Source organism: Primulina tabacum, chromosome 12, assembly GCF_025594145.1.
Source record: "Primulina tabacum isolate GXHZ01 chromosome 12, ASM2559414v2, whole genome shotgun sequence".
Classification (NCBI taxonomy): Eukaryota; Viridiplantae; Streptophyta; class Magnoliopsida; order Lamiales; family Gesneriaceae; genus Primulina; species Primulina tabacum.
In genome coordinates, this window is record NC_134561.1 from 21,802,490 (window position 1) to 21,874,578 (window position 72,089).

Below are 72,089 nucleotides of genomic sequence, written 5' to 3' on the forward strand. Positions count from 1 at the left end.
GATCTAGATACCATCAACTGAGAGTCAGGGATTCTGATATCTCAAAGACAGCATTCAGAACCAGGTATGGACAATATGAATTTATTGTCATGCCATTTGGTTTGACGAATGCACCGACGGTATTTATGGGATTAATGAACCGTGTCTTTCAGAAATATCTCGATGATTTTGTGATTATTTTCATCGATGATATTTTGATCTATTCAAAGAATGTGATGGAGCATGCTGAGCATTTAAGAACTGTGTTGAGAATTTTGAGGACGGAGAAATTATATGCTAAACTGTCGAAATGCGAGTTCTGGTTGAAACAGGTGGTATTTCTGGGGCATATTATATCCGGAGACGGGATATCCGTTGATCCCAGTAAGGTTGAGGCAGTGATTTCTTGGCCGAGACCGACATCTGTACCAGAGATACGCAGCTTTATGGGTTTGGCAGGATATTATCGCCGATTCATTAAAGATTTTTCGAGTATTGCCAAACTGATTACACAGTTGACACAGAAGAATGCTCCATTTGTTTGGTCTGAGGAATGTGAGACCAGTTTTCTTGAATTGAAGAAAAGATTGACCAGTGCTCCAGTGTTGACTATCCCGTCAGATACTAGTGATTTTGTTGTTTATTGTGATGCATCTCACCGCGGATTGGGTTGTGTTTTGATGCAACGGGGGCATGTGATTGCTTATGCCTCGAGACAACTGAAACCCCATGAATCTCGTTATCCAATTCATGATCTTGAATTGGCAGCCATCGTCTTTGCATTGAAGATATGGCGACATTATCTGTATGGTGAGAAGTTTGAGATCTATTCTGATCACAAAAGCTTGAAATATCTGTTTTCATAGTCCGAATTGAATATGAGGCAGCGAAGATGGCTTGATTTGCTTAAAGATTTCGATTGTGAAATCAAATACTATCCAGGAAAGTCTAATGCAGCAGCAGATGCACTGAGTCGAAAGGTATGTTCTCTATCCTTATCGACTAGGGGTGTTTCGAATTTGATTGAAGACTGCTGTTTGTCTGGATTAGCCTTTGAAACAGACTGTCAGCCTCTAAGACTATATGCGATTCAAGCTGAACCAGAGCTGATTTTGAGAATTAAAGCAGCTCAGGAAGTTGATCAGGATATACAGAAGTCGATTGCTATGGTCAGAGCTGGACATCGATCGGAATATCAGGTTCAAAATGGTATTTTGTATGTGAATAATCGTCTTGTTGTGCCGAATGTTTCGGATTTGAGACAACGAATACTAGCAGAAGCGCACAACAGTCGTTTTAGCATTCATCCTGGTGGCAGGAAAATGTATAATGATTTGAAGACACAGTATTGGTGGAAGCAAATGAAATCAGATGTTACTGAATTTGTAGCCAAGTGTCTGAACTGCCAATAGGTGAAAGCTGAGAGGAAGAAACCAGGAGGATTGTTGCAGAGTTTGTCAATTCCTGAATGGAAATGGGATCACATTTCCATGGATTTTGTGACGCAGTTACCGAGATCCTCCCGAGGTCGTTGATGCGATTTGGGTCGTGATTGATCGATTGACCAAATCTGCATGTTTTATTCCATACAAAATGACATATAGATATGACCAGATGGCTGATATTTATGTCCGAGAAGTGGTTAGATTGCATGGAGTGCCGAAATCGATTGTTTAGACCGTGATCCCCGGTTTACTTCGCACTTCTGGCAGAGTTTGCAACAAGCTCTAGGTACGAAGTTACATCTGAGTACCGCATATCATCCACAGACTGATGGACAGTCAGAACGGACGATTCAAACATTGGAAGATATGCTAAGAGCTATAGTGCTTGATCTTAGCACTAATTGGCAAGATGCATTGCCGCTTTGTGAATTTTCGTGCAACAATAGCTATCAAACGAGTATTGAGATGGCTCCATTCGAAGCGTTGTACGAAAAGAAATGCAGATCCCCTCTTTATTGGGATGATATCTCTAAAGTTCCTGAGACTGGACCTGACATGATCAGAGATATGATTGAAAAAGTGAAACTAATTCAGAAGAAAATGAAGGCAGCACAGGACCGACAAGCCAAATATGCCAACCTTCGGCGTAGACCGTTGGTATTTGAGACTGGAGATCGAGTATTTTTGAAGATTTCTCCATTCAGAGGTGTGGTTAGATTTGGTAAGAAAGGGAAATTGTTTCCACGATATGTTGGTCCTTATGAGATTCTCGAAAAGATAGGAGATCGTGCCTATCGACTCGCCTTGCCGCCTTCATTATCGGGGATACATGATGTTTTTCTTGTATCTATGCTGCGGAAGTATCTCCCTTATGATTCTCACGTTATTCAACCAGACGAGACCGAGCTGGATGAGACATTGAGTGAAACGTCCTGCCCTTTTTATTGCTTTAAAAGTACTAGAAATTTTTTTTTTATCCTCACTTAGCATCGGCCGAACCATAAAATATTTTGACATCATTTTAAAAATAACCATCCAACTGCTATTTAAAAATCCAAAGGAAAATATTTTAAAGCATAAAATCGTCAAACATTTTACCAAACCTAAAAAGCAATAATTTGAAAAGAATAGCCCATACTAAACCTCTCAAAAATCTCTCAAATGCATAAATAAATAAACTTAAAAATCTTTAACTTAAATCATAAAGCATAATGCGGAAAATGTAGCGCTGGTCCTCAAGTTGTGTGCGCCTTCAGCCCAGTCAAATCACTCATCAAGTCCTCCCTCAATACCAACTGCATCCATCACACCTAGTGAGTCTAAAGACTCAACACACCATAATCTTGATAACGAGTAATACATAATACAGTCAACATATAACGGTGAAAAATACTTGTACTTAAAATATCGTTTTCATGAAGATGCATAAACATAAACATTTTCTTAAACATTCTCATGATGCATAAAACTTTAAACATAAACATTTTCATGACATGCAAACATGAATTTCCTTTTCCTCAACATGACATGACATAAAACCTTAAACATAATCTTGAACATTTCTTTTTTTTTTCTTTTTCCTTTGTTGAATTCAGATCGTTAATTGTGACTTTCCTGATCATGCTCATGAGGGTCGATGGATCCATCTACATAAAACCACAGTACTGGGCGGCGGGTGATACTAGCAACACTCTCACCGGTCAACTGGGCCCTGGCCTATCATGATTCGAATAGAAATACGATCGTCGGGGCTCCCCCTGGGGCCTTTTCCCATAAATGGGCTCCCTCTGGGGCCTTTTCCCCTCACGATATTCCCATTCTTCCGTTATCACAAAACCGTTACCACATATCCGTTACCACATATTCGCAATGATGGAAACACGATCGTCGGGCTCCCACTGGGACCATAACCCTCACGACGTCGCCAACATTAACGAATTAGTCACAATTATTTCACATCCTTCAACATTTTTCATTCACATCACTTTAGAAAAATCACGAATATCATTACGTTTTTCATTTTTGAAACCAAGCATGCAACATGTATTTTAAATGTCTTCTTAAATCATAAAAATCCCTTAGACATTTAAAAATCATCATTTAATCATGAACAATTCATAAACATTTAAAAATAATCATATTTTCATAAAAATAGCATTTAGGGCACTGCCATGACCTTTACTAATTTCTAGGTGTAAAAAGACCGTTTTACCCCTGGACTAAACATTTTACGTTTTCGACTTTTTTCTTTATTTCATGACTCTAACATGTCCCAAATAATTATTTAAGCTTACGTGAATTTTTTCATAATTTTATTTGGCTTAAATGTTAGACTTTTTCAATCATCTTTTCTTAAATGTTTTAACGGTATTTTAATCCCGAAAAATACCAAAATTTAATATAAAATTCCTAAATTCTAAATTTAGTCTTTTTATATTATTTTAGTCCTTATGGACCATGACTCGACCCCCGTGAGCCGTTTTCCAAATTTTCTTTGTTTCAAAAACCCTATTTGACACCTAATTTTCACCCCCGAGCCAACTCTCGATTTTCACGAGTTACCCCCGAACCATGTCGAGCCAAAAGGTACCCAACATATTAAATCAACTTACTGGACCCTAACTGTATCAAGGAAACCATTCTAATGCCAAAAACGAGGTCCCTCTACACACACCTATGCTGGCCGAGAATTTCACTTTGTGTGGACTCTATCTTGTGTGATCGTGTGGACCTATCCGATGACTCAGGCCGTGAACCAGTGTCTTGTGCACCACCTAAGGACCCTAATGAACCACCCTGGCCTAGCTCGTGCCCCATGCATCGAGCCCCTGGCCCCTGCAGCCGTGCGAAGGCACCCCAGCAGGACTCCTATATTCTCCGGTAGAGTCCTAGCTTGGCTAGGACTCTTTCCCGACCCTTATTGTGAGTCCTAGCGTGGCTAGGACTCCCACCATGACTAACTCAAGGCCTTGGCTAGCCCCTGGAACCAGCCAACCGAGCCCCCCGTCCATGCACAACAAAACCGAGCCCCAAACTTGACAGCAACAAACGGTTCCTGCACGAGTTCTGGTTTCGTCTTTCTTTCTTGATTTTAGTCGATTCATGTGTGGTGTGTGGGACTCCAAAACACGTGTAATACTTACCTATCCATGCCTAGACATCATGGCAGCCCCTTCGTATAAAAAAAAACGTGAGTCATGGCATCAAACAAATTGCATATAAATCACAAATCCAATGCATGTACAAGATGGTCTTTTTTTTTCTAAAATTTTGAATGTATACATGTATGACTTCAAACTTTTCATACACACATACTTTAAACAATTGTATTTTAAATGTCTTCTTAAATCATAAAAATCCCTTAGACATTTAAAAATCATCATTTAATCATGAACAATTCATAAACATTTAAAAATAATCATATTTTCATAAAAATAGCATTTAGGGCACTGCCATGACCTTTACTAATTTCTAGGTGTAAAAAGACCGTTTTACCCCTGGACTAAACATTTTACGTTTTCGACTTTTTTCTTTATTTCATGACTCTAACATGTCCCAAATAATTATTTAAGCTTACGTGAATTTTTTCATAATTTTATTTGGCATAAATGTTAGACTTTTTCAATTATCTTTTCTTAATTGTTTTAACGGTATTTTAATCCCGAAAAATACCAAAATTTAATATAAAATTCCTAAATTCTAAATTTAGTTTTTTTATATTATTTTAGTCCTTATGGACCATGACTCGACCCCCGTGAGCCGTTTTCCAAATTTTCTTTGTTTCAAAAACCCTATTTGACACCTAATTTTCACCCCCGAGCCAACTCTCGATTTTCACGAGTTACCCCCAAACCATGTCAAGCCAAAAGGTACCCAACATATTAAATCAACTTACTGGACCCTAACTGTATCAAGGAAACCATTCTAATGCCAAAAACGAGGTCCCTCTACACACACCTATGCTGGCCGAGAATTTCACTTTGTGTGGACTCTATCTTGTGTCATCGTGTGGACATAGCCGATGACTCAGGCCGTGAACCAGTGTCTTGTGCACCACCTAAGGACCCTAATGAACCACCCTGGCCCAGCTCGTGCCCCATGCATCGAGCCCCTGGCCCCTGCAGCCGTGCGAAGGCACCCCAGCAGGACTCCTATATTCTCCGGTAGAGTCCTAGCTTGGCTAGGACTCTTTCCCGACCCTTATTGTGAGTCCTAGCGTGGCTAGGACTCCCACCATGACTAACTCAAGGCCTTGGCTAGCCCCTGGAACCAGCCAACCGAGCCCCCCGTCCATGCACAACAAAACCGAGCCCCAAACTTGACAGCAACAAACGGTTCCTGCACGAGTTCTGGTTTCGTCTTTCTTTCTTGGTTTTAGTCGATTCATGTGTGGTGTGTGGGACTCCAAAACACGTGTAATACTTACCTATCCATGCCTAGACATCATGGCAGCCCCTTCGTATAAAAAAAAACGTGAGTCATGGCATCAAACAAATTGCATATAAATCACAAATCCAATGCATGTACAAGATGGTCTTTTTTTTTCTAAAATTTTGAATGTATACATGTATGACTTCAAACTTTTCATACACACATACTTTAAACAATATTATGATGTAATGGATGAGAAAAGGGAGATTAAGGTGTGCCTTTGCGTAGTATACGCTCAAATTTACGTTGACGACGAAGAACGGGACGCAACCTTGGCTTTGTTTCCTTAGCACCCTTCGAATTTCCTTTCTAAAATTTTGAGTTGTGTGTGCCGTGAGATAAGAGAGGGGTGGGGAGAGTTTTCAATTTTTAAAAGTGGGTGGCCGATCACTTATGATGCTAGGTAGGGGTTTTTTGTTATTTTAAATACTTAATTAATCCCTTAAACAAGCTTAGGCCCATTAAGAATGCAATTAGGCCCATTAGTGTTTGATTAGGAATTAACTAAAATATTATAATAGTTTTTTTTTAATAAATTTTGTGAATTTATTAGCCGGGTTGTCAAAACGTTCGCATTTTTGTTGAAAAACCAACACCGATAAAAGTTATGTTCCGGCGTATAAAATCACCTCAAAGCCCTTTGTTTTCAAAAATACTAGAAACCATCAACTTTATTTTAAATAATTAAAAATAATTATTTAACAAAAATAATTTCTATTCTTCAGCCCTCGGTCCCCGTTCCCCGATCGTCACTTGAATATTCCTTAAAAAATATAATTTTTATGCAATCATGTAGAAAAATATATTTTAAATATGCAAGTATGCAAAACATAATTAATTCATGCAATTAAAACATTTAATTAAAATACAAGAGAATTTAATAATTGCATGCACGTGGTTTGCGTGGACCTTAAAATTTTCGGGGCATTACATTTAGTTATGTTGAGAAACCGATTCGGATTATCGATCGTAAAGAAAAACAGCTCAGAACAAAGATGATTCCTCTTGTGAAAGTTCAATGAACTCGTCATGGCATTGAAGAAGCTACCTGGAAAACTGAATCAGATAAGAAACAAGAATTCCCAGCATTATTTCACTAATGTAAATATTTATTCGGTTTTAATTACATGCCTTCTTAATGATATGATTTGACGATCTGTGATTTCGAGGACGAAATCGTATCTTAGAGGGGGAGAAGTGTAATGCCCGAGATTTAATATCGTGTTAAATTACGATTATTGATTTTAATCGAGAAGATTATGAGAGGGGCTAACCAAGACACAAAAAGAGATTTTATGTGGGAATTATTGGTGCGAGGACCGAAGGTCTCGCGCATATGCGCGAAGAGTAGGCGCGCATATGCGCGAGCTGTGCGGAAGCCATAATGAGAGACCGAGCATTGGGCGCACATGCGCGATCTCAATACGCGCACATGCGCGAGAGGTCCAGAGAGTTGGGCGCACATGCGCGATCTCAATACGCGCACATGCGCGAGAGGTCCAGAGAGTTGGGCGCACATGCGAGACTTAGATTCGCGCATATGCGCGAGGCGATGTGCATGATACGCGCGGAGACAGAGTGTCTCGCGCATATGCGCCGAGTGATGTCGCGCATATGCACGAGACGTGTTTTGCGAAGGAAAGGGCCACGTCGCTTAATGCATGCAAGGTATATATATATATCTGTATATCATTGCTTCAGAAACGGGAAAGAAGAGAGAAAATCGAGAAATTGAAGCCAACTTCACATTTTGATTTTAAAGTGGGATTTTGCGAGAATCCGTCCGTCTGATTTTGAATCTGACTACGGTACTGTGTTCCTAACGACGTAGGCTACAACTGGACGTAAGTTTTACTACGTTTTGATATGTTTTGAAATTATGATGTTGTCAGAAGTGAATGGAATTCATATATGATGTTCTTGACATGTTAGACATCATAGAATCGAAGTCAGATTAAGAAACAGACTGATTATGGAATTGTTATGATTTTCTGATTATATTGATCTGAAATCGGACAGATTTGGATTATGGATGGATTACAAATTGTATCGGATATGAGTTATGATTTGTAATTGATGTCTGTTGATATGGTATTGACGGGGATACTGAGATTGTGCCGTTATGCTGTGATTTGAATTAAATCCGGATTAATCAGATTCAGTGTTGAATTGAGAATGGAATATTGATATTATGATTCTCAATATGTCGTTTCAGATTTACAGAGACAGTCTTGAGTTCAGAATTGATATTGCTTCAGACCGAGACTACAAACGAAAGGTATAAGTCAATGTGGTATCGGGAGATCGACTTAAGTCGGTTTAGACTTGAGTTTCCCTAAATCACATACTTTATTTTATTGCTTTGATATTTGCATTGATTTGATTGATGTACTTGTTCTCTTGATTTATAGATAGCAGGTATTAGACAAGAAATCTTGTGACAGAAGTGCCTGATAGTGGCGGGATCGCCACGGGCACATTGCACGATGTCACAAGATAGTGTATGGACGATAGTGCCAAAGTCTGTCACCGGATGATTGGCTATCGACGTGGATAGAAATGTGGCTTCTTCTATTACTGGTTATCGTTACTGTATCGATGTGGATAGAATCGTAACTCTTCTATTACTGATGATCGATATCGTATCGATGTGGATAGAATTGGAGTTTCTTCTATTACTGGTGATCGATACTATATCGATGTGGATAGAATCAGAGCTTCTTCTATTACTGGTGATCGATACCCTATCGACGTGGATAGAACTGGAGTCTTTTCTATTACTGTTGGTCGATATGGGAATGCCAACTTCTGGAAACCGGGATCCCTAGACTAGGATTGAGTCTAGTCTGAATTGTAGAGTTACGAGTATTGTCGACAGTCTGATATTTATTATGGTTCAGATTTTGATACATATTGTTGTTATCTGTTACATGCTTTCTATTTGTTTATCTGATTGCATGTTTCGTTGATTTATACTGGGATTATATTCTCACCGGAATTATCTGGCTGTTGTCTTGTTTGTATGTGTACATGACAACAGGTGGGACAGGATCAGGGTCCAGGAGATGAGGAGAGATTGTGATAGAGTGGAGACTTCGGACTTTGATGTATATAGGGTTTTGGCACTTGATAATCAGATGTTGAACCTTAGTTTTTACTGAATTGTAGACGGTACGGACTTGTACTTTATATTATACTGATTTGTATATTAGTTTGATTTCACTACATTCCGCATTAAAAAGAAAAAAATTTTATGACCCTAATTACTTGATTAGTAATTTGATCCTGATGACGATTAAGAACTGATTAGAGTCCGGGACCCCACAGTTACATCGGTTGGAATGTATCTTCTTGGATTCCCTGTTTACCAGATTGACCCATCACATAGCTCAGTGAGTAAACGTGACTTCAGTCTGCTCCATGTCCCTCTATTGGAATATTTCATGTTCGCAATCTTGATTTTTATGTTAACAAAACTTGTTATTTTGTTTCTAATGAATTTATCGAAGTGAGCAGAAAGCTACCGAGCCTAAACTGAAGCTTTTAAGACGCAAAATGAAAGCGCCAACTGATTGCCCAAATCTGAACCAGTTCAACTGATATATCAAAGACTAGTTCAACTAATTCTTCAGCTGATAGATAATTCAGCAGAAGACCTTCAGAAGCCCAGCCAGCTGATTAAGAGCCCAGCTGACCAGTTTAACCGAAGGAGTGAAATTAGTTCAGCTGACAAGCTAACTGATTTCACCAAATCAGTTCTAGACCAGTTCAACTCACTAGTTCAGGAAATCAGTTAGGAGCCGAACAGTTTGCAGAACACGACAAGCTTATCTAAGTAGAATCCAGTTGTGCGCATTAAGGAAAGCAATTGTCCAATCAAAGGACAATAATAAACGTTGCAGCTGAGCTTAAAGTCAAGACGTTCTAGAATGGATGTCAAAAAGGACAAGACACGAATATCGAGGAACAGATTCAAACTGCAACAGACATATTTGATGAGTCTTGAAGAACAGTCACGAAGCTTCTATAAATATAAGATCAAAACCATCAACAAACAAGTGTGAGAAGATCAGAAAAGAAGAAGGGCACGCTCAACATATATCAGCTTACAAGAAATAATCCTCCCATATTTGAGGGAACACTTCAATGTGTTATCAGCTTAGATTAGAATCACAATTCCCCTAGTGTGTGAGAATACTTTCGTGTTGTATTCATAGATCAGTTTTCACACACGCACACACCATCACTCACATATACACAAAGAATAGAGCGTATTAAAAAGTTGAGTGAGTCATGCACAAAGACATTAAACTTGTGTATGTAGTCTATAACACATAGACATTAAACAAGTGTTGGCCGGAAGGTGCTGCCTTCAGTCTAGGCTAGGAGTTTAGTTAGGCAATAGTTTAAGTACTAAGCTGAGTGGGTTTGTACAAGGTGTTGTATAAATCAAAGTCTTCTAGTGGCTCCTACCCGAGGTGGGAGAAGGGGTGACATAGAAGCAATTGAAGTATTCGAGCATTCATAAACATATCTTATTAACCTAACAATTTAACTATTGTTTTTAAATTGATTTGATCAGTTCGAGCTTATATCAGTTCAGTTCGAACCATAACTGAATTGATACAAGCAAGAATTGATCCTCATCTTTTCAGTTATTCAGTTCACACAAGTTAAAAGCCTTTCAAACTAATAAGCTTTCTTAACGAATGATTATTTTGAATATTTTTCGCTTGGTTTAAAACCAAACTCGATCTAATTTATCAGTATTTATAGTATTAGAACACGAGCTATTGCAGCTCATTGAGAATATTGTGTTTGAAGTACCCTCGCAGGTGTCAGAACCGATCAATCAATTGGTGTCAGAGCTACTTGTTCTATGAAGAACATTTGAGAACTGATATTTTAAATATGTTTCAAAATGTCATTTAAAAGGGTTTCCAAATCCTCTAAAAAATTTTATATGAGTTTACCGTGGAAAGAGAGAAGATTTTTGGATCTGCAACTAACATTGTAGCCACTTCTCTTGACTCCGTAATTTTGATGTTATAACAGCTTGTATGGTTTTGAGTCCAAACTGATAGCAGAATGGCTAAACTAATCAGTGGACAAGATTTAAGTTGCCAGCCTACCAGTTCAGCTGATTAATAGACGAAACCCAACAACACTGAAATGTTGGATGATTAGGAGCTTAATCATCAGCAGTATACCGCCCTTCATTGCCATATCAGATCAAAGTTGATGATCAATGCGGTTCAGCATTAGTTGAGTCCAGTTTGAATCAGCTAGACCAGTTAACCAGCACAGAGGCAAATTAGCTGCTCTTCTGGAAAAGAAACTAAAGATCGATGCAGCATTCAAAGCATTCAAGGCAACCGGTTGTTGGTATATTTAGGTATATTATGTATAAACTGACTGATATTTGATGTTGTTTAAAATCTGCTATTGTAGTAGTAACTTCCCTTACACATGTTGGTGTGCTTAAATGTATGATACTAGGGACGCGTATTTGATTAAATAAACATCATTTTTATCCAGTTATTTTCTATGTAACTGAACTGCTATCCTAAAATGTGTTGTCTAAACTTCTTGAATGATAAAAGACACTAAAACTTTATTAAATCGGGTAAATGATTATAATTTTAAAGGAGAGTTTTTAATTCAGTTCTTGAGGGAAGCTTTCTTATCCTTCGAAATGAAAAATGTTTTAAACTCGTTTTTAATTCAGTTCTTGAGGTGGTGTTTTAGTTAATTATCCCTCGAACTGAAATTTCTTTTTCACTTAAATGCTTTAAATGTTTTTTATTCTCACAAAGGGGGAGAATTAATATTAAATTTTATCTTTATATTTCGCTTCAATTGCTCAAGTTTTGTGTTTGTCAAAAAAGGGTAGATTGTTGGAACCTTTCATGTTTGCAATCTTGATTTTGATGTTAACAAAACTTGTTATTTTGTTTCTAATGAATTTACCTAAGTGCGCAGAAAGATGCCGAGACTAAACTGAAGCTATCAAAATGCAAACTGAAAGCGCCAACTGATTGCCCAAAACTAAACCAGTTCAACTGATATATCAAATACCAGTTCAGCTGATTGACGAGTTAGAAAGGACAAGACACAAATATCGAGGAACAGATTCAAACTGCAACGAACATATTTGACGAGTTTTGAAGAACGGTCACGAAGCCTCTATAAATACAAGATCAAGACCATCAACAAGCAAGTGTGTGAAGATCAGAAAAGAAGAAGGGCACGCACAATGTATATGAGCTTACAAAAAGTAATCCGCTCAGATTTGACGGAACACTTCAACTTGTTATCAGCTTAGGTTAGAAGCACAATTCCCTCAGTGTGTGAGAATACTTTTGTTTTGTATTCATAGATCAATTCTCAAACACGCACACACCATCACTCACAAATACACAGAAATAAGAGCGTATTGAAAAGTTGAGCGAGTCTTGCATAAATACATTAAACTTGGGTATGTAGTCTTTAACACATATGTGTATGTAGTCTTTAACACATAGACTTTAAACAAGTGTTGGCTGAAAGGTGTTGCCTTCAGTCTAGGCTAGGAGTTCAGTTAGACAGTAGTATAAGTACTAAGCTGAGTGGGTTTGTACAAGGTTTTGTATAAATCAAAGTCTTCTGGTGGATCCTGCCCGATCTGGTAGAAGGAGTGACATAGGAGCAATTGAAGTCTCGGAGCATTCATAAATATATCTTGTGTACCTGACTGTTTAACTATTGTTTTTAAATTGATTTGATCAGTTCGAGCTGATATCAGTTCAGTTCTCACCATAACTGAACTGATACAAGCAAGAACTGATCCTCGTCATTTCAGTTATTCGGTTACTAATCAGCTTTCTTAACGAACGATTATTTCGAGTATTTTCTGCTTGGTTTATAACCAAACTCGATCTAATTTATCGGTGTTTACATTCTTAGAACACAAGCTATTGCAACTCATTGAGAATATTGTATTTGAAACACCCTCGCAGGTGTAAGAACCGATCCATCATCCTCGATTTTCGTTTTCCTATCCAAAATTCATCCATGCAAGTGCTTTCTTGTCGATTCCGATTAAGATGTCAGCTGTAATAGATCCAGATATGGCTTTCTTCAAAAAGCTGGATGGATTTCATCCTTGTGAAATAAATGAGCTAAAAGCTGGCACCCATTACTTTGCTGTTTATGGTACTCATGTTTTTCTGTATTTTTGTTGCATGCAGATGTTTTATGATTTGAGCGATTGTCGTAACTCACTATAAATAAGAAGTATGTCGTGTTGATAATATTTAAAATACAGAGAGCTGATTTGTACTAGAAAACCAATTTCTTTTTGTTCAATGTTAATATCCTCATAACATCTAGTGCAATATCCTGATTATATGTAATAGGCTAACTTTGATTGCTCGTTATGTTGGTCCTTCACATGTTTCTGCAGGTGATAATTTTTTTAAAAGCATAAGCTACACCATAGAAATTCTTTTTTCCGCACCTTTTCCTGAAGAGAGAGAGAATCTTAGGACGGTGGAAGCTCAAATTTTGTCAAAAAGGGTGGAGCTCTCTATGTTTGAAACAGAGTATAGGGGGGTATATTTTCCAGCACAAATAAATATCTCTCATTTATGTCAACGTTCCTTATTTCATTGACCTTTGAATTCTGAAGGTTCTAGCACAGTTTACGGAGATGACGAGTAGATACGCTCAAGAAGAGCAATCTGTAAGTTAGCCCGTTCGAAAACAATTACACTCGGCCATCATTTTTAAACTTTTGCATGATCTGTTATTGTTGGATGTTGCACAAATCAATGAGCTTCTTAAACGGAGGACTGACATTCAAGCTTCTTATACAACACTGCCACAAATTAAAGCGAAGCAGTAGTTGCCGGAGCAAAACAAGGCCACATTCAAGGAGTGCGAAGATGGCACAACAAAGATAAAAAACTGATGCGATCCGAGTTAAACGGATGAGCCGGGTCAGGTGCTCTACCGGATGTGCTATCAAAATAATGAGGGAAATATGAGCGAAGTGTGTCTCAACCAAAAGCTTCTTTCCCGGACAAATGGGATGACCTGCACTCAAGAAGATAACCAAGTGAATGGGTGCCGGAGAGGTGTCCGGCGTGGCCACTCCGATGCTAAGTCAGTGAATGATTCAACAAAGGACCAATGTAACGAAGTGATGGTTGTGATATTGGTGTGAATAAAAGGGTTTGAACAATAAATGAGCAATGAATGCTAGTGTATTCAATATGTGAATGAATTAAATGCAAATAGAGAACCTGATATTTGTAGTAACAGAAATGATGATGATCTCGTTCTGCGTGCTACCTACTAATTATAGTAGGACGGCTGATCATACCCTATGTTCTGACATGTCAAATCTCACACTAGTCACATCCACCCTACTTGATTTTGTCAACCATTTGGATCGGTGTCAGAGATGTGACAACAGCCCATATCTAAATTTTGTTAGTATACTCAAGTGCGGTGCTCATATCGAGGTAGCCCAAGTAAGAAGTTTTCGTGGACTTTCATGAGAGCCCGGGCATTCGATAGCCCGGGGGAGATGTCTCGAGCGTTCACCTGCCCGAATTCTGATAAAAACTTCCTGCAGATTTATTATGATTTGTGCTATCCATTTAATACACCGGGTCATGGATGACCCGGGCACCTATGGGAGCATCACCAATTGTCTCAGGAATTTGCCTAAGAGCCCGGGCACAATCCATGATCCGGGCTATCCCGGGGGCATCATCACTCCCTCCTTAAATAGTAAAGCTAGAGCCATAGTCGCTATCCCGATTAGTCTTGCGTGCCCGGTCAGGGAAAATACATTGTCGTTTAGTCTCCTCGGGTTAGTAGGATTGACGTCATCTCATTAGGGCTGACATAAGCCCTAGAATCTGAACGGTCATAACTTTCTGTATTCCGAGAAGATAAATCATTAGGACGCCTCGAATTCCGAGCCTGTCTTTTCAAATATCCCGTGCGATTTCCAATGTGAATCTAATCCATCCATCTGTTTTGCGATCAATGACTCAAATCAATCCCTTTTTCCTTATATATACCTTTTCCCTAAATTTATTCCTAACTTTTCACCACTTGCACACATTCTCTAATCTTCGTCTCTTCCTCCAGCGATGTGCTTTTCCAGCTCCGGTGATCTCTTTTACCAGTCGCCCACCGTCTTCACCTCGTAAGTTTCTTACTCTGACTCTACCTCCTTTCTTCTCCTCTTTTCATCGTGTCGAACTCCACCTCTTCTACCTCTGGTCAAAATTTCAAGGGTTTTTCGGAGGATAACTCCCCGACCCCTTATGAAACTTCTATTCATATTCCTATAGCCATCTCTATTCCCTCCTCCTGGCTTCTCCCAAAAAATCAAAAACCAAAACCATGGCCTCTTCTTCCCGAGCAGTTGGTCCACCATTTTTTTGAAGGGGTTGCGTGGTTCTTTGGGCTCCCGATTAACCATCTTCACCCCAACGCTTTTAGAATTATGGCAGCCACTTTTATTTTGTTTCGTATGAAAAATCTACCAATCAACTCTTCCATCTTTCATTTCTTCTACTCTTGCCAGTTTAATGACGGGGTTTTTTCTTTCATGGCCCGGATGTAAAACTGGTTTCTAACAGATATCCCTTCTTCCTTGAAGGGATGGAAAAACAAATTTTTCTTTTTACAACTCCCAACCCCCCTGACCTGTTTGACAGGCTTCTTATCTTTAATGCCCGAGCAACCCGAACTCCCCCGAGATTTCAAACTTCTTCCCCCTTTCACCCATGCTTGGGACGCTATAGAGGGCCAGTCCTTCATGTCATCAGTGCTGATCGGGAGGGGGGACAATCTGGTTTATTATGGGGTCGGACCCCGGCCTGAAGACCCTGTGGACTAGATAATAGATGAATTTGGCCAGGCTGGTTCACAGGCTGGTAAATTACTTTCCTTTAAGCTTTATTTTTTCCTTGTTTTATTTTTATTACTTTGTCATCTTCGGTGCAGTAGAGGAAGAGATGATCAAGGCCAGTCTTCTTGAAGCGGCCGCTCGAAAGAAGGTCAATCAGAAACAAGCCCGGGTGGAAAAGAGGGCTCGGGAAACCCAAGAGCAAGAGGAGCATAGGATCCGTGCTTAGGCGGAGTCCCGGGAGGAGACGGCCCCAATCAGGGAGGAGACTACTTCACTGGTTAGTGAAGAGGATCTGGATCCCCTAAATCACCGCAAGAGGTAAGCCTTGATGGAGCCGATCACTGAGACGGTTACCCTGCTTGAAGAAGAGCCCGAGATAACCGCCTGATCACTCCCCCCCTCCTTGCTTGTCTACCGGTCCTACTTCACAGGACGATGTGCCCCTAGTCTTGCCAGATATTTTTGGTGATGGCATAAGCACGGACCTTACCAAGATGGTGCGAGGTCTTCTTCGTCCCGAGGAGGTCGAGCATCTCAGAGGGCTCCACCCCAACCAAAAATAGTATGAGGGGGTGGACCGGTCTTTTTTTGTAAGTTACTTTCTTAACTTTTTACTTTTCATTTGATCATGTGCCAATTTTTAATCTTTCCCTTGATTGCAGGGCTTGCAAATGCTCATATCTGCTTATGAGCAGGTGGTTGCTGTAGGCAAAAAAGCAAATCGCCAAGCCACCACTGCCCGAGAAATGCATGACCAACTCCTGGCGGAATTGGTTCGGGTGAAAGAGCTTCACGAGCAAGACTTGGCCCAGGAGAAGGCCAACTGGAAGCAACAACTGAATTTGGCCCAAACAGAACTTGCCACGGCCCGGTCTGAGTTGGAATAATCCCGGAAGTAGTATTCTTACAACTTAGAGACCGCTCGTCTGGAGGTCCAAGCGGTTAGGGAAGAAGCAGAGTCCTCCCGGGCCCGAGCTGAAGAGGCAACTGCTGCTTTGAAGCTTTTGATGACTTCACAGGAAGAAAAAATGGCTCAATTTTTGATGTCCCGGGATCTTAAGAAGATGGTGGTTGATAAAACCTTCATTTATTTTGACCTGGGCTTCAATAAATGTCTGGAAAAATTCCAAGCAGAAGGCCTTGTTCCTCCTTATCGGGAAGACTTCCCTGACTTGCTGAAAGCGGCTGCCTCTCTCCCGGAGGATGAAAAAGAGGAAGATAAGAAGGACCCCAAAATAGATTAGGATTTTACTTTTCTTTCAGGACTTCTGTGCACAATGTAATTTTCTTTTCGTTTAATGAAATATATTTTCCTTTTTCATTTGTCTTTTTCCTGGTAATAAGTGAACAACGTCAGTGATATTTTCCATAAATACCAAGGCAAATCTCCTAAGAAAATCGAATTTCTGTATAATAATAACAAGAATATCTTGTTCTAGATTCTTTTGGACCTACCCCTGGGCTTTGCTTAGTAGATGACTGGGATACTGGTCCCCGTGCCAAGGTACGGGTCCTTAGACTAAATAGATGACAGGGGCACGGGTCCTCGGGCCAGGGTACGGGTCCCTGGACTTAATAAATGACCAAGGTATGGGTCCTAGGGCTAGGGTACTGATCCCTGGACTTAATAGATGACCGAGGTATGGGTTCTTGGACTTAATAAATGACCGGGGTAAGGGTCCCCGGGCAAGGGTACGGGTCCCCGGGTCAGGGTACGGGTCCCTAGACTTAACAAATGACCGGGGTACGAGTCCTCGGGCAAGGGTACGGATCTCTGGACTTAATAAATGACTGAGGATGGGTCCCCGGGCCAAGGTACGGGTCTCTGGACTTCAATAAATGACCGGGGCATAGGTCCCCAGGCCAAGTACGGGTCCCTGGACTTAATAAATGACCGAGGTACGGGTCCTCGGGCTAGCGTACGGGTCCCTGGACTTAATAGATGACCGAGGTACCGGTCCTCAGGCCAGGGTACAGGTCCCTGGACTTAATAAATGACCGGGGTACGGGTCCCCGGGCCAGGGTACGGGTCCCTGGACTTGAGCAATACTTCCTTGAATAACCTTCATTTTATTCGATGTACAAATTAATAGATACAAAAGAGCTTTTAAGCATAATATTTCTTCAAATGAAATGCGTTCCATGGTCCCTGCGAATCTTCTAGATAAAAAGCTGCTCTCGAGCTGATTTTCTTAATCACCTTAAAAGGTCCTTCCCAACGATCTTCCAGTTTCCCACATCACCAACTGGTTTCGCTTTCTTCATTACCAGATCCCCGACCTGCAAATTCCGTGATCGAACATGCTTATTATATGATTTCATAACCCGACTTCGATAGGCTTCCATTTGGATGGCTGCCTGATCTCTCTTTTCTTCCACCATATCAAGCTCAATGGCCCGGGTTTGATCATTATTGTTTGGGTAAGATTCTACCCGAGCAGAAGATTGTCCAATTTCCACTGGTAAGACTGCTTCCAAACCATAGACTAAAGTGTACAGAGTTTCCCAGATGGCTGTCCAAGGTGTAGTCCTGTATGCCCATAGTACACTTGGTAGTTCTTCAACCCAGTCTTTACCTTTCCCTTGAATTCGGGTTTTTAATGCTTGTACAATAATTCTGTTAGTTACCTCGGTCTGGCCATTGGCTTGTGGGTAGGCTACGAGGTAAAAGATTGAGTGATTTTCATTTCTCGGCACCAGGACATGATTTTCTTCTCCTGGAACTGTTTCCCATTGTCTGAAATCAATCTTCAAGGGATACCAAATCTGCAAACAATATTTTTCCAGAGAAATTTCATCACCTCATCCTCAGTAATCTTGGCCAAAGGCTCGGCTTCCACCCACTTAGAGAAATAATCCACAGCCACCAAAAGAAATTTCTTCTGAGCCAGGGCTATGGGGAAAGGGCCCACAATATCCATTCCTCATTGATCAAAGGGACATGATTATGAGATAGGTTGCATACCAGTAGTTGGACTGTGTTGAAATTTAGAATGTTACTGGCAACCTTTACATGCTCGGACAAGTTGGGCGGCATCTTGATTCACCTGGGGCCACTAGAATCCAACTAATATTGTTTTTCGAGCCAGGGAAGTTCCTCCTAGATGCTCATCACAAAACCCCTCATGAATTTCTCAGAGAACATACTCTACTTCATTTTCTGCTAAGCACTTGAGCAAAGGGCCCTGGTATGATATTTTGTATAATACATTATTTAAAAGGACGAACCTGGGTGCTTGCTTCTTGATTTTAGACGCTTGATCTCGGTCCTCTGGGAGCTTGTTATGAGTCATATACTTGATCAAAGATGTCATCCATGAATTCTCCCGGACTGATGGCGCATCTTCCTCAATAAAAAGAACCAGTCGGGTAAGACATAAAACCTCCCGGATGCTTATGTCTGACAAAGAGCCGGCCATTTTGTCCAGAGTTTTAGCTTCCACATTTTCATCCCGGGGAATTCGCTCAATGCTCCAATCAGTCATGGGTGATACGCGGGCTGTGATGAGTCCCAAATATTTGAGCATTTTCTCATCCTTGGCTTCATATGCTCCTTAGATTTGCTGGGTAACCAACTGAGAATTAGAGTAAATAATGACACGGGAAGCCCCAACGTCCCGAGCGGCTTGTAATCCAGCAAGAACAGCCTCGTATTCTGCTTCATTATTGGTGACTCGGAAATCAATTCGCAGAGCTAATTTAACCATCTCTCCTGATGGTGCAATCAGAACTACTCCGACCCCGCATCCCGAATAATTTTATGCACCGTCAACAAAAACTCTCCATACTTCCTTCTATTCTTGTTGAACCATTTCTATCAAGAAATATGTTAATATTTGAACTTTGATGGAAACCTGGAGCTTATAATCAAGAGCTCCACTGTCCATTTTATCATTCTTCCTGAGAATTCAGATTGAGTCATGATTCTCCCGAGTGGAGAGTTAGTGAGAACCACTATTGGGTGTGAGAGAAAATAGGGCCGTAGCTTCCGCGCTGTCATAACTAAGGCAATGGCTATTTTTTCAACTTCATTGTATTTCACCTCTGCTCCTCTGAGGGCATTGCTGACGTAGTACACCGGAATCTGGTCTGCCCTTTCTTGTTTGATGAGTACAAAGCTAACGGCACATTCTGTAACAGATAAGTAGACCAGCAATGTCTCCCCCGGGCTCGGGCTTTACCAAGATTGGTAATTCGGCGCATACTGTTTTAATGTTTTCCGGGTTTACTTCAAGTCCTTGGTCCGACACTATAAATCCCAAGAATTTTCAACTTCTTACCCCAAAAATGCATTTAGCTGGGTTGAGCTTTATTCCATATTGACTTAAGGTGGCAAATGTCTCGCCCAGGTTGGAAATGAAGCAAGAGACCTCCCGGGTCTTGATCAAGATGTCATCCACCTAAACTTCCACATTCCTCCCCATCAGTTTTTGGAAGATTTGATTCATTAGGCGCTGGTATGTGGCCTCAACATTCTTCAATCCAAAGGACATTACCAAATAGCAAAAAGTGCCTCCAGAAGTGACGAATCTGGCTTTGTCTTGATCTTCCCGGACAATGGGGATTTGGTGATACCCCTGATATGCATCCATGAAGCTTAATAATTCGAACATGGAAGTTGAATCTACCAATTGATCGATCCGGGGAAGAGAATAGCTATCTTTGGGACAATCTTTGTTCAAATCTCGAAAGTCCACACACATCCTCCACTTCCCTGTAGCTTTCGGGACTAGAACCACATTCGAGAGCCAGGTAGGGAATTATACCTCCCGAATGTGGTTGGCACACAGTAACTCTTGCACCTGTTCGTCAATGACTTTATATTTTTCAGTGCCGAAATGTCTCTTCTTCTGATTTATAGGTCGGGACCCCCGAATAATGTTCAATTTATGCTCAGCCACTTGGGGTGAGATCCCAATTAGTTCCTGTTGAGACCAAGCAAAAACACAAATGTTAGCTTTTAAATAGGCTAGAAGACTAACCCGGGTGGAGACGTTAAGATCTCGGGCCACCCAGATCTACTTCCCTTGTTCAATCTCCAACATTTACTGCTCTTCCTCTGCAACAAAATGCACTTCTCTTTCAACCGCCTCTTTATTTTCTCGGATTGCTTTATTTTCCTTATCTTCCTTTCTGGTCTTCTTTTGATCTACTCGGACCGTCTCTCCATAACACTTCCGAGAAGAAGGCTGATCTCCCCTGACTTCCCGACTTGGCCTCGTACTAGGAATTTGATTTTCTGATGGTAGGTGGAGGCCACAGCCCTCATCTCATTCATAGCTGGTCTTCAGAGGATGATATTAAATGAAGACTAAGCATCCACCACTGTGAAGATTGTCATTACTGTCTTCCTCAACTCCCCCGTTCCCAAAGTTAGTGGCAATATTATTTCCCCTTCTGGGTAAACAGCATGGCCTGCAAATCCAAACAAAGCCGTATCAACTGCTTCCAGCTGATACCCCTGCAAATCCATCTGTACTAAATCTTCTTTGAAAATAACATTAACAGAGCTGCCATTGTCAACAAAAACTCTCATTACAACATAGTTAGCAACCCGGGCTTGAATAACAAGACCATCGTTGTGAGGTAGGCTGACTCCGCTAAGATCTTCCGGGCCAAAACTTATAACCGGCTCGTTTCTCCTACTCCAATCAACTTCCAGACAGTCTTTTCTACTTATAACCTTCCGGGCCAGGTTGGAGTCACCATCTATGGACCCTCCTGAGATCATTTTTACTACACCTCAAGTCGGGGAAGATGCTTTCTTTTCCGGTTTCCTGTTTCTTTTCTCCTGGGAGCTCTCCTTTTCCATCCTGCTTCCACTCGGGGCGCCTGTCGATTTTCTAAATGTATTGGGCCCGAGACACCGAGCTATCTAGGGTGGTTGTCTTGTCATATCTTTTTGAGCATTATGCTCTGGCACATAGCGTCGATTGGAATCTTTCCTAAAAGTTCGACACTCATTTGTGTCATGAGAACATTCTTTGTGGAGGGTACAGAACCCTCTCTTTTCTGGTCTGGATGATCGCGCCATTGAATTTGGATTTTGTGTTATGTCTGAACTGCACTCATGAAATTCCCGATCCCGGGCAACTCTCAAGGGGATATGAGAAAAATGCCCCGAGCTACTCTTTTTATGGGCTCTTTCCTCGAGCCTGACAACCCGGTTTCCCTGGATCTCTTCAAGGCCTCTCTCTTCTAATTCTGGGCTTCTTCCATTTTGATATATTTTTCCGCTCGGGATAAGAGATCTTCGAAATCTCTGGGCAACTTTTTTTTCAAGGATTGAAAGAAATCTCCATCCCACAACCCTTGTATGAATGCAGTAATTTTTGTCTTGGGAGCGCAAGCAGGGATATCCAGAGCCACTCGCTTGAATCTTTTGATATATGCTCTCAGAGTCTCGTCCGGGCTCTGTTTTACTTCGAACAAACTGAAAGCAATTTTTTTATACTTCTTGCTGCTGCTGAAATGATGCAAGAATACCTTTTGGAAATCATCAAAAGATTGGAGGCTTTGAGACACCAGCCCTTCGAACCATATCTGGGCCGAGTTTAATATGTTCTTCAGAATCAAAACTCCCGTCATAATCCTTAATCCTGGGTGATTTGAAATGCCCGGGCAGTGGTTCTCGAACGATGATATCAGAGAAGGGGCAACCCTTGATCTCAACTCGAGTGTTGCTTTTAGAACCAACTTGCTCTTCCAGCACTTTCACTTTATTTCTCAACTCCTCCAACTCTTCTACCACGGTGGGAGATTTAGAACCGACACTCTACTCCCTTCCTTCCTCCCTTCTACTTCCCTCTCAATCTTTCCGCCCTTGCTCATGTCCTTATTCTGGCTGAGCAGAATGATGAGAAAGGCCATTCTTTGCCAAGGCCGCCTCCACAGCATCAGACACAATTTTAGCCAACTCTTCGGGTGTTAAGTTGATAACAGGCTGGGTACCGAGGGGTGGCGGACAACCCGCACCAGAGGGGAGTGCATTCTCTTCCCGGATCCGAGAACTTTCCTGATTCACTCTCCAGGTAGGAGCCAAATCCACGTCTTAGAACTCAAGTTTTCCCACAGATGGTGCCAATGATTTGATCCGGGTTAAATGGATGAGCCGGGTCAGATGCTCTATCGGATCTGCTATCAAGATAATGAGGGAAATATGAGCGAAGTGTGTCTGAACCAAAATCTTCTTTCCCGGAAAAATGGGATGACCTGCACTCAAGAAGATAACCAAGTGAATGGGTGCCGGAGAGGTGTCTGGCGTGGCTACTCCAATGCTTAAGTCAGTGAATGATTCAACAGAGGACCAATGTAACCAAGTGATGGTTGTGATATTGGTGTTAATGAAAGGGTTTGAACAATAAATGAGAAATGAATGCTAGTGTATTCAAAATGCGAAAGAATTAAATGCAAAGAGAGAACCGGGTATTTATAGTAGGAGAAATGATGATGATCTCGTTCAGCGTGCTACCTACTAATTATAGTAGGGCGACTGATCATACTCTATGTTCTGACATGTCAAATCTCGCACTAATCACGTCCACCCTACCTGATTTTGTCAACAATTTAGATCGGTGTCAGAGATGGGATAACTGCCCATATCCTATTTTGTTAGTATACTCAAGTGCGGTGCTCATATCAAGGTAGCCCGAGTAAGAAGTTTCCGGGGATTTTCACGAGAGCCCGGGTATTCGATAGCCCGGGGGAGGTGTCTCAAGCGTTCATCTGCCCGGATTCTGATGAAACATTCCTGCAGATTTATCCCGATTTGGGCTATCCATTTAATACACTTGGTCGTCCATGACCCGGGCACCTATGGGGCATCATCAATTGTCTCAAGAATTCGCATAAGAGCCCGGGCACAATCCCTACCCTTTACCCAGGCACAATCCATGACCCGGGCTATCCTTGGGGCACCATCAATAAACCATCCAGGGACCGGCCAAAAAAGAAAAGATGTTACAATCTTCCTGTTGATACTCCCATAAGGATCCGGGTCATCATTAACCCGGTTTATTCATTGGATAGCCCGGATCAGAGCCAATGTGCCGAGTAATTTTCTCACTAGCCGGGCATTTCTCCTCTTCCCGGGTAGTCAATAGCCTGGGCCCTTGTCACAAGCACTCGGGTACATTACCACCCAGGCCACCTCGAGAATTGTTCAACACTCGAATGTGATTGATACAAGCTGTCTAATCTGTCAGAGCAACTTGGGCTTGGAGTATTCTAGAAGTCATCAGAAGCTATAGTATGGGCAGCCGACTTGACATACTTAGTAGGTGACACTGGAAACGAAGTACCTACCCCATTTTCTACTATAAATAGCAGGTATTAATGTCATTTACAGATTCTGAAATCCTTGAACTCTCAAGCACTCATATATATTCTCTCATATATTTTCTTGTGTTCATCTTCAACCTGCGGACTTAAGAATCGGAGTGGCTACGCCGGACACTCCTCCGGCGCCCATTCACGAGTTTCTTTTCTTGTTTGCAGGTGTTATCAAAGCCATTATCTTCCTCTCAAATTCCTAAACACTAAATTATTAATTTGATCCGGTGGAGCCCCTTATTCGACTTATCCATTTCATTGAGATCACATCATTGGCTCCGTCTGTGGGAATTTGAGACTAAGGCGCTGATATGGCTCCAACGAGAAGAACTAATCAAGATACTTCCCGGGTTCCTGGAGATGGTTCTGGTGCGCATACTTTGGGACAAGTTGGTGCTCTTCTCACAGGACCTAACCTTATCACTGTGCCCTCGGAAAATCTGGCTCGGATGATAGATGAGGCAGTGAAAAAAGCCATGGCCCAGAAAGATCCTTCGCATCATGTTACCATTCCAGGGAGAGAGCAAGAGCAGGAGCAGGATCAAGGAAGAAGGGAGGATGAGGAAATGAGAGAGGAGGACGGAGAATCTAGTGCTGGGTCAAAATCCCCAACTGTGGCGGAAGAGTTGAGAGTTAAGGCAGAAAATGAAGGTGTTGGAAGGGCAGTTGGAAAGCAGGGGTACTCCTCGGGCAATTGCTAAGGGATGCCCATTTGCTGAAGTCATTGCCCGGGAACCTCTTCTGAAACACCCCACTCCCATGACATTTAAATTAAGTAAATAACATACGTGGAAGCCTTTGATTTACAAAGCAAAAGAAACAAATACTATTTACATTAAAACCATTTCCAAGGTTAAGGTACATGATCATTCACAATGTATTATCCATAACATAACCAAAAGCCAACACAAACCTTTCCTTTCATTCATTTACTAAACTACATGACGTTTTTAAAACTTTACATATGTTCACTCCACCACAATTCAAAATGACAAAACCAAAAAGTCTTTCCCTTGGCATCTTATATGACCTCCCGCCTCGAACAATCCATTTCAGTCTTTCTTATCACCTGCATCACATGACATTAACTGGAATGAGAATAAAACTCAGTAAGTAATGCGCTGTACATAGCAATTACATATACATAGCTTTGGCTTAGAACATGGCTATGGAAATGGCGATAAAGAATGAATCATAAATTTCAAATCAATATAAAAGGTATCATATCATGAATTAAAGGAAGGAAATGACAGTCCTGTGACCTGTGGCAAGTATCTCTTTGATATAAATATCAAAACTGTGAGAGATACTTCATAATCATGTGATTGGCCAATGACATGCATTAATTACTATCATTCATTGGCTTTAATCACAGGAAATCTCATTGAGGTATTTTGACAAGCACTTCGTAGGAACAAGGAATTAATAGCTCCTTTGTCAATGAATTCAATGGTAATCTTTAAACAATAAATATATATATAACTATATAATTAACAATTATATGCCAATGGAAGGAGCTAATTGACAATAACATGGCTTGATAAATATATAAAACATGTGAGCACAAAGGAAAATCTTTCACTTACTACCAAACCAAATGAATGCTTAGATGTTCTTGAAGGAAATCCTAAAACAATAATCACAATCATAATCACAAATCGTCTCAAATAATCCAATGAATCATGAACCCAACTTAACCCTGAATACTCCAAACCCTTATAAACTCCAAGAATAGTAAGTTTTTACCTCGAAGCTTGAAGATTTAGGTAGGAGCAACAAAGAAGTATACTATAATCCTTAAATTTGGAGTGAAGAAATGGAGAGGAAATCTATGAGGAGAAAAGCTAGGAACGTTGCAAAGGAGAGGAAGAAATGAGAAAGGAAGAGAAGAGTCTAGAAACGTGATTATAAGCCTTCATTTCCCCCAAAAACATGTTTTCTATGCCATAGACACGGATCTCGTGCCCCCTTCCGTGTATAGTCCATGTACACACTGGAAATCACTCATTTTTCATGGTAAGACCCGGACCCCGTGTAGGGGTATGTGTAGGAGTCCGTGTACCCACTGCCAAGGGCCAAAACTACATTTTTTCTTCCGAATTAGCCAAAGTGGTAAACATGAAATTGTAGCCCTATGTCGTTTCTTGCATCTGCAATTGGCCTCATGTCATTTGAAGGTCTGAGTAAAAAGTTATGCTCATTCTCCCAACATGTGTCGGTGCAGGAACAACGAAACACACGATATACTTCGAGCCACTTTTGGCTCGTCTTCCCTAATGATTTGAACAAAACTCAAAACATGAAAGTTATAGCCTTATATCTTATCATTCTAATCAAAGTGTCCTCATATCAATTGGATCAATATACAAAAGATTATCTAAAAACCTCAACTACTGCCACATTTTTCATACCCTTTATGCACTTCCATTTCCTATTTGGCTCAAGATCAACTTTCTATTCTACCCATTTATTTCCATAATCATCACCAACTATGAACATAATACCAAAACAATAACCATTTCAATAAACATATCCATAACCAGTAACCATTCAACATAATCTCAACCAGTAAACATTATCATAACAATAATAAACCATAAGGACTAACATGATAAAAGGTTGGGCTATTACAATCTCCCCTCCTTATAAAAATTTCGTCCTCAAAATTTGCTTTCCTTTGAATAAATTGGGATAACAATGTTTCATTTCTTCTTCCGGTTCCCAAGTCGCCTCTTTAATTATATGATTCCGCCATAGAACTTTTACAATACCAATCTTTTTGTTTCTTAATACTTTTACCTTACGATCAAGTATTGGAACCGGTATTTCCTCATAGCTTAAGTTCGGTAAAAGGTCTAATGATTCATGTCGAAGAACATGAGATGGATTGGGAAGATATTTGCGTAGCATAGATACATGAAAGACATTGTGCATTCGATCCAAGTCCGGTGGCAAGGCAAGACGATAAGCTAATTTTGTCGAAAATTTTAAATGGCCCAATATATCGAGAACTTAATTTACCTTTCTTGCCAAAATGCATCACTCCCTTAAAAGGAGCTATTTTAATAAAAACATGATCGCCTACCTCGAATGTCAAAGGCCGTCGACGAACATCGGCATAACTCTTCTGTCTAGACTGAGCAGTCTTCATTCTTTCTTGTATCAATGCCACAACATCTGTTGTTTGTTGAACCAATTCTGGGCCCAACATCTTCCTTTCACCTAATTCTTCCCAATACAAAGGAGATCAGCACTTTCTTCCATATAAAGCCTTGTAAGGTGCCATGCTGATTGAAGACTGGTAGCTGTTATTATACGTGAATTCAACTAAAGGTAACTTAGAATCCAACTTCCTGGAAAATCAATTGTGCAAGCTCGTAACATATCTTCAAGAATTTGAATTACCCTTTCGGATTGCCCGTTGCTTTGAGGATGATATGCTGTGCTAAAGGCAAACTTGGTGCCTAAGGCTCTGTGCAAACTCTTCCAGAATTCAAAAGTAAACCTTGGGTCACGATCAGATGCAACTAACACGGCGATTCCATGAAGTCTAACAATATCAGCTACATAGACCTCAGCATACTGGTTCATTGTAAACGTTGTCTTGACCGGGAGAAAATGAGACGACTTGGTTAAAATGTCAAAAATCACCCATATGGAGTTGTAACCTTTTGGTGTTCTTGGAAGTCCAGTTACGAACTCCATGGTGATGTGTTCCCAATTCCAATGAGGTATTGGAAGAGATAACAAAGTCCCAGCAGGTCATTGATGCTCAATCTTAACACTCTGACTGGTTAGACATTCAGAAATAAATAACATGATATCTTTCTTCATACCTGGCCACCAATAAAGGCGTCGAAGATCTTGATACATTTTGGTACTGCCAGGATGAACTGAATATGGCGCTGTATGAGCTTCAACAAGAACATCCTTTCGAATATCATCACCCATAGGAACACATATCTTACCTCGAAAGGTCAACAACCCATAACTATTCAAATCGAACCTAAAAACTCCTGTCAAATCACTCTTATTCTTCAACTCTAATAACTGAATATCCAATTGTTGTTCCCTTAAAATTCGATCGATCAAAGTAGAGCGAAGAACTAATGCAGATAATTGACTTACTGTACATGGAGGGGTTTTTTTAAAAAATAATTTAATTTTTAAAATAATTTCAAAAATAATTTTTTTTAAAAAAAGGTATGCAAAAATAAGCATGGACGCTACTCACGTGGGTGCTCCACGTCCGCGCGACGGAATATTTAGCGACGGAATATATATCAAAATCGTCGCTAAAATTGAATCAGCGACGGTCAGCGACGGTTAATAAACCGTCGCTAAAATTGAATCAGCGACGGTTTCTAAATTGTCGCTCATTTTAGCGATGATTAAATGAGCTTTATTAACCGTCGCTATTCCAAAATTTTGGTATATTGATTAACGTCGTGCATTGCACGCTACGGATAATTGTATTAACGTCGTGCATTTCTTGTCTGTTTTTTTCTATGTTGAATAGTAGAGGTTTCTGAGAAAACCAGGTTGAATAGTAGAGGTTCCTGAAAAAAAAAATTTCGTGATGAATTTTTATCTGTTTTTTTCTATGTCTTTACTAAAACAAAAATGGTTTTTCCCAGCGCGCAAATTCATTTTCCACAGCGCACATTGCATGCTGCAAAGATGCAAGCCGTTGAAAGTTCAAGATTATCCGCGGCGTACATGTGCACGCTGTTAATACTTTTATCCGCGGCGTGCAATACAATTATCCGTAGCGTGCAATGTACGACGTTAATGAATATACCAAAATTTTGAAATAGAAAACCGTCGCTAAAATGAGCGCCGCTCATTAAACCGTCGCTGATTCCATTTGAGCGACGGTTAGTAAACCGTCGCTCATTGACGTGGCTCCACGTGAGCAGCGTCCGGGCTTCGTAAGCGCGGATTGGGGTATTTTTGCATACTTTTTTTTAAAAAATTATTTTTGAAATTAATTTTAAAAATTAAATTATTTTAAAAAAACCCGTACCTGGAGATACCAGAATTATTTCATTCCTTTTCAAATCAAGTAACAACGGTTTCTGAATCATGGAACCCAATAAATAACTGGATTTACGGCTTAGAGCATCCGCAACGACATTAGCTTTTCCAGGATGATAGCTAATGGTGCAATCATAGTCTTTTACTAGTTCCAACTACCTCCGTCGCATATTCAATTCTTTATGCGAAAATAAATAACTCAAACTATTATGATCTATAAAAATTTCACACTTCTCACTATATAAATAATGTCGCCAAATCTATAATGCGAATACTACAGACGCCAACTCTAAATCATGCGTGAGATAATTCTTCTCGTATTCTTTTAGCTGCCGAGAAGCATAAGCGATCACTTTCCCACGTTGCATCAACACAGCACCTAACCCCTGCTTTGAGGCATCTGTATACACAACAAAATCTTCAGTACCACAAGGAAGTACTAACACAGGGGCAGAAGTTAACTTATCTTTCAATGTTTGGAAGGCTTGTTGGCATTCTATGGTCCATTCAAATTTGATAGCCTTTCATGTCAAGCTTGTCAATGGCAATGCTATTTTCGAGAAATCCGCTATGAATCGTCTGTAATACCCTGCCAAACCAAGAAAACTCCGTACCTCTGAAACTGTCTTTGGAATGGACCATTGCTTAATAGCTTCAATCTTGGACGGATCGACTGCTATTCCTTCTTTTGACACAATATGGCCTAAAAACGCCACTTGCTCTAACCAGAACTCATATTTCTTTAATTTCGCATATAATTGCTTCTCCCTCAATGTCTGTAACACGATCCTCAAATGCTCCCTATCAAGTTCTCGTGTCTTCGAATATATCAAAATGTCGTCAATAAATACAATCACAAAAGCATCCAAATACGGCTTAAAGACATGATTCATCAAATCCATAAACACCGAAGGAGCATAAGTTAATTCAAACGACATCACCAAAAATTCATAATGGCCATACCTCGTTCTAATAGCAGTCTTTGGTATGTCCTTCGTTTTTACCTTCAATTGATGATATCCGGATCCAAGATCGATTTTTGAAAATACAGTGGCCCCATGCAATTGATCAAAAAGATCGCAGATTCGAGGTAAATGATATTTATTTTTAATAGTTACCTTGTTGAGTTCGCGATAATCAATGCATAACCTCAATGATCCATCTTTCTTTCTCACGAGCAAAACCGGAGCTCCCCATGGCGAGGAACTAGGACGGATAAAACCTTTATCTAATAACTCCTGCAATTGATTCTTCAATTCCTTCATCTCAGTTGGAGCCATTCTGTACGGAGCTTTAGAAATTGGGGCTGTACCTGGACTCAATTCAATAACAAATTCTACCTCTCGATCAGAAGGTAACCCAGGCACATCATCAGCAAATACGTCAGGATATTCCTGAACCACTTCAATATTCTGTAATTAGACATTACTGTCCCTATTCACATTCGATACTAAGGCCAGAAAACTAGTACATCTCTTATTCAACAATTTAATAACTTGCAAGCACGAAATAACGGGAGTACTAATCGATGAGCCTAAACCAACAATTTCATTGTTCTCATGGTCATCAATTAAAAACTTCACGGTCTTTCCTACACAATCAATTACTGCACGATAAGCAGATAACCAGTCTATACCCAATATAACATCAAAAGCAACCATCGGAATCACAATAAAATCAGCATACAACAATCTCGTACCCATCTGTACCGGACATGCCTTAAGGATATTTGTGGGACAAATCTCATCACCAGAGGGCAACATAATATTGAAAGGTAAATACATAACAGTAGGTTCGCGAGACAAAGAGTGCATAAATACATCAGACATAAAGGAATGAGTTGCACCAGTATCAATCAACGTAAGTGCTTCCTTGCCAAATATTAGAATATTACCTTATATGACTGAAGAATCAGGATTGGCACCCTCTTTTTTCATTGTGAAAATCCTGCCTTGAACCTTCCCTTTATCAGAGGAGAGAGGACACCTTTGTTCTGTATGTCCCATTTCCTTGCATCGATAACATCGGCCACTCCCAACTAAACACTCACCTTTGTGTGGCTTGCCACACTTAGGACATAACGGTCGCTCCATCTCTGAAGAAGGCGCAGAAGGTTTATTGCGTTGTTCCATCTTGCCTTTTCCTTTGTAACCACCTCGAGTACTAGCACTTGTCCCTTGCCCTCTAGCTTGAAAAGCTTGCCTTCTTAATTGCTGCTCCTTTTAAATTTCTTGTTCATCATGCTCGGAAAGTAAGGCTCTTTCAACGATGTCTGGATAAGTGATTGCTTTTTCCATGTGAACATCCCTTCTAATTTCCGGTTTCAACCCACGAAGGAAATGTTCTCCTTTGTTTTTATCATTTTCAGCAATAAACGGGATAAAAACACAGCCTTCTTCAAATTTCAAAGTATACTCTGCAACGGACATAACATCTTGCTTCAACTCAAGAAGTTCCTCAACTTTCTTAGCTTTAACTTCTTTTGAAAAGTACTTGGCATAAAATAACTCTTTCAACTCTTCCCATTTTAACTCACGAACATTGTCAATTACTTTGGTAGCTTCCCATCAGATGCGAGCAGCTTTCACTAGCATAAACACAGTACAGCTCACTCTATCCCGATCAGTGAACTTCAAATAGTCAACTATAGCCTCCAATGATTTAACCCATTCAAGAGCTACGAGTGGATCGGCACCACCGACAAATTCGGGAAGGTTCATTCGCCTGAATAATTCATAAGACTACCTTCGGTGCTTTACACTCTACTCTGTCCTGTTCCTTGACCATGACCCTGGGTTGAGGTATGCAGGCTCAACACTTGTTGAATTTGTTCACCATGAACTTTCGCTTGTTCTTGTATTAATTTACTGAATACATCTACAACGTTGGTAGTCCTATCAGTGGTAGGGGTCCTATCATCCCCTTTAGTAACCTTTCGTTTATGAGGCATTTCCAACACATAAGCTCACTTTAACATAGATAGAAAGAAAGAATACATCAATAACAATGGAATATGATCAACTCTCAATGTTAAAATCAATAGATGCAGGATCGAAAACATACCGGATTGTCCTAGGTAGAAGAAGTCATATATGGTCCAAAGAACGTTTGCTCTGATACCAATAGAAACACCCCACTCCCATGACATTTAAACTAAGTAAATAACATACGCGTAAGCCTTTCATTGACAAAGGAAAAGAAACATATACTATTTACATCAAAACCATTTCCAAGGTTAAGTTACATGATCATTCACAATGTATTATCCATAACATAACCAAAAGCCAACACAAACCTTTCCTTCATTCATTTACTAAATTACATGACATTTTTAAAACTTTACATATGTTCACTCTACCACAATTCAAAATGACAAAACCAAAAAGTCTTTCCCTTGTCATCTTATATGACTTCTCCCGCCTCGAACAATCCATTAAAGTCCTTCTTATCACCTGCATCACATGACATTAACTGGAATGAGAATAAAACTCAGTAAGTAAGAAGTTGTACATAGCAATTACATATACATATCTTTGGCTTAGAACATGGCTATGGCAATGGCGATAAAGAATGAATCATAAATCTCAAATCAATGTAAAGGGTATCATATCATGAATTAAAGGAAGGAAATGACAGTCCTATAACCTGTGAACTGTGACATGTGGCGAGTATCTCTTTGATATAAATATCAAAACTGTGAGAGATACTTCATAATCATGTGATTGGCCAATGACATGCATGAATTACTATCATTCCTTGGCTTTAATCATAGGAAATCTCATTGAGGCATTTTGACAAGCACTTGGTAGGAACAAGGACTTAATAGCTCCTTTGTCAATGAATTCAATGGTAATCTTTAAACAATGAATATATATAACAATATAAATATCAATTATATGCCAATGGAAGGAGCTAATTGACAATAACATGGCTTTATACATGTATAAAACATGTGAGCACAAAGGAAAATCTTTCACTTACTGCCAAACCAAATGAATGCTTAGATGTTCTTGAAAGAAATCCTACAACAATAATCACAATCATAATCATAAATCGTCTCCAATAATCCAATGAATCATGAACCCAACTTAACCCTCAATACTCCAAACCCTTATAAACTCCAAGAATAGTAAGTTTTTACCTCGAAGCTTGAATATTTAGGTAGGACCAACTAAAAGTATACTATAATCCTTAAATTTGAAGTGAAGAAATGGAGAGGAAATCTATGAGAAGAAAAGCTAGGAACGTTGCAAGGGAGAGGAAGAAATGAGAAATGAAGAGAAGAGTCTAGAAATGTGATTATAAGCCTTCATTTCCCCAAAAACGTGTTTTCTATGCCATAGACATGGACCCCGTACCCCCTTCTGTGTATAGGTCCGTGTACACACTGGAAATCACTCATTTTTCATGGCAAGACCCAGACCCCGTGTAGGGGTCCGTGGAGAGGTCCGTGGACCCACTGCCAAGGGACAAAACTGCATTTTTTCTACCGAATTAGCCAAAGTGGTAAACATGAAAATTGTAGCCCTATGTCTTTTCTTGCATCTCCAATTAGCCTCATGTCATTTAAAGGTCTGAGTAAAAAGTTATGATCATTCTCCCAACATGTGTCAGTGCAGGAACAACGAAACACACGACACACTTTGGGCCACTTTTGGCTCGTCTTCCTTAATGATTTGAACAAAACTCAAAATATGAAAGTTATAGCCTTATATCTTATCTTTCTAATGGAAGTGACCTCAAATCAATTGGATCAACATACAAAACAGTATACTAAAAACCACAACTACTGCCACATTTTTCATATCGTTTATGCACTTCCATTTCTTATTTGGCTCAAGATCAACTTTCTATTCTTCGCATTCATTTCCATAATCATCACCAACTATGAACATAATACCAAAACCATAGTCATTCCAATAAACATATCCATAACCAGTAACCATTCAACATAATCTCAACCAGTAAAGCATAAAACATGATCATAACAATAATAAACCATAAGGATTAACACGATAAAAGGTTGGGCTATTACATCTTCCCGGGAACTTCAAGTCTTCCAAAGTAAAAGATTACGATGGCAATGCGGACCCCGAGGAGCACTTGTCCAGGTTTGAAAATATGGCCATTTTACACTGTTACATTGATCGAATCAAATGTAAGGTGTTCCTCACCACTTTGGTGGACTCAGCTCAGAGGTGGTTTGAGGGGTTGGCCCCTCAAAGAATTAACTCATTCAAGGACTTCTAGAAGGTGTTTTCACACCATTTCAGCAGCAACAAGAAGAACAAAAAGACTGCTTTTAGTCTCTTTGAAGTCAAACAGAGCCCGGAGGAGAGCTTGAAGGATTATATAAGGAGATTTAACATAGAGGCTCTGGATGTTCCCACATGTGCCACCGAAACGAATACTACTGCATTCACCCAGGGTTTGAGGGAGGGTGAATTTTTCAGGTTGTTGACCAAGAAGGTGCCCGGAGATTTTGAGGACTTATTGTCCCGGGCAGAAAAGTATATCAACATGGAGGAAGCCCAGAAGCAGAAAAGAGAAGCGGGAAGGAAGAAGAGGGGGACCGGGTGGTAAAACCCGAGGATAAGGGGCTGAGGAGGGGTAATTCGGAGCATTTTTCTCATCATGTGCCTTTAAAGATTACCTGGGACAGGGAGGTTCAGGAGTGAAGCCGGGATTTGGCCCCGGATCACCAGGTAGCTCGGCCTGAGAGGAATGGATTCTGCACCCTTCATCGGGTGTGTTGTCATAACACCGAGGACTGCAAGACCCTAAAAAGAAATTATGTCCCACCATCCAATCAGGGACATAACCAAGCCAACAAGAAGCCGAGATTGCCTCTTTGGACATCTCGGCAGCCAGAATCCAGCTCTAGGAGAGGAGATTCGAGAAGTAATCCGAGGGGTGATCCGGGTAGAAGAAGATAGCAAGAGCCCGAGAGGAATAAGACTTCACCCCCCGCCATGGGGCTGATGAAGATGATATCATGAGGCTCCACAAATGGAGATTCGAATCAGGATAGGAAGTCAAGGAGTTGGTGAGACTGCATGGAAGTAGAGGAGATGAGGAGGAGTGAGGCGGTAATCAATTCTGGCCCGGAGGATTTGAAGGGAGTAAATTTGCCCCATAATGATGCCCTTGTTATCCAAGCTCGGGTGGCCAATTGTGATATTCTGAGAGTCTTTGTGGACTCAGGCAGTTCTCTGAATGTTATTTTTAAGGATGCCTTTATGCAGATGGATTTGCAAGGATTTCAGCTGGAAACCGTGGAGATTGCACTCTTTGGCTTTGCTGGCCATGTGTTTATCCGGAAGGGGAGATTGTCTTGCCATTGACTTTGGCCTCCCAGGATCTTAAAAAGACAGTAATGACCTCTTTCACTGTGGTGGACTCCCCATCACCATATAACATCATTCTGGGAAGGCTGGTGATGAATGAGCTGAAGGCCGTGGCATCCTCCTACCACCAAAAGATCAATTTTCCTGTGGGAGCCCGGGCGGATGAAGTCCGGGGAGATCAGCCTTCTTCTCAGAAATGTTATGTGGAAGCAGTCCGGGCTAATCAAAGTAAAACCAGGAGGGAGGGAAAGAAAGCAAGAGTTGATGAAGAAGGAGGGAGAGTAGTGGAGAAGGGTGAAGTACATTTTGTGGCTGAGGAAGAACAGGAGGTTGTAGAATTCGGACCAGGCCAGCAAATCCGTGTGGCTCGGGACCTCAGTTCATCCACCCGGGTTAGTTTGATTAATTGTATAAAAACTAATATTCATGCTTTTGCCTGGTCCTAGCAGGAATTGATAGGGATCTAACCCCTGATATCCAAACATCATTTAAACATTTTCCCAGGATCTCACCCGATGAAGCAGAAGAAAAGGCACTTTGGTTCGGAGAAGGACAAAGTTATTGATGTACAGGTGAGAAAGTTATTGCAAGCCAGCCACATTCGGGAAATCCAGTTTCCTACATGGCTCCCAAATGTGGTGTTGGTGCCTAAGTCCACCGGGATGTAAGGCCCCAGATTCGACGACTGTCCTCACTGTATCAAGACGAGTCTTTCCAGCGTGCTTATGTCCTCACTCACACGCACCCTGGGAAACTTCCCAGGAGGTCACCCATCCCAAAATTGCCCCAAGTCAAGCACGCTTAACTTTGAAGTTCTTATGTGATGAGCTACCGAAAAGAAGATGCACCTTCGTGATATGAGTAGTACAAATCAAATCTTTTTAAGCCCTTTTCAACTGTACAGTCCATTACATTGAACAGTCTCGGAATCCCTCTCATTCCCGTGTGGGTTCGGTTCATTCATGTTCCCTTCACCTAGAAGCCTGCCAGGAGCCGCTCATTGTCCGTGCAACTGATGGCACCGGCGATCACCCCCCGCCCTCTTCGGCCCCGGGCCTCACATGCCCACCAGCTTCCGCTTGGTTCGTCCCCGAACCACACCGTACTAAGAGAGAACCTGGCTCTGATACCAACTGCGAAGGCCCTCGAACTACTTGCTTGAAAATTTGCGGAAAATTAAAAATTTTCTTTTTAAAAGAACTTAAATGGCCTCATTCATAAAATCACTGGTGAATCAAGTTCAATGTTTCAAAATATTGCAGCGGAAGAAACAGAAGAAAATCAAAGTTTTGCCAACAACAACGATTTAAAAATATCCAACAACTGATAAAAATTGTTTGCGAAGAAAATAACAACTGCTGCTCTGAGGTCCTCGGGTGCCACTACTGCCGACCCAAGCTGGCTCACTGGTCCCCGCCCTCGGCCCTGGCCTCATCAGTACCTACAACAATCAAGTCTAGTGAGCCTAAAGACTCAGCATGCATAAATCGCAGGTAACGAGTAAAAATCTGAATTTAAAATATGCATGTGATAAAATATCGTGTCCTGAGGCATACTGAAAATAATCTGTACTGAGCAATTATAATACGTGCATAGCTGAACTGGAAATCACTGTAAAAATATTTGCTCCTTGGAGCCTGTACTGAAATAACTGATAAAATTTTCTGTTGAGATTATGTTTTACGCCTGTGGCCACTGCACTAAGCTGAACTGATCGGTAACTGGCTACCGGGGAGGCTGAAACTGATCTGAGCTGGCCGGTCACTGGCGACCGGGTGGTACCATACTGAACTGATCGGTCACTGGCGACCGTATAAAATAACACTCCCACATAGTGAATGAACCACAAGCCATATCGCATAAATCTCAAAAATAATCATTTTCTGTTTAATGCACGTAAAATAATTAACTGGCGTAATGAAAATGTCCCGTAATTTTACCAACTGGATTGGATTGGATCGTTCCCAGGCTCGCTGCAACCTAACTGTGCCATGAAAAATATGCAATAGCTTAAACATGACCAACTATGCAATTTACGTTCAAAAGATGCGACTATGACGCCTAATGACTTCGCATTTAATCATGACTTCGAGCCAACCTGAACCGACACTGAACTGACGTATAGTCATGATTAAAATACGCTGAAAAATCATAAAATAATGCTCCTAAAATGATAGGGTCGAAATCTAGGTGAAATGGAGGCCAAAACACGAAACGCTCTTTCGAGAGTCAATTTGGCACATTGCACCGTAAATTCTCGTACGACCTCAAAAATGATCCAAATGACGAACGGTCAAAAACATGACTTTCCCAACTCAATGAGGCACTGTCCAGTCCAAGGCCATGGGCTAAAAGCCAACCAAGAACTCAAACGACGCTTCTGAACAGCAGCATACTTGCTGTCAAAAATACAGCAGCTGCGCACTTGTTTTTCCTTGTGTCGTTTTCGAGGCTACCGGCCATTGGGGCATGAACCACCGACCAGAGACTCTTACCAACATCCCAAGGAATGATTTGAACCATGGCTAAGGGCCCTAGGCCAGCCACAATCCGCATCACACCAAATCTTAACCGAAGGGTCCAACCGAGAGCAACGTGCATGCGTGTGTAGTGTTTATGCTATGATCGATGTCTTGCGTCGTTCCAGTGGCCATTTGATTGACCATGGCACGATCTAGACATCTAGGAGCATGATATGAACCGTGGCTAAGGGCCATAGGCCAACCAAGATCCACACCAAGCCACAAAAGAAACGAACCATATGCTGAAAAATGGAAGGGCCGAATGGGGAAAGGGGCTGTTCTTGTTGATTATTTAAAAACCGGTGAGCCATGGACCAAGCCACCAAAAGGGCAACTTAGTCACGTCTTAGACATGCTAGGGAAGTGATCCAACCATGGCTAAAGGCCCTTGGGGCAGCCAAGATCAGATCCACAACCCTTGACACAAAACTGAAATTTCGAATCACATTTCTGCACTTATGGGGAACTTGCTGTCATTCTGAATTTCCAGCAAGCATGGGGCTGGTTTGAATGGACCAACATGGTCCTAATGCATCCTACTACATGTATACAAGCCGCCTTGGGAGCCTGGAGTCGATCCAATACCTGAAACCATCAAAACTCAGAAAAACGTGAAGCTTGCCAATAAATTCGAAAATTCTGCATGTGAGGTTTCAAAATGTTTTGACATGGATCTCGATTTTTACTTGAATAAACATGATCATGTACTGAAAAATAAATGATAATATGACTTGATTGAGGTTTGAAAGAAATCTAGACATGCCTGGTTTCGTTTTGAAAGAAAACGAACGAAACAACGACGACGCGGCACGGAGGAGGTGGAGCGCTTCTCTTGCTCTTTCTAGTTCTCGATTTTTTTCTTGCCTTCCCTCTAGCTAAGACTCACGATTTTTACACTGAAAATGGATCTGAATGGTGAGGTATTTCGGTGGAGAGGGAGAGGGATTGAGTGGTTATGAAGGTGAGGAGAAGGGTGCACAAAAATAGGATCATATCAAGACCAAGTCCACTCCCCTTTTGAATTTGAATTTTGAATTGATATCAAATGAGTTGGTGGATGCTTCTAGGAGGTGGTGGCCGAAATTTTGCTTATTTTCTAGTCTAGGATATGTCCATTAATTAATTAAATTGTGCTCCCAAAAATCCTAGAATTATCCTACAACTTACATGCAAAGAAATGGTCAAAAGGTTGATGAGTTGGCAATTAAATTGTCTAGCAACTATGGGGGCCGAAAATTGCAATAAAATGAAGGGGAAATATTGTTATCTAGTCAACTAATAATCCTTGAAAGCCTTACTAATCCTTTAATTAATTTAGTGAGCTAACCCATTAATTTAATAACTTAAATGAGTTCATTTCTTAATCACCTCAAATAATTAAATTAAAATCCTCAACTAACTTAAATAATTCCTTAAACTTCTTTTTAACTTAAATGAACTTACTTGCTAGCTAAATTAACTTCTGGAAATATTTCTCAAATCTTAAATTCTATCTCAAAACTCCAACTCCAGTCCGGCCTCACTGAAATAACTGAAATGCTAAAAATCAAACTGCTGAACTGAAATAATAAATAATTAACTTCAAACAAATGCATTTAAAATAATCATGCAATGAAGTCAATTAAATTTAAAAAATCTAGAATTATGCATGGCTTATACGTCTACTGATTTACGGGTTCTACAATCCTTCCCCCCTTAAATAAATTTCGTCCTCGAAATTAGAACTCACCGAATAACTCAGGGTATCGACTTCTCATCTCCGGCTCAGACTCCCACGTAGCTTCCTCCTCTGAATGGTTGAGCCATTTGACTTTGACTCGCTTAACCAACTTGTTCCGAAGTTTCTTCTCCTGTCTGTCTAGGATCTGCACGGGTCTCTCCTCATAAGATAAGTTCGGAGTAAGCTGCAACGGCTCGAAATTCAGCACATGCGAAGGATTTGCCATATACTTCCTCAGCATGGAGACGTGAAAGACATTGTGTACTCCGGCCAGATTTGGCGGAAGAGCCACACGATACGCTAGCGTCCCAACTCTGTCGAGGATCTCAAACGGTCCAATGAATCTCGGACTGAGCTTCCCTTTCTTGCCAAATCTCATGACACCCTTCATAGGTGCCACTTTCACGAAGACATGATCGCCCACTGCAAACTCTAATTCTCTCCTCCGCTGATCGGCATAACTCTTCTGTCGGCTCTGAGCAGTCCTCATCCTATCACGGATCTTGACTACTACATCTGCTGCCTGCTGAACCATCTCTGGACCCAACTCTGCTCTCTCTCCTACTTCATCCCAATGAACAGGAGATCTACACTTGCGGCCATACAGTGCTTCATACGGAGCCATACCTATAGACGACTGGAAACTGTTGTTATAGGTGAACTCTACCAATGGTAAGTTCGACTCCCAACTCCCAGAGAAATCAATGACGCAAGCACGGAGAAGATCCTCTAAGATCTGAATAACTCGCTCCGACTGCCCATCCGTCTGCGGATGGAAAGCTGTGCTAAACAGCAACTTCGTACCCAAAGTCGAATGCAAACTCTTCCAAAACGAGGAAGTGAATCTGGGATCTCTGTCGGATACGATAGAAACTGGAATACCGTGGAGTCGGACTATCTCTCGGATATACAGCTCTGCATACTGAACCATGGTGAAAGTCGTCTTAATAGGCAAGAAGTGCGCTGATTTGGTAAGACGATCTACAATCACCCAGATAGCATTCGATCCTCTGGCTGACCTCGGCAATCCGGTCACAAAGTCCATGGTAATGTTCTCCCACTTCCACTCGGGAATAGGAAGAGGCTTGAGCAAACCTGCTGGTCTCTGATGCTCGGCCTTCACTAACTGGCAAGTCAGGCACTCGGATACAAAACGCCTGATGTCCTTCTTCATTCCTGGCCACCAATACAATAGCTGCAGATCTTTGTACATCTTCGTACTCCCAGGGTGAATAGAGTACGGGGACGTATGGGCCTCTGATAAGATGTCTGCTCGGATAGAATCACTGCTAGGAACCCATATCCTATCTCGGTATCTCACAATACCGTCGCTGACTGTATACAAAACACTGCCCTTAGCTTCATCTCTCTTCTTCCACTGTGCCAACTGCTCATCTGCTGCCTGACCGCTGCGAATACGGTCAAAAAGAGAGGACTGGATAGTCAAGGTAGATAAACGAGGAACTCTACCTCGAGGGTAAGTCTCAAGATCAAACCTCTGCATCTCGATTTGAAGAGGTTTCTGCATCGTCAAATGAGCCATCACTGCGACTTTCCTGCTCAAAGCATCCGCAACTACATTAGCTTTACCCGGGTGGTAGCTAATGTCACAATCGTAGTCTTTCACAAGCTCCAACCAACGTCTCTGACGCATGTTCAGCTCCTTCTGCGTAAAGAAATACTTGAGGCTCTTATGGTCGGTAAAGATCTGGCACTTCTCCCCATACAGATAGTGCCTCCAAATCTTCAAAGCAAAAACTACGGCCGCTAACTCCAGATCATGGGTGGGGTAGTTCTTCTCGTGGATTTTCAGCTGTCGAGAAGCATACGCTATCACTCTCCCATGCTGCATCAAAACTGCACCTAAACCAAGCTTCGAAGCATCGGTAAAAAGGACAAACTCGCCGGATCCTGACGGTACAGCCAAAACGGGTGCTGAGATAAGAGCTTGCTTCAAGGTATCGAAGCTCTTCTGACACTCCTCGCTCCACACAAACTTCACATTTTTCTTGGTCAGTGCTGTGAGTGGAACGGCAATGGAGGAGAATCCCTGGATGAATTTCCTGTAATATCCTGCTAGCCCAAGGAAACTGCGGATCTCGGATGCATTCTGAGGCACAACCCAATCTCTGACTGCTGCAACTTTCGCCGGGTCTACCTCAATGCCACTGCTAGAAACAATGTGGCCCAAGAACGCCACCTTCTCTAACCAGAATTCGCACTTACTGAACTTTGCGAATAGTTTATGTTTCTGCAATGTCTGCAACACTATGGTCAGATGCCTGCTGTGCTCCTCCCGATTCTTGGAGTAGACGAGAATGTCATCTATGAACACTATCACAAACTGGTCGAGGTACGGCTGAAATACGCGATTCATTAGATCCATGAAGATTGCTGGCGCATTCGTCAGACCGAACGGCATCACTAGGAACTCGTAGTGACCATAACGAGTCCTGAAAGCTGTCTTCGAGACATCAGCATCTCTCACCCTCAACTGGTGATAACCGGAACGCAGATCTATCTTGGAGAAAATCGAAGCTCCCTGCAACTGGTCAAACAGATCCTCAATCCTCGGCAGTGGGTATTTATTCTTCACTGTAACCCTGTTCAACTCCCGGTAGTCAATGCAAAGCCTCATCGAGCCATCCTTCTTTTTCACGAATAAGACCGGCGCGCCCCATGGAGAAAAGCTCGGGCGAATGAACTCCTTGTCAAGAAGTTCCTGAATCTGCTTCTTAAGCTCTGCCATCTCTGTCGGTGCTAGACGGTACGGTGCTTTGGATATCGGAGCCGTTCCTGGCATAAGCTCAACGGAAAACTCCACCTCTCTCTCTGGTGGCATACCAGAGACGTCTTCGGGAAAAACGTCTAAGAAATCTCTAACAATCGGAACATCTGAGGCTGACTGGCTGGGTTCATCGGGGACAGATAAAAAGGTTGCTAGAAATGCCCGACACCCTCTATGCATGAGCTTCCTAGCCTGAACATAAGGAATAATGCGCGGTAAGGAAAAGTACCTGTCCGGCTCAAATAAGAACTGCTCCATTCCAGGCGGTCGGACAAGAACGGATCTCCGCTGGAAGTCTATCAACACTCTGTTCCTCAATAGCCAGTCCATCCCTAGGATGATGTCAAATTCCGGCATCGGTAGCACAATCAGATCCGCATAAACAAGATTACCGTGCAACTCAAGGTCTATATCTCGGATAACATTGGTGGCTGCCATCTCCTCGCCTGACGGCAACACTACTGAAAAGGCTGTATCTAGCCCAATGGTCTGGATCTTGAGAAAGTTTGCAAAGACCTCCGAAATAAACGAGTGAGTGGCCCCTGAATCTATCAAGGCCTTGGTAGCGGAACCAGATATAAAAATTCTCCCTGAAAGAGCGGAGCTCTAAGTTGAATCCCACTACAAGATCTAAACTTATAGACATGCAAAGATCTAGGTTCCTCTAGCTTAATTTCCCCGAAATAAATCTGAGTAGAGCATGCAATCCTATAACAGTTCTAAGTTCAAAATCTAAATCCCGATTCCCAAAACACGGAAATTCAAATAATAACTTAAAGTTTAAAGGTACCTGTCAACAACATAGTCTCCGGGTTGGCTTCCGCGGCATGGAGAGCAAAAACTCTGCCTTGGGTAGGCAGATTCCTCTGAGGGCACTGCAGCAACATGTGGTCTGGACTGCCACACTTAAAACACTTTCCTGAGCCAGCCATACATGCTCCAGGATGGCGACGTGAGCACCTGGGACAAACTGGGTGCTCCTGAGTCCTCGGGGCTAGGCGTCCCCGCTGCTGCTGCTGCTGCTGCTGCTGGCCTCTGTTCCTGGGCGGTCCATGAAAAGGCCTCTTATTCTGCTGCTGATGCTGATGAGGAGGAGGGTGGTGCGGTGCCTGGGCTGGGCGCTTGCCCTGGCGATCCCTCTCGATATCCCGCAGATCCTGTTCTGCGGCTAAGGCCTTGGAGACGGCAATCTCATAAGTAGCAGGGTCAGATACCCTAACATCCCGGCGCAAGATCGGCCGTAAACCCACCAGGAAGTGCATCAGCTTGGCTTTGGCATCATTCGCTATCAGGGGCACAAAGTGACAGCCCCTCTCGAACTTACGGATAAACTCCGTAACCGACATATCCCCCTGTCTCAGGCTCATGAACTCGGTGGTCAGCCTGGTGCGAACCTCCTCAGCAAAATACTTGGAGTAGAAAACCTCCGTAAAGCGGGTCCAAGAAAGTGTAGCCAAGGTCAGGGCTACCGAAGCTCCTTCCCACCATAAGCGGGCGTCTCCAGTGAACAGGTAGGTGGCACATCGGACTCGGTCTGCGTCCCCCAGCTCCATAAAATCGAAGATAACCTCGAGGGATTTGATCCATCCCTCGGCAACCATGGGGTCAGATGCCCCAGAGAATTCCTTCGGGCGCATCTTCATGAATCGCTCATACACTGCCTCGGGCCCTGTCGGCCTGGCTGCGGCTGCGGCTACGGCTGCGGCATTGCCCCCCGCAAACTGTGCGAAGAACTGTGCCATCCCAGCTAACATCTGGGCACTCATATCCGGTGGGGGCGGTGGAGGAGGTGGTAGGTCTCCCTCCGGTCTATGCTCCTCTCTGTCCTCTCGGCGAGGCTCCACCTCTCTGTTGCGCTCTAAAATGCGTCTAGGGGGCATACTGTTCCAACATAACCCATACGTAACTAACATGCATAATTCCATAATTTATTTTAAATGAACTCTGAAATACTGAAAATCTGGAAGCATACTGACAAAATAATTCATGCTATAACTGAAATGCTGAACAAAATGCTGAACTGAAAAAAAACTTACAGACCAAAGGCGTGGCTTCGTGAGCTTCTCGCGGTCAGTAGTAGTGAAACCCTATACAGAACCACCGCTCTGATACGGGAAGTGGAGGATGTGCGTGGACTTCCGTGATCACAACAAAACTTGTCCCAAAGACCACTATCTCATGCCCAGGATCGTCCAACTGGTGGATTCCACCTTGGGTTTTTAACTGCTAAGTTTCATGGATGCTTACCAGGGATATCATCAAATACCCTTGGCCAAGAATGATCAGGATAAGGCCAGCTTCATCACCTCGAGAGGTACGTTTTGTTATGTTGTAATGTCTTTCGGGTTGAAGAATGCAGGTGCCACTTACCAGCGTCTCATGAACAAAGTCTTTGAGAAGTAGTTGGGCCGTAATGTGGAAGTATATGTGGGCGATATTTTGGGCAAGTCTAAAGAGGTTGAGGACTTCAATACTGATTTGGAGGAAACTTTTGCCACTCTGAAGCATTATGGAATCAAGTACAACCCTGCCAAATGTATCTTTGGCGTGAAGAGTGGCAAGTTCTTGGGTTTCATAGTGACAGACCGGGGAATTGAGGTGAATCAGGAGAAATTCAAGTCCATATTATGCATACCATCTCCCCGATCTGTCAAAGAAATGCAGAAGCTGACCGGAAGGATTGTTTCTCTTCTCGATTTATATCCCGGTCAGCACACAGGAGTTATCCTTTCTTTCAAGCCCTAAGGAAGGCCCAGCAATTTGGATGGGATGAAAAATGTGAGCAAGCCTTCTCGGATTTGAAGATTCATCTTGCAGAGCTTCCTGTACTTGTAAAGACGGAGCCCAGGGAGAAATTGTTTGTTTACTTATCTACTACAGAGTACGCTGTCAGCTCTGTACTAATCAAGGAGGAAGGCTCTGATCAGAGGCCTATCTATTATGTCATTCATGCTCTAAGAGGTCCCGAGCTCCGGTACAGTGAAGCAGAGAAGATTTCGCTGACCTTGGTTGTGACTGCCAGGAAGCTGCGACCGTATTTCCTATCACATCAGATCATAGTTCTCACCAATAGCCCTTTGGGGAGAATTATGACTCACTCAGAGGTATCCGGATGGATTATCAAGTGGACAATAGAATTAGGGGAGTATGATATTGGGTACAAACCCCGGGTGGCCATCAAAGCACAGGCTTTATCAAATTTTTTTATCCGAAATTGTCCAGCCCGATGAAGAAGAAGTACGGAGAGTTTTTGTGAATGGGGCGTCTAGCCTTGCTAGGTGTGGAGTAGGGGTGATGATAATATCTCCCTTTGGAGAAAAGATTAAGCTGGCCCTGAGAATTGACGCCCGGGTAACTAACAATGAGGGCGAGTATGAGGCTGTTCTGGCCGGTATCAGAGCTGCTCAGGAAATTGGAGCTTCTCGGATCATTGTGTACTCTAATTCATAATTGATTACACAACAGATCAAGGGTGTTTTTGAAACAAAAGATAACAGGATGCACAAATATCTACAGCTCATCAAAGCCCAATCAGAAGTCTTTATAGATTGGAGTATTGAACAAATACCCCGGGAAGAGAATAACGAAGCAGATGCCTTAGCAATGATGGCTGCTTCTCTATCAGAAGCTAGTACCCGAGAAGTGCTACATGTTTCTCGGTTAGTCCTTTCCGCAGAGGAAGAAATATTGACAGCGCCCGAGGACTCCTGGATGACACCCCTAATCAAATTCATTATAAATAATGAATTACCTGAAGATAAATCCCGAGCCCAAAGGATTGAGAGACAAGCTCCCAGGTTTGTTCTCTTAAATAATGTCTTGTACAGGAGATCATTTTAGGGTCCTCTATTAAAATGCTTACCTACAGGGGAGGTGGATTATGTCCTCCGGGAAATTCATGAAGGATGCTGTGCTGAGCATCTCGAAGGAATATCTTTGGCCCGGAAGACGATGCTTGTGGGATTCTGGTGGCCAACTATTAGCCAAGACTCTGCTTGAGTAGTCCGGGCTTGTGAGGGTTGTCAACATCATTCAAATTTTCAGCATAGACCGGCCACTCCTATGAAGCCTATTTGGGCATCTTGCCCCTTTTACCAGTGGGGCATGGACATTGTGGGGCCCTTCCCAATTGCTCGAGCTCAAAAGAAATTCTTGTTGGTGGTTGTGGATTATTTTTCCAAATGGGTAGAGGTTGAGCATTTGGCCAAAATCACTGAACAAGAAGTTTTAAAGTTTTTGTGAAAGAACATAGTGTGCCGGTTTGGAGTGCCCAGGAGGCTGATTTCAGATAATGGAAGACAGTTCCAGGGAAGGGAGATTACATCTTGGTGCCGAGAAATGAAGATTATTCAGTCTTTCACCTCTGTTGCCTACCCTCAGGCTAATGGTCAGACATAAGTGGTAAATAGAATTATTGTACAAGCATTGAAAACAAGGCTGCAAGGCAAAGAAAAGGACTGGGTGAAAGAATTACCCAGTTTTCTCTTGGCGTATAGAACTAATCCCCGGGCACCTACTCAAGAAACTCCCTTTAACTTGGTATACGGTTCTGAGGCAGTCCTTCTAGTTGAAATTGAGCAAACATCTTCCCGGGTAGAATCTTACCCGGATAACAATGATCAAAGCCGAGCCATGGAGTTAGAATTGGTAGAAGAAAATAGAGACCAAGCGTTGATTCGAATGGAAACATACCGAGGCCGGGTTATGAAATCGTATAACATGAAGGTCCGAATCCGAGGCTTCCAAGTAGGGGATCTAGTCATGAAGAAAGTCAATCCAGCTGGGGATGTTGGAAAGCTGGAAGCTTGGTGGGAAGGATCTTACAAAATAACCCAAAGGGTCAGCTCGGGATCCTTTTATCTAGAAGATGCCCAAGGCTGTTCTCTCAAAAGGCCTTGGAATGTATTTAATTTAAAGAAATATTATGCTGGACAGATGTAATTATTTGATGGAAGATATAATGAAAGATCTATTTTCTCAGAAAAAAGTGTTATATATGTTTCTTATGTCTTACCCCGGTTACTTAAAAGACAAGGACACTACACCCTGGCTCAGGGCACCACACCTCGACCATTCCCAAGTCCTGGGACATGCTCCCCGGCCCAAGGCTCCGTACGTTGGTTCTTAATAAGCCTAGGGCACTACACCCTGGTTCGGGGCACCACACCTCGACCATTCCCAAGTCCCGGGACATGCTCCCCGGCCCAAGGCTCCATACCTTGGTTCTTAATAAGCCCAGGGCACTACACTCTGGCTCGGGAAACCACACCTCGACCATTCTCAAATCCTGGGACATGCTCCCCGGCCAAGGCTCCGTACCTTGGTTCTTAATAAGCCCAGGGCAATACACTCTGGCTCGGGACACCACACCTCGACCATTCCCAAGTCCCTGGACATGCTCCCCGGCACAAGGCTCCGTACCTTGGTTCTTAATAAGCCCAGGGCACTACACCCTGGCTCGAGGCACCACACCTCGACCATTCTCAAGTCTCGGGACATGCTTCCCGGCCCAAGGCTCCGTACCTTGGTTCTTAATAAGCCCTGGGCACTACATCTTGGCTCGAGGCACCACACCTTGACCATTCCCAAGTCTCGGGACATGCTCGCCGGCCCAAGGCTCCGTACCTTGGTTCTTATTAAGCCCACGGCACTACACCCTGGCTCGGGGCACCACACCTCGACCATTCCCAAGTCCCGGGACATGATCCCCGGCCCAAGGTTTACACACCCTAGTTATTCATGCAAAACAAGTCTATGTCAGGACTTAAAGGATCTACACTTCGGGCTTTATTAAGAATACAAGGATCTTTACTCGAGAGCATGTTTCATTATCTCGATTGTTTATTAAAAATCCCGGTCAATTCTCAACACTTAGAAAATTTGCTGATTATTTGCATATAAGCAATTATGTTACCTGGGTCTTTGAAGATTAATCAGGATATTATTAAGAAACAGTGGAAGGAAAGGAAGATTTTTCTTTAATAAAAGCCCGTAGGCAAGAATTACGAGAAAGAAACAAAGGAAAATACAAACTAATCTATGTCTACGTGCTCATACTCTGGCTGGTCTTCATTTGGGGAACCTGCCTTCTTCTCCTCCCCATGTTTGGGCAGCCATGCAATGGCCTGGCCAAAATCAGGAAAATTTTCCTTGTCTTGAGACAGGAGCCTGGCCTCCTCAAATTGTTCCCGGCATTTATCAAAGCCGGTCTTGAAGAAAGGCTATGACTTGTCGACCACTACCGCCTTGAATTCCAGAGAGAGGAGGAAGGAGATTAGCAGTTGCTCCCTTTGACGTTCAGCCTCGGCCAGAGCCCCCTCAGCCCTGTTAGCCCGGAACATTTGCTGCTCTATGCCCTCCATCAGAGATTTATTCTTACCTTCAAGGACGGAATAGTTCCCCTGAAGGGTCTTTTCCCTGATGAGGGCTTCATTAAGGTCCTCCCGGGCCTTGTCCAGAGCTATTTGGGCCGACTCCAAGGAAGCGTGAAGGATGGCCGTTTCTCTTCATAAAGTCTTTTAGCCCGGGCAAGCACTCCTTCCGGTTTGTCATGGAGTTCTTTAGCAGCCCGGACTTGTTGACCTTTTTTGGTAGCCACCGCAGCCACATCCTTGAAGGTCGAAACAATCATTTGAGCAGCCTGTGCAAAGGAAGTTAAAAAAAAAGGGAGAATAGAAGGAAGAAGGAACTTACAGATAAGAACCGGTTCGATCCCTCTAGGAATCGGGCCGAGAACTTTTCAAAAAAGCCTCCTCAACAGGAATGAGCATCTGCTTGAGGAGTTGTATGCTAGTCGAAATAGCCCGCTCCAGAAAGATATTGGCCCGGGTGGGCTGTTCAGTCAAGAGCGGCTCTTGGGGGGGCTCTTGTGTAGACTGTTGGCGGGGAGGGGTGGTTGTTTGGTTAGTCCGGGAGGACCCTTGATCCCCTTCCTGGTTGCCCTCAATCAGGATCAGTTCAGAGCCTGAAGTGGCCTTTCGCTTCCTCTGAAGGAGAGGAACGTGGTCTTGGGAATCTGAGGAAGCCCCCCGGAGTGATTCTTGTTCTGGTTCAGTATTTACCCGGGCCATCTCCTCGGCCCGGGCAAACTCCTCCTCGGTTTGTTTCTTCTTATCGGCCGCAGCCTTCCAAGCTGCCAGTTTCTTCTCCTTGGCCATTCTCTCAACCTCCCATTTTTTGGCAAAGGCTTCTTGCATTTTAGGATTATCTGCACAAGAAGAAAAGAGGAGAAGAGTTAGTACAAAGGACCAGTATAAATAAATGTAATAAATACAAGCACAAGAAAATGAGGAATTACCAGGTTGAGAGCCCGAGCCAGTCACCTCATCGATTGTCCGGTCCCATGGGTCCTCAGCCTGGGCACTCAACCCATAGGCAACTAAATTATCCTGGGAGATAAGAGTGGAGGAGGAGTATTTTTTGCCCTCCAACAAATATTGGCTTCAGGTATAAAATTCCTCAAATTTGTAAGCCTTGGGAAGGGCAGGTTGTGAAAGAAGGGAAGGGAGAAACTCGGTCAGACAGGGAAGAGGACCGAGTTGAATATAGATGAATCATCCTTTCCACCCCTTCTGGGAAGAAGGAATGTCATCAAGGAACCGGGAGTTCAGACGAGCAGACAAGGAGAAGGCATTGTCTCCCAGTCTGTGAAAAAATAAATAGTGAAGGACGAGGGGGTTGATGACAAGGTTGTGCATTTTGAATAGAGCATAGGCCGAAGCCATGATACGGAAGGAATTAGGGTGAAGCTAGTTAATAGGTACGCCAAAGAACTTGGCAACCGCAATGTAAAAAGGAGGGATAGGGAACCAAAGACCATTTCTAACTTGGTCCCGGAAGAAAGTAGTATAACCTGGGGGAGGGTTGTCTGCCATGTCAGAAGCCCTGGAATTATGATGGAGAAGGTAGAAGGGATGGAGCCCAGAACTCGGAGTTCTTCGTCCGTCCCCGAGCGCAGAGTGCTGCTCATTGAGGAGAACCAAGAAACCCCAGGGGCCTCGGAGGCAAGAGGGTCAAAAGCCCGGGCCTTGCCTTTACCCTTGCTCTTTTTTAGAGTTTGGGAGAGACCCGAGGAAGTGAAATTTGAAGAGGAGGGCTTGGTTTGTTGAGTTTTCGGTTTTTTGGAGGTTTGGGTAGGAAGGCGACGGCGAGGGGGGGAAGGAGATGAATCGGAGCGGAGAGCGGTGGACTCATCACAAGATAAGCCTCACGCATTTGCTCCAGAAGTGGAAGAGGTGGAATTTGACATTTTTAAGAAGATTGGAAAAGAGAAGAGAACTTACGAGTTTGGAGAGGGGAAAGTGATGGAGGATCGCCGGAGGTGGATAATCTTCGCGACGGAGCTTCGAGAGAAAATTTTGCAAGGGCTTGGCCGAAGTTTTGAATTTGAAAGTAATTTTTGAAAAACTAGTGAATAAATATATATATGAGGAGGGAATCAATCTCCACCGTTGATCTAGATCAGATCGGACGATCAGGATGAATCTAGAAAATTGTGCAGGCAGGTGAAAGGACGCGTACAGATATCGAGGAGACAGGCTCATTAATATCTCGGAATACGATACGATTTCTCGGCGGTTTAAATGCTAAAGCATGTGTTATAATGACACTCCTCTGTCTGCTCGAGAATGCTAAACGACAAAAATATTCAAATCCCGGGAGATATGAGGCCCCGACATCTTATCTTGAGGCCGGGAGATATTAGGCCCCGGCACCTCATCCCATCTATGGGATATTTGAAGCCCCCGATGCTCTTACACACTCTAAATTATGTTTCTACAAAAGTACAAGTATGAATGATCGGGACAGCGAGTAAGACTCTAGCCCGACTATTTTATAGGTGGGTGGTGATACCCCCATACGGATCCGGGTCATCATTAACCCGGTTTATTCATTGGATAGCTCGGATCAGAGCCAATTTGCCGAGTACTTTTCACACTAGCCGGGCATTTCTCCTCTTCCCGGGTAGTCAATAGTCTGGGCCTTCGTCACAAGCACCCGGGTACCTTACCACCCAGATCACCTCGAGAATTGTTCCAAACTCGAGTGTGATTGATACAAGCTGTCTAATCTGTAAGAGCAACTTGGGCTTGGAGTATTCTAGAAGTCATCAGAAGTTATAGTATGGGCAACCGACTTGCCATACTTAGTAGGTGGCACTGGAAACGAGGTACCTATCTCATTTTCTACTATAAGTAGCAGGTATTAATGTCATTTACAGATTCTGAAATCCTTGAACTCTCAAGCACTCACATATATTCTCTCATATATTTGCTCGTGTTCATCTTCAACCTGCTGACTTAAGCATCGGAGTGGCTACGCCGGACACTCCTCCGGCGCCCATTCACGAGTTCTTTTTTCTTGTTTGCAGATGTTATCAAAGCCATTATCTTCCTCTCAAATTCCTAAACACTAAATTATTAATTTGATCCGGTGGAACCCTTATCCGACTTATCCATTTCATCGAGATCACATAACTTCCCTTAAAGGTGGACAAAAAGAAGCCTTGCTGAATCGTCGAATGCTCGTATCTCCACCCGCATTTCAATCACGCCCCTTCTTGCTCCATGTTATTTGTATCTTTCATCTTCTCGAGATTCTCTTGCAGCCATTCTTGTGAATTTTACATATTTTCAGACGTCCTACTCGTTAAGATTGGTGCCTATCTACGCGAAATTCGATTCAATTATTGTACCAATAGAAAATTTCCATGTATGAAGTTGGGAAAATTTATATAGAAAAACGTTTTTATGATTATGTACTTGTCCTGAAAATGTTTTTGATTGATCATTTTTCTAAACGTGGGATTGATTGGATCAGGTTTCATTTGATTCGAAATATATATATATATAAAATAAAAAATTAATAGATTATATATCATTGTTTCATTCCATTCATTCTATGTTTATCTTAAGTTCAATCGAACTTGAGATAAACATATATTATTATTTCATTCCATTGATTCTATGTTTATCTTAAGTTCAATCGGATCACTTGAGATAAACATTGAATGAAATATATTTATAACATTGTTGGATCTCGGTTTTCTACACGCTCAAACGCAGCGGAAGATTTAAAAATTTTGACAATCAAAATATGTTTTGCTTTGAGCGCTCGTATGATTTTATCATAAACATTCATAGGGTGTTAAAAAGTTATACCTTTTGTGAATAAATCACGTGGCTCCAACTAATCCGGTATAAACGGATTAGCTCTTGATGAATCCCTACGAACTTTCTTCAAGAGACTCCTTTCTTTCCTTCTAATTAGGTCCACGACTGGATGATCTATTCCTCTTCCAATTTGCACTAGAAAATATGGAAGATATTTTGCGTTGGATATCAAGGTTTGAGAGACGGCTCAAACTATTCCCCAAAAGGAAGTGGCCAAAATTTAGAGAGGAGAGGAGGAGAGCTTTTTCGAAAAATATGAAGGTGGTGGCTGAGGTTATGGCTTGATTACACCTATTTATAATTAAGTCATGACCTAGCATTCATAATTAATATTAATGGGCTTTATTAATTTATTGGGTTAGTCCAACTAGTTTAATTAATTAATCAATGTCCATTAAAAACTTTAATTATTTAGTATGTTGGACTTGTACCCCTACAATCCCATTAAACACACTACTCACTATATATTTAATTTAATGTTTAATGAACTCAACTTTTGAGCTTAATAAATTAAATTAATTATAAATTCAACATTTGAATTTATTATTTAAATTATAAATTCAACTCTTTGAATTTATCACCTCCAAAATTTAATATTTAATAAACTCAACTTTTGAGTTTAATAAATTAAATTATCAAATTTTATAAATTCAAGGACTTGAATTTATTTTCTCCAAATTTCATAAATTCAATTTCTTGAATTTAGTATCTCATAAATTCAACTACTTGAATTTATTTTCTCAAAATTTAATTATCATAAATTCAACTCCTTGAATCATAATATAAATTCAACTCCTTGAATTAATTCTCTCAACGGGAACAAACGATCCAGTACTTGTGTGACCCTCAATGGTTCAGGGATACAGCTAGCCGTGGGTTCACAACTCTTTGTGATTCAGAATAATATTTATTCTTATTCGGGCTTACCCCAGTTAGCCCCATTATTTTCTTCAACACCTTGATTAAGAATGTCAGAACTCATTTCTGATTGCACCCATCGGATCATGGTAAAAGCGTCTAGTAGCATCGCCCCATGATCCCCTAGGAATCACTGATAGTGCCTGCAAGAATCAGTCGATTATGATTAACGTACAGTACGGTCCCTTCATCTCATATATCCCGATCGAATCTGCAACCATTGGTTCATCGAGGGTTGCATATTAATTCGATAACTATGTGATAACTATAATAGTGGCATCGCGTGTACTATTGGAGAACTCCTTCTCCAACATACATCTCATACTCTGGCCAGAGATTTCATGCACTATTATTTCATTAGATCACATAGGATATCCACACCCGCAGGTGAGCGGTGAATCCCCGACTACAATGCATTGGCTCCTATATGTGTCGCAACTGTACCCAACCTCGCCACCTGATGACTCTCCTAAAGCCGATAAACGAGTCAAAGCACAGCCCTAGCATATAGAGCCTCAGTGTTGTCCCGGGTCGTAAGGACTAATGGTGTACAATAATAACCACGAACTTATCCTCTCGATGAATGGAAACCACTTGGAATGTCCGAGGGAGGGTTGTTCGGTATAATCATCATATGACTATCCATCTGCATGTTTGGACATCTCTATGCCCTTACCAAGAAACGCATTACACAACATCACAGATGCTAGTCTCGAGCTCAAGCGGCCTTTATCCCTGTTTTAGGCGGCTGAATCGACTAGGAACGAATTTAGAATATGCAGTGTTTACAAATGAGTTTCAACATCGAATTACGATTCATTTGTATTAAAGCATAATCAAGGACTTTATCTATGCTGTTTGCATGTGTATACAGATAAAGTATAACAAGACCATAAAAAGTTAAATTATATTAAAATAAAGATTGCTTATTTCACTTGAGTCAATAAATTCCCTAGGCAACCGTTGGCTTGCAGGGCATCTACTCTAACAATCTACCACTTGCCCTAGAGCCAACTACCCTTAATCCCATTGTTTCGCGATGCTTTTCAAACAATGGTCCTGGCAAGGGCTTTGTAAGTGGATCAGCAACATTTTCTGCAGAGGGGACTCTTTCAAGTGATATGTCTCCTCTTCCCACAATCTCCCGGATGATGTGAAATTTCCTCAGTACATGTTTGGATCGCTGATGAGACCTTGGTTCCTTTGCTCGTGCAATGGCACCAGTGTTGTTCCAGTACAACGGGACTGGATCAACTCCATTAGGAATAACACCCAACTCTTGGACAAAATTCCTCATCCAAACTACCTCTTTGGCTGCATCAGATGCAACAATGTATTCAGCTTCAGTAGTGGAATCCGCAATGGTGTCTTGCTTGGAACCTTTCCAAGAGACAGCCGCACCATTAAGCATGAATACAAAGCCAGAGGTCGATTTCGAATCATCTACGTCACATTGGAAGCTAGAATCAGTGTAGCCTTCCAATTTCAATTCTCCACCCCATAGACCATGAACAAGTTCTTAGTCCTTCTTAAGTACTTAAGAATATCTTTCACGGCCTTCCAATACATTGGACCAGGGTTTGCCTGATATCTGCTTGTAACACTCAGAGCGTAAGCAACATCAGGACGTGTCTATATCACACCATACCTGATACTACCAATGGCTGACGCATATGGAATATGTGTCATCATCTCTATCTCTTCATCAGTTTTGGGACACAAAGTTTTAGATAGAGTAACACCATGACATATTGGTAAGTATCCTCTCTTGGATTCTTCCATAGAGAATCGTTTCAAAATGGTATCGATATAAGTGACTTGGGTGAGTCCTAGCATCTTCTTTGATCTATCTCTATAGATTTGTATTCCCAATACGTAGGATGCTTCACCCATGTCTTTCATGGAGAATTTACTGGCTAACCATACTTTATTTTATTGCAGTAATCCTACATCATTCCCAATGAGCATGATATCATCAACATAAAGTATTAGGAATGTCATTGCAATCCCACTAACTTTCTTGTACACACACGGTTCTTCGGGATTCTTAGCAAAACCAAACTCTTTGATAGTGCTATCAAATCTGAGGTTCCAACTCCTTTACTCCTGCTTGAGATCATATATTGATCTCTGAAGTTTGCATATCTTATGCTCACTTTCTACTGATGTGTATCTCTCAGGTTGAGACATATCAATTTTCTCTTTGATGTCTCCATTGAGGAATGCAGTCTTTACATCCATTTGCCATATCTCATAGTCATACTATGCTGCTATGACTAGTAGTATTCTAATGGACTTAAACATAGCAACTGGTGAAAAAGTTTTCTCATAGACAACTCCTTGCCTTTGAGTATAATCTTTTGCAACCAGCCTTGCTTTGAAGGTCACTACCTTCCCATCCGCCCAAGCTTTCTTTTGTAGATCCATTTGCACCTTATGGGAACGACTCCCTCAGGTTGATCCACCAATGTCCAGACTTGGTTTGATTACATAGAGTCCATTTCTGACTGGATGGCTTCAAGCCATTTGGTTGAATCAGTATCATATATTGCTTCTTTGAAATTCATTGGATCACATCCAATACAATGCTCATCGTGGCTTTGTTCATGAAGAAGCGTATATCTTGCAGGTGGTCTAATAACCCTATCAGACCTCCTAGGAGCTTGTACTTCAACTACTGGTTCTTGGAAATGGGTTAAACTTCTACAGTTGAGGGAGTATCTTGAATTTCTTTAAGTTCTATCATCTTGCCTTTTCTATCTAATAGAAATTCCTTTTCCAAAAAGGTGGCATTTATTGAAACAAACACTTTTGCTTCATTGGGACGATAGAAATAATACCCAACAGAATTCTTTGGATATTCTACAAAGTAACACAAAGTGGATCTACTATCCAATTTGTCTCCCACTGTCTGCTTCACGCAAGTAGGACATCCCCATATTCTCTCGTAAGAATATTTAGGAGTTTTTCCCATCCATATCTCATATAGTGTTTTCTCAACTGCTTTAGCGTAGATATTATTCAACAACATTGCCGCAGTTTCAAGCGCAAAGCCCCAAAACGATGTAGGCAATTCAGTGAATCCCATCATGGATCGAACCATGTCCAACAAGGTTCGCTTACGACGTTCAGAAACACCATTCAATTGTGGTGTTGCTGGTGGAGTCCACTGTGAGAGAATCTCATTCTCTTTTAGATAACCCAAAAATTCAGCACTTCAGTATTCTCCACCTCGATCAGATCGAAGTGCCTTAATACTTCTTTCCAGCTGATTTTCTACTTCATATCTGAACTCTTTGAACTTTTCAAATGCTTCAGATTTGTGTTTCATCAAATAAACACACCAATACATCGAATGGTCATCAGTAAAGGTAATGAAGTAGGATTGCCCATATTTTGTGCTAACACTTAGCGGGCCACAAACGTCTGTGTGGATCAAATCCAGTAGACCATGTGCACGTTCCACGTTTGCATTGAATGGAGTCTTAGTCATTTTTCCTTTTAGACAGGACTTACAAGCATGTAGAGAATTTATGTCTGACAAGTCAAACATGTCTTCTCCCACTAGCTTGTGCATCCTTCTTTGGGAAATATGACCTAGTCTAGCGTGCCATATTTGTGTGGGATTTGGATCATCTAACTTTCTTTTGTTTGTTGTTGAAATCATGTTTACTCGGACATTCACTTATCATTTCCAGAACATTTCTGGCGCATATAATTTCTTATGTCCGGACTTCTTGCAGTGAAATAAATATGTTCTGACTTATCGGGCTTTGTAGGCCTTTTAAGTGTCTTTCAGAGTTTGCCTCTTATTGAGATTGTTTTTCTTGTGAGGGACAGAACATTTCTTTCCCTTACCTTGTGGGCCATTTTCGTCTGACGAGATGCCCATAAGAAAAACAATAATTTCATGTTTTATGGTGATCTTATAAGTTATAAGCGTATTGACTAGCTCATCAAGGCTATCAACTATCTTATTCAATTCACCATAACCCCGTCAAATGAGAAAGAGAAAGACAACAAATTGATGTTATCTAGTAACTCGTTAGGAATCACATATTCCAGGCCCACCACATTCTTAGCAAGCCCAGTCATACGTACACCACGCTCATGGGCCAAAGCCATGTCTTGCGTGCGTGTAGTCATGAGCTCCTTGAAAGTGGTGTGCATAGTTTCATGCACCATACAACTCTTGCACGAGCATTCGAATGTCAGCAGTATTCAAAATTTCTCAAACTGTCCCTACAGTTCATTTGACGTAAAAGCGAGCATGTTACACTTTAGCTTGCATACTATGGTCCTACCATCTTGCATGCTTTGTCAGTTCAGCAGGACTGACATTAGTGTGTATGCCGTTTTCTCCGAATTCAGAACAATTTTCCCAACTAGTCTTGAAAATTAGATTTCGGTTAGCTTGTTAATAACAAAATTAAATTATGTGACGAAATCGAAAAATATACTGATATGGAAACAGAATAATTGTTGTTGATTATTTTAAAATAATTTTAAGATATAAAATATGGATTTCATTTTATAAATTACCCTCCTACTATTTTGACATTTCCACCACCCTCTGTTGAAAAAGGGAAATCGTATGTCCTTAGTAGGCACGTAGAGTCCAATTAGTCAATTATAATCCCGAATAATATCAGCCAATTATAATTTCTAAAAGGTAGAGTCCAATTGCATCCCTATGCAACCTCTGCGTGTTTTGCCTCACGTTTAATAAGGACCCAATAATATGACGTCGTTTATTTTCGCGTGTCAAACCAACCCATCAATATTGAAATGTAGTAGACGGTCGCCATGAGTTCCCCCAATAATATGAGCCGAAGTCATGAGAGTTCCACTCAATTCACATCATATGTCCGGTGGAAGTCATAGCTTTCCGGCGTACAGGCCTCCCCAATAATATGAGCCAGACACGCAGGTAGCGATCAACATGCAACCACGGTTGATGGAAGGCAAGGAAAAATTAAACTCTTTTAATTTTTACTTTTCCGGTTTGATATAAATTTTGAATCATATTCAAAATGAGGGATTTTAATTTTAAAAATTGTCTCATCATTTTAATTTAAAAAATCGCGTGCCACGAGTTTGTATGTTTGCCGGATCCATGCAACTATATTATCTAATAACATACATACATGCATACTACTATATATCGCATATATATCATAATATGACATTAAACAATAAATAAGGATGATCGATCGCCAACACTATTAGATCCATGTGAGCCAGATATGGATCCAGGTCCAAAACCTAGGTGAATGCAGGGATGCAAATGCAACAATTACAAGAGCTTCCAATATTTTACATGTCTTCATCTTGATCATCGGGCCCACCATCTTCCAGTCTTGATCTCCCACTATTTCTAATAATTACAATTAAATAGCCATGGCACATAAGGGATACATCTCATTGGGTGGGAACGGGCCATAAACCAGGCCCACTTTAATAATATCAAATATTAATTAAAAAAACCCGAATAAAACAATAAAATATCCTAACATACACCTAACACATTGGTCAAGGCTCTCGATCATCCTTCATGCATTTAATATCAAATATTAACATCAATTAATTAAACAAATTTAATTAACTGATCAATCTATATCTAATAATTTATCACTAACCACCACAATTATTAAAATATTTAATAAATTAAATAAACTCCTTTATTTAATTTCCAATTAAATCAATAATAATTGATTTCTTGTAAAAACTCATTTTTACCATAAATAATTAAAATCATATTCTAATTATTTATTTCACAAGAAAATTATTAATTTTCCAAAAATTAATTTCCAAAATAAAAATTGAACCAATTTTCAAAAATATCAATTTTACCCAAAAATTTGAAAAATCAGAAAATCGCACCCTAGGCCCAAACAATTCAAGCTCATTATTCAGCGCGCTTCCCGAGACGCTCCCGGGCATCCGCCTGCCCATTGCCCGCCCGCTGCCCGAACGTTTCGGGCAGCGGCAGCGGCCCTGTGCGCGCAGAACGCGCATTGGCGCGCCGATGCCGCGCGCAGGCGTCCGGCAGGCGTCGGACGCCTGCGCTAGCGCTTTGAGCGCAGGCGTCGGACGCCTGTGCTAGCGCTGTGCGCGCAGGCGTCCGGCAGGCGTCGGACGCCTGCGCTAGCGCTTTGAGCGCAGGCGTCGGACGCCTGTGCTAGCGCTGTGCGCGCAGGCGTCCGGCGCCTGCGCGCACGCTGCGCGCTGCCGTGCGCTGCCCTGCGCGCACGGACTGCCCGGAACAGTTCCGGGCAGATTGAATTTTTTTTTTTATTTCGAAAATCTGGAGAAAATAAATTTTCGTGGTGCTAAATTTTCTGAAAAATTTTCTTGTGTGGTTAAAAATAAATTATTCAATATCAAAACCATAAGATTTAGAAAAAAACCTTGGCTCTGATACCACTGTTGGATCTCGGTTTTCTACCCGCCCAAACGCAGCGGAAGATTTAAAAATTTTGACAATCAAAATATGTTTTGCTTTGGGCGCTCGTATGGTTTTATCATAAACATTCATAGGGTGTTAAAAAGTTATACCTTTTGTGAATAAATCACGTGGCTCCAACTAATCCGGTATAAACGGATTAGCTCTTGATGAATCCCTACGAACTTTCTTCAAGAGACTCCTTTCTTTCCTTCTAATTAGGTCCACGACTGGATGGTCTATTCCTCTTTCAATTTGCACTAGAAAATATGGAAGATATTTTGCGTTGGATATCAAGGTTTGAGAGACGGCTCAAACTATTCCCCAAAAGGGAGCGGCCGAAATTTAGAGAGGAGAGGAGGAGAGCTTTTTCGAAAAATATGAAGGTTGTGGCTGAGGTTATGGCTTGATTACACCTATTTATAATTAAGCCATGACCTAGCATTCATAATTAACATTAATGGGCTTTGTTAATTAATTGGGCTAGTCCAACTAGTTTAATTAATTAATCAAGGTCCATTAAAAACTTTAATTATTTAGTATGTTGGACTTGTACCCCTACAATCCCATTAAACACACTACTCACTATATATTTAATTTAATGTTTAATGAACTCAACTTTTGAGCTTAATAAATTAAATTAATTATAAATTCAACATTTGAATATATTATTTAAATTATAAATTCAACTCTTTGAATTTATCACCTCCAAAATTTAATATTTAATAAACTCAACTTTTGATTTTAATAAATTAAATTATCAAATTTTATAAATTCAACTCCTTGAATTTATTTTCTCCAAATTTCATAAATTCAATTTCTTGAATTTACTATATCATAAATTCAACTACTTGAATTTATTTTCTCAAAATTTAATTATCATAAATTCAACTCCTTGAATCATAATATAAATTCAACTCCTTGAATTAATTCTCTCAACGGGAACAAACGATCCAGTACTTGTGTGACCCTCAATGGTTCAGGGATACAGCTAGCCGTGGGTTCACAACTCTTTGTGATTCAGAATAATATTTATTCTTATTCGGGCTTACCCCAGTTAGCCCCATTATTTTCGTCAACACCTTGATTAAGAATGTCAGAACTCATTTCTGATTGCTCCCATCGGATCATGGTAAGAGCGTCTAGTAGCATCGCCCCATGATCCCCTAGGTATCACTGATAGTGCCTGCAAGAACCAGTCGATTATGATTAACGTACAGTACGGTCCCTTCATCTCATATATCCCGATCGAATCTGCAACCATTGGTTCATCGAGGGTTGCATATTAATTCGATAACTATGTGATAACTATAATAGTGGCATCGCGTGTACTATTGGAGAACTCCTTCTCCAACATACATCTCATACTCTGGCCAGAGATTCCATGCACTATTATTTCATTAGATCACATAGGATATCCACACCCGCAGGTGAGCGGTGAATCCCCGACTACAATGCACTGGCTCCTATATGTGTCGCAACTGTACCCAACCTCGCCATCTGATGACTCTCCTGGAGCCGGTAAACATGTCAAAGCACAGCCCTAGCATATAGAGCCTCAGTGTTGTCCCGGGTCGTAAGGACTAATGGTGTACAATCATAACCACGAACTTATCCTCTCGATGAATGGAAACCACTTGGAAAGTCCGAGGGAGGGTTGTTCGGTATAATCATCATATGACTACCCATCTGCATGTTTGGACATCTCTATGCCCTTACCAAGAAACGCAGTACACAACATCACAGATGCTAGTCTCGAGCACAAGCGACCTTTATCCCTGTTTTAGGCGGCTGAATCGACTAGGAACGAATTTAGAATATGCAGTGTTTACAAATGAATTTCAACATCGAATTACGATTCATTTGTATTAAAGCATAATCAAGCACTTTATCTATGCTGTTTGCATGTGTATACAGATAAAGTATAACAAGACCATAAAAAGTTAAATTATATTAAAATAAAGATTGCTTATTTCACTTGAGTCAATAAATTTCCTAGCCAACCGTTGGCTTGCAGGACATCTACTCTAACAAACATAATGATTTATAAATTTAATATAGTAGTTTTCTACTTCTGATGAACATTGAATGAAATAAGAAAGTATAATCTTTAATATTTTATTATTCACATGAAACAATGTCTTGCATAATACATGTTTACAAAATCCGTCTCTTGCTTTTGAACTTGTCTTGCAAAACTATGATTGTCTCAAATTATTGGATTACAAGAGAGATGACAAGCTTTTTTCTCAATCAGTAGGTGCTTAATTTGGAAAAACACGATTAAATTGTACAAATTTTAATGCTTTTATTAAATAAAGTCTCATTTAAAGATTTTATTGACTCAATCAATATTTATAATAAAAAACAATAATTTTTACATAAATAATAATACTTTTCATAAGTAGGTCGTATCGGATTGCAAATTTGTATCATAAAATCAACTCTCGGTCTTATATGAGTTTTTGTTTTGTTAAATTGATATATTTTTTTGCGTGCGTTGGCTTCAAATAAAAAAATTATTTAATCATCATGTATTTATTTTTCATCAAAATTCAAATATTTGTATTGGAATAATTTTATCTTTAATATTTTCTTGAAATTTAACAAACAAAAACAAGAAAATATTATAATGAACGGACCTAAAAAAAATGTAAACACATGTTGTTCCTATGTTGCATCATATCACAAAAACCTTAATCATCAATCCTGTAATAATTCGTAGACCAACCAATTTGCTGGATTTTTAAATTACGTACATTCATATTTGTGATTACAAATTTCATCGAAGTTTAATTCGTGTGCAACGAATTCGGGACATCGCACCTCCGCCGCACCTCTCCCTGTTTACCAGTCTTCACGCTAAGAACACTCACTTTCTCCATCGCATGAGCGAAGGCATCGAAAAACGCTTGCTGATTGGCAGCATACAAATCCACGACAGGCTTCGTTCTTGAATCAAAAGCCATAGCTTGATCAGTAGCCAACAATCCCAGACCATTCTGCAAGTTCACGTAATAAGTGTTGTCGAATTTCCCCGGCGACATCGGATCGTTGAAAGCCGCTATGGTATCGTCCCTTTTGTAGTTCTCGCACAGCTTCTTCAACCCTTTTGCGTATTCGGGATTCAAGGTGGGATTGGGATGGGAGCCGAAGATTCTGTCGGCGAATTCTTTGCAATGGGAGAATCCGATCGTGTGCGCGCCGGAGAGAGTCACCATTTCCCTGACGTTGAATCCTTTCGCGGCGAAGATGTCGATTACCTGAGTCATGGACATGTTGGCACGGGCGACGTGGCCTTCTACGTCGGCGGCGTGTGATCCGAAGCTGTCTTTACGGCCTAGGCGGACGGGGTAGTAGGGCCCTCCGATGATGGACACGAGGTCGCGCGTGGCTTCGGCGAGGATGTCGGAGCAAGACACGATGCCAGGGCATGCGAGCTCCAGCTTGGCTTTCGTCCGCATTATCAGGTCAAATACATCACCTGGGAGGGCTTTGTTGATTTCGTGGTCCCGTTCGGCGGTGTTGAAGGAATTGGAGGAGAGGAGGAGGGAGGCGTCGCAGCCACCAACAACACAGTCGTGGAAGAAGAGGCGTACGGCACCAGCTGCGGTGGTGGGGACGGCTGACTGTTTGTCCAAAGCCACTTCTTGGACGATCTTGGAGAATTGAGGGCAGGATTTCTTGTAGTAATCGAGGGTGAGCCTTGATTGCCCCGGTGGAAGTAGTAGAATAAGGAGGAGGAGTGGGAGGAAACGCGGCGAGGCCATTTTCCGGTGGCAGAGGAGAAGGAGATTCTTTTTAATGGCCTCTAATGTGTTTGTGAAGCAATGGACAAGTGGTGAATTTTTCCTGATTTTGTCATGGAAAAGAATTGAAAAGGGTATGGAAAATGAATGGAGACGTTGAATAAGAGGCTGTTATTAATTTTGGCGCCCTACTTTCTCTCCTTTTCTTTGTTTTTGTTTTTATTTTTGTGCAAGAATGAATTTTTCAAAGGATCGGTTAGATTAACATGGTTGAAACCAAATACAAAATATAAATCAACCGATTCTTATTGTATGCATAATCCTAGAGATGGTGACATAAATAACTTAATATAAAATTAATTTATGGAATGATAATATTTAGATATATTTGCCGGGAAACATCCATCAATCATCTACTCTGTTCTTCCACAGTGGAAGAAGAAGCTTTTGCTCCATATTTGGAAAATACATCTATAAGCACTGATTTCTCTCTTATCTTTAACCTGCAAAAAAACACAGTACTTACATTATCAACTGTTCAAATAATTGTGCAGAAGCACAACCAAAGAGTGCATCATTACAATGTAGCTTACCTCTTAGCAGATCCTGGGATATTTAGTCTCGGAATCTTGTCTTTCTTTATATTGGGTACGCCCTTTTTATCGTTTTGTCTGATTTTCCTTCCCTGCTTCGAGGACGATGATTTGGCTGTGGATTCTTGTCTTGTTCCAAGTTCTTCCCTGAACTTAGACGTTCTTTCTTCATCGTCTTCCCACTGTGCTACCGCATAATGCTCATCTGCATCATCGTGTTCACTCAAGACGACTTCTTCCCCGGAACTTAATAATGAAATGTTCGTGTCAAGATTTGCTTGAAAGACATTCTCCAAAATGAGAACAGCTTGTTTAGGAGGGCGACTGGCCTTTTTATGCAGCTGATTACTTGCTGGCTTTTGGGACTCGGGCTTCGGCTCATTACTTCCTGGCTGTGACTTGGAATTCAGCAGATCATTAGCTGGCTGTGACGTGGAATTCAGCAGCTCACATTTTATCTGCTTTTGAACCTTACCAAAGCTTAGACTTGTGCCAGAAAAATTCTCCACAAACCTATCAACAGAAACGTGAAATAGAAGAATAAAAGATGGCAGAATCATTTCCTAGGCTAAAATGTTGAGCAGTAATATCTTAAACAAATTCGGATATAGGCTGCCGTTCTTCCAAAAAGATGTGTTAAATGGCATCTCAAACTTGAGCAACATACCATGATAGGTTTTCCACACTGCTGTTACCAAATTCCAACAGTACATTAAATCCAATAAAATTTTCAATTGATGTGCAGGATATACCTCTCAGCTTCATCTTTGTACTTGAAGTCAATGAAAGCAAGGCCTCTGCAAACTGGATCCCTGGTCTTTTCGTTTCCAGAAACAAGTGGCTCTATGTTTTGTATGCCAGGAACTCCTTCAAAAGCGAGTCGTAGATCCTTGTGGATGTTTTTCTTCTTAGGAAGATTGACCATTCGCACACGAAATCCATTTGGTATGCGTGAAGAAGCTGCAAAGTTCCAGAACGACAATTATATCATACTCAAAGGAGCATGAATTGAAATTTTCATGTTCCAGAAGCAGAAGGCAATGCAAAAGATCCCACATAACAGAATTTAAATTTACAATGCAAATTAAAGCAACCTATGTTTACAACCTCAAAACAATTCAAATACTCCTTTGGAATATCTGGTTCCATTCACTGGGCAAGTGTAAACTAAAGGAGTGCCAACCTAACAAATTCGCCACTATTTCATTTTAATACAATAAAACAATGAACGTTTTGAACAAGAGGAAATGAGTGCCAAAGTTGTTGATCAACCTATATCATCATTTATTTTACAGCAACACAAGCTCACCTCGAGGCAAATCAATTCTACAATAATTCAAGTAGTTCTAGCTATTCTATGTCTAAAAAAGCCAAACGGCCGAGCAGGATTATAATACTTATTAGACTTCTCCGTTGAGGGCAAGTTTGTAAAGGGGACAACTGCATAGGCTCGGGATTCAAGGTACGTCCATCTATTCGTTAGAGTTCCTGATGACAAATTACACACACCATCGAACCCTTCTTTCTAATAACATTAAACCGGGGAGCTTGCTAGCAAGTAGAAAAGCAAATTAAGTTCTCACCTTTATTCTGCTTAGGCAACTCTTTCTTGGAATTGGCTTTCATTGGATTACTTTTCAGCTCATTGACATTAGCAAGCTGAGCTTTTCTACTCTGCTCTATCTCTTCCATCAGCTCATCCTCGACTGAAGTATCATACACTTTCCCTTCACCAAATCCACGCGGTCTACTCTCAAACCACTCCTTCATGTTCTGCAGAGGCACAATCACCTCATCGTCTTCATCAGACTCATCACCCTCGAATTCACCATCATCCTCAACGTCTACAAACTCGTCATCATCAAACCCATCTTCAAATTCCTCAAAACCCTCCATTTCTGCTACAGTAAATCCGTCCTTTTTCTTGGTTTTCAAGGCATTTGAGCAGAACCCACCTGATTTTTTCCCTGGAAAAGCAAGTGAACCGAAGGGAGTCAGTCTGTTCGAGGGAAATGAGACGTGGGGATTGGATGGAAAGTGGAGGTTTTGTGACTCGGGATTGTGAAAAAACACAGTGCTATGCTGCAATTGCATTGGGAATTTCCCAAGGCTCAGCATTTTCTACTGGATTCTTGAGTGCTAGAAACAATGTGTATGTTGATATCAAGCAGTTCTGCTGCGAAGATGAGGGTAGACAGGGAATAGACAATGTGTATGTTGGAGCCAAAGGTGGGCCGATCCTTGTGCCAAACTAGGGCAAGCCCAATTACCAAACTAAACTAATGGCAAAGGTCCATTTCTATTTTTTAATATGGTTGAACACAAATTATTGATTTTATGAAATGTCAAAATATTTATAAATCAACGTATAAATCTCAAAACAGATAGAGATGACAATGGGTCTGGATATGACTCAAATCCGGTCCCTACTCGAACCCTACCCGAACCGTCCTATATGGAATAACATATTTGGATATTGAACCAAACTCGAACCTTTTGGCAAATGCATTAAGTTATATTACTCAACAAATACATTAAATATGAGTGAAGGTTCTATGCAACACATTTTATATTTACGACAATATATAAAACTTGAAATTTATTTAAAAATTCGTATATAATTCTTTTGTTTATTTGAAGGAATTTGTTCAAAATACTAACGATTTTTTAAACTTTTTTTTATTATGTTTTATAGGAAAAAGAATTTTAAAGCAACATTGTGACGAAAAAATAGTTATTAGAAAGTATATTTATTTTTTTTGAAATAAACTTTACCATAAATTATTTTGTCTAAATTTTGACATAAATACACAAGTTAAAAATCAAAGTTATTGAAAAATATTATGAATACTGATATTTCAGAAATGGACCCATTAAGATCAGGTCCAAACTTCCGGCCCATCCCTAACACAAGTGGAGGGCTCATGACAGGCTCATGTATTCTCTTATAAATACCATGTTTGAGCGTACGATTCATTCATACACTATATATTAATTTTTAGCAGCACATTTAGCTGCTCCCCTATTTATTTCCTCAGTATCTGACTTAAGCGTCGGAAGGGCTATGCCAATACACCCTCGCGGCCCCTTTCTAATGATCTTCTTCGTGATTTCGGGCTCAGAGCAAATTTCAAGCATGCGTCTGAACTAGTGAAATTTGCTGGAATCAGACCCTAAACTTTCAGTGAGTATCACTTGGCGCCGTCTGTGGGAAGTTTGAGTTGAGACGTTGATAAGACCAAATCTTGAAAAGATTTTAGGGATTTGATTTAATAATATTTGCCCTTATCTAATATTTTTTTATCCCTAAATATGTACTTAATTGAATAATAATTGTAGATTTGAATAAAAGAGGAAAATGATTAAATTTGGAATAAAAGATGAATTTACAAGACTTTAAAGAAAAAATATCAAAAGAAAGGAAATAAAATATTTTTATTCCTTGATGATATTGAAATCTTGGAAAAATCTATGTAAATCTGTATAAATATCTTATCTACACTTTCTTTTACAGAGATGTGCTTAAAAAAGAAAGGAAAGAGGAGGCCCATTAAGAAGAATAAAAGGGCAGAAGCGTACAGAAGAAAAAGAGAGAGCAACCGATAACAGAAGCTCAAGAGCAGCAGACGGAATAGTAGAATAGCGCGGAAGAAGGAAAAGAAGAGAGGAAGACATAAGACTTTTGTTGGAGGAATTCCTCACACATGCTACAAATCACAGAGAATCTTTTTCCTTCCTTCTTAATCATGTTTTCAGCATTAAATTTAAAAACTGCTTTTGAATTTTATTTTAAGTTTATGGAGTAGATTTTTATAGACTAAGGCCACGATTGGGCCGAGACAGATTATTTTTGATGTTTTGAGTTTAATTCATTTAGATTATTTATTTTATTCATTGATTGATGTCGTTTATCACGTGTTCTTTTAATCTGGCCAATTAAATAGAATATTTGTTGGTTAATCTAAAATCGGAAGGCGATAGATTAATATTTGCTTCACACATCAATCAACACATGGTTCAACTGACTAGAAATAGTATTAGATTTCAGTGTGCGACTTTAGGTTGAAAAACTGAAATTTCACAGCGATCTAATGCGGTTGAATCTAATTAAATTCAGTTAGGAATAATTGGACTGTTAGATTTAATTAGGTTTATTAATTTTAGGAATCGTTTAATAAATAATTTTGGGAATTCCGTCGTGAATTAAATAATTAATTTATTGAATATGAATTTACACGTAGATTATAAATTGTCTCGGTACCGTTGTGCGCCTTAGTCGTTTTTTAATAATTTGAATTTTCGTCTAGTTTAATAATTTGGATTTTTTTTGCTTTAGTTAATTTATTTAAATTGTTTAATTTAGTTTTGATTAATCTATCTCTCTCATCATTTGAACTTTATTTAGCCTAAATTAGGAAAAATAATTCATATTCTGGTAATTAAACATCGATCTCTGTGGGTACGATACCTGGACTCATCTCCAAATACTATTACTTGACCTATTCCGCTTGCTAGATTTATTCCCAACCGAAATCGTCGGTCAAGTTTTTGGCGCCGTTGCCGGGGATTGAATTGTTTAATATTAGGATTTATTATTTTCTTGAGATTAGGTTTTTATTTAATTTTGTTGATTCTACGCATATTCGTACGTTTAAAGTTTGTTTATTTATTTTCAGGGATTATCTTACTGTGCATGAGCCGTGTTAGAGGAGAGACAGAATTAGAGCCGTTTGATCCAGAGATTGAGAATACTTTTCGACGGAGACGTAGAGCACAGGGAGAAATCCTCATACTTTGACGTGGAAGAACAATTAAAACAAGAGGAGAAAGTTGAAACAGCAGGGATGGAAGTAATGGACAACGAGGAAGATTATCGCACTGTCTATGATCTCACTAGACAAACCACTGGAGGTTATGGTTCTAGCATCACTCGCCCTACTGTGGAAGCAAATAACTTTGAGTTGAAGCCATCATCATTCAAATGATACAATATCAAGTGAGATTTGGAGGATCGCAGACCGAGGATCCTAATGCACATCTGGAGGGATTTCTATCTATCTGTGACACAATCAAATTCAATGGAGTGAGCACGGATGCCATAAGATTGAGACTATTCCCTTTCTCTTTGCATGGTGAAGCAGCAGAATGGCTTAGAGATCTACCAGCTGGCTCTATTACTACATGGAATGGTTTGGTGGAAATGTTCATGAATCAATATTTTCCACCCACCAAGCTAGCACAACTGCGTATGGATATTTCATCTTTTCGCCATAAGGATGGGGAGACATTACATACAGCTTGGGGAAGATTTAGAAAGATGTTGAGGAGGTGTCCTCAACATGGTTTCTCTTCATCTGAACAAGTTCAGATTTTCTATAACGGAGTAGATCCTGCTGTGCGTTCCATGCTAGATGCGGCAGCCAATGGTAGCTTATACAGGAAGACTCCACGAGTTGCACTTGAAATAATTTCAAATATGGCTGAAAATAGTGCGGGTTGGACAGATATTAAACGAGAAAAGAGAGCTGGAGTTCTTGAAATGGATGTGTTGAATGCACTTACTGCTAAGATCGATGGGTTGGCCCATCAATTCTCTCAGCTGAAATCAAATCAAGCAAATCAGGTCCAAGGAATATTCATCGAGGAACAACCCATCTTTGATGAAGAAGCAGTGAATTTTGTGGGGAATCAATGGAGATAGCAATCCAATCCATACAGTTCCACATACAATCCAGGATGGAAATCACCCTAATTTGTCTTGGAAGAATACGGAGAATTCCCTTAATCCAACACATATTTCTCCATTGCCCATTCCTCAACAAGTGAGACAACAATGATTATTGGTACCTGCAGCACCTCCAGGATTCAAGCAAGAAGATCAAAGACCAATTTATGAGGATTTTATGATGAAACATGTTGTGGGAATGGAGACGAAACTGCAGAATCATGACGCTATCTTGCGAAGGTTGGATGCTCAAATGGGTCAAATAGCCAATCAATTAGAAAATCGACCCCTTGGAACACTACCAAGTGATACTGAGAAAAATCCGAAAGGAGTGAATGCAGTGAGTACAGTGGTCAAGGCCGAGGAAGAGGAGCCAAAGAGGCAGAATTCTACAGATATGGAGGCGAAGAATGAAACCAAAAATGGAAGATGCTAAGGAACAGAACACTCAGACTACACGGAAGACGGGTAAGAAAGGTAAGGAATTTGATTCTAATGATAATATTGATATTAATACACTTCCTTTTCCTCAATGAGCAAGGCAACTACAATTGGATCAACAATTTTCGAAATTTCTTGAAGTTTTTAAGAAATTGCACATAAATATTCCTTTTGTAGAGGCTTTGGCTCAAATGCCTTCTTATGCTAAATTCTTGAAAGATATTTTGACTAAAAAGAGGAAACTTGTTGATTTTGAAACTGTTAAGCTTTCCGAGGAATGTTCAGCTATTTTGCAAAATAAATTACCTCCAAAGCTTAAGGATCCAGGTAGTTTCTCCATTCCTTGCACTATAGGTAATTCTAATTTTAGCAAAGCATTGTGTGATCTTGGTGCTAGCATAAATCTTATGCCTTATTCCTGCTTTGAGAAATTGGGGATTGGAGAAGTTAAACCAACCACATTTCCCTTCAACTTGCTGATAGGTCTATTAAATATCCTAGAGGGGTTATAGAGGATGTTTTGGTTAAGGTTGATAAATTTATATTTCCAGTTGACTTTGTTGTGCTAGACATGGAGGAGGATCGTGAGATCCCCCTAATTTTAGGTCGTCCTTTTTTAGCTACTGGAAGAGCTCTCATAGATGTGCAAAAAGGTGAGTTAGTTTTGAGGTTGAATGATGAGAAGGTAACTTTTAATGTCTTTCGTAGTATGAAATATCCTGGATCTTCTGATTGTTATAGAATAGATGCTATTGATGATATTGTTGGGTGTAGTGTGCAGGATACTTTGATTGAAGACCTACTGGAAAAGCTTTTGGTGAACCCAAAGTCCAGGGAATCAGACAGAGAAGAGGTGGATGAATGTATGAACTATTTGGAGGGATCAAAGCCTTTTGCCAAGATCGGTGAATTCGAAGATTGGGGAGCTTGGACATATTCCAAAATCACTTAAACCTTCCATAGAAGAAGCCCCATTCCTCGAACTCAAACCACTTCCTCCTTATTTAAAATATTTATTTTTGAAGGAAGAAGATAAACTGCCAGTAATTGTTTCTTCTTCCTTGACAGGTGATGAGGAAGATAAGCTCTTGAGAGTGCTGAAAGATCACATATATGCCATTGGATGGAGCATAGCTGACATCAAGGGAATAAATCCATCCATGTGCATGCACAAAATTTTAATGGAGAAGGAGCACTCTCCCACCACTCAACCTCAAAGGAGATTGAATCCAGCTATGCAAGAGGTCTTCAAAAAGGAGGTAATCAAACTCCTTGATGCAGGTATGATCTTTCCTATATCCGATAGCAAGTGGGTAAGTCCTGTGCATGTTGTTCCTAAGAAAGGGGGAATCACTGTTGTTGAAAATGAAAATAACGAATTAATCCCCATTAGAACTGTGACTGGGTGGCGTGTTTGTATTGATTATCGCAAATTGAATGATGCCACAAGAAAAGATCACTTCCCCTTACCTTTTGTTGATCAAATGTTAGAGCATTTGGCTGGTCATGCTTTCTATTGTTTTTTAGATGGTT

General features: G+C 41.0%; 5 protein-coding genes across 7 annotated transcripts; 1 reads left to right on the forward strand and 4 right to left on the reverse strand.

Annotated features, from left to right (window-relative positions):
* Window positions 1–9,198: 9,198 nt before the first annotated feature.
* On the forward strand, window positions 9,199–16,655 carry LOC142520257 (chaperone protein dnaJ 16-like). The gene is made up of 5 exons (XM_075623262.1): window positions 9,199–9,247; window positions 12,941–13,049; window positions 13,300–13,448; window positions 13,525–13,578; window positions 16,431–16,655. The coding sequence occupies exons 2-5, from the start codon at window positions 12,941–12,943 to the stop codon at window positions 16,653–16,655; spliced, it is 537 nt and encodes a 178-aa protein (XP_075479377.1). The 5' UTR covers window positions 9,199–9,247.
* A 3,513-nt stretch (window positions 16,656–20,168) lies between these two features.
* LOC142520258 (uncharacterized) lies at window positions 20,169–21,499 on the reverse strand. Its single transcript, XM_075623263.1, has 3 exons — window positions 21,113–21,499; window positions 20,535–20,693; window positions 20,169–20,345 (listed from the first exon to the last, which is right to left on the reverse strand). The coding sequence occupies exons 1-3, from the start codon at window positions 21,497–21,499 to the stop codon at window positions 20,169–20,171; spliced, it is 723 nt and encodes a 240-aa protein (XP_075479378.1).
* A 9,859-nt stretch (window positions 21,500–31,358) lies between these two features.
* On the reverse strand, window positions 31,359–31,856 carry LOC142520260 (uncharacterized). Its single transcript, XM_075623264.1, has 2 exons — window positions 31,742–31,856; window positions 31,359–31,696 (listed from the first exon to the last, which is right to left on the reverse strand). The coding sequence occupies exons 1-2, from the start codon at window positions 31,854–31,856 to the stop codon at window positions 31,359–31,361; spliced, it is 453 nt and encodes a 150-aa protein (XP_075479379.1).
* A 30,894-nt stretch (window positions 31,857–62,750) lies between these two features.
* LOC142520825 (peroxidase 65-like) lies at window positions 62,751–63,905 on the reverse strand. Its single transcript, XM_075623979.1, has one exon. It carries the CDS (start codon window positions 63,816–63,818, stop codon window positions 62,841–62,843), a length of 978 nt encoding a protein of 325 aa, XP_075480094.1. The 5' UTR covers window positions 63,819–63,905; the 3' UTR covers window positions 62,751–62,840.
* Window positions 63,906–64,081: 176 nt separating this feature from the next.
* LOC142520823 (uncharacterized) lies at window positions 64,082–66,617 on the reverse strand. 3 transcript variants are annotated; one of them, XM_075623978.1, is made up of 5 exons: window positions 65,974–66,617; window positions 65,143–65,350; window positions 64,800–64,903; window positions 64,391–64,766; window positions 64,082–64,300 (listed from the first exon to the last, which is right to left on the reverse strand). In XM_075623978.1, the coding sequence occupies exons 1-5, from the start codon at window positions 66,506–66,508 to the stop codon at window positions 64,207–64,209; spliced, it is 1,317 nt and encodes a 438-aa protein (XP_075480093.1). In that variant the 5' UTR covers window positions 66,509–66,617; the 3' UTR covers window positions 64,082–64,206. The 3 variants fall into 3 exon arrangements, with proteins under 3 accessions (XP_075480093.1, XP_075480092.1, XP_075480091.1); XM_075623977.1 differs by having other exon boundaries at window positions 64,391–64,762; window positions 64,796–64,903; XM_075623976.1 differs by having other exon boundaries at window positions 64,391–64,903; window positions 65,974–66,616.
* Between the last annotated feature and the right edge of the window lie 5,472 nt (window positions 66,618–72,089).

Coding starts and splice junctions, on each gene's coding strand:
- LOC142520257 (XM_075623262.1), top strand. CDS start 12,941: ATGTCAGCTGTAATAGATCCAGATATGGCTTTCTTCAAAAAGCTGGAT. Junction 13,050..13,299: donor CCATTACTTTGCTGTTTATG/GTACTCATGTTT, acceptor ATGTTTCTGCAG/GTGATAATTTTTTTAAAAGC. Junction 13,449..13,524: donor TTGAAACAGAGTATAGGGGG/GTATATTTTCCA, acceptor TGAATTCTGAAG/GTTCTAGCACAGTTTACGGA.
- LOC142520258 (XM_075623263.1), bottom strand. CDS start 21,499: ATGATCTCAGGAGGGTCCATAGATGGTGACTCCAACCTGGCCCGGAAG. Junction 20,694..21,112: donor CGGGGGAGTTGAGGAAGACA/GTAATGACAATC, acceptor TGGTCTCAACAG/GAACTAATTGGGATCTCACC. Junction 20,346..20,534: donor GTGCCAACCACATTCGGGAG/GTATAATTCCCT, acceptor GATGCATATCAG/GGGTATCACCAAATCCCCAT.
- LOC142520260 (XM_075623264.1), bottom strand. CDS start 31,856: ATGAACCTTCCCGAATTTGTCGGTGGTGCCGATCCACTCGTAGCTCTT. Junction 31,697..31,741: donor TGATCGGGATAGAGTGAGCT/GTACTGTGTTTA, acceptor TCTGATGGGAAG/CTACCAAAGTAATTGACAAT.
- LOC142520825 (XM_075623979.1), bottom strand. CDS start 63,818: ATGGCCTCGCCGCGTTTCCTCCCACTCCTCCTCCTTATTCTACTACTT.
- LOC142520823 (XM_075623976.1), bottom strand. CDS start 66,508: ATGCTGAGCCTTGGGAAATTCCCAATGCAATTGCAGCATAGCACTGTG. Junction 65,351..65,973: donor GTTGCCTAAGCAGAATAAAG/GTGAGAACTTAA, acceptor GGAACTTTGCAG/CTTCTTCACGCATACCAAAT. Junction 64,301..64,390: donor ATCCCAGGATCTGCTAAGAG/GTAAGCTACATT, acceptor GTTTTTTTGCAG/GTTAAAGATAAGAGAGAAAT.